The sequence below is a fragment of the Mustela erminea genome, chromosome 7, assembly GCF_009829155.1.
Source record: "Mustela erminea isolate mMusErm1 chromosome 7, mMusErm1.Pri, whole genome shotgun sequence".
Taxonomy (NCBI): Eukaryota; Metazoa; Chordata; class Mammalia; order Carnivora; family Mustelidae; genus Mustela; species Mustela erminea.
In genome coordinates, this window is record NC_045620.1 from 74,446,920 (window position 1) to 74,512,686 (window position 65,767).

Consider the following 65,767-nt stretch of genomic DNA (forward strand, 5'->3'; position numbering starts at 1 on the left):
AGGGATTGGCACTAAGGTCACATGTGATCACAGAATTTTCTTAACACTGAGCTCTAGGTTATTATTATGAATTGATTCAAGTTGACACTTGAAATGTACTTGTCATTCCTAGATTTGGAATTTAACGATATTTTCCTGGTTTGGGCTTCAACCAAGAAGCATGAAAAATGTGCCTTATTATCAGACACCTCATTGCCCTCTCACTTCTAGTTCACTGAGGAATAACTTCTAATACCTGTTTTACCACTCTACCTGTGACTTCAGTGATGAGCATTTTGGTCCAATATAACTGCTAATATATGATGGCCACCATTATGTCCTGTGGCCCATTGAATTTCTGTATTTGCCAGAACCTCTTTATTTTCCAGTCACTTGTTTCTATATCTCAAATATCCTCAGCGACCAGGCAGGTGATCCAAGAAAGACAGTGGTATAAACAATGGGCAGTTCTAATTTCTGGCACATCAGAGAAAACCCTTATAAAAACCCACTCCTCCTTAAAAGACCTGAGAACACTGACAAATATTGTCAAAAGCAACTATTTCAAAATTCTGAAAATTAACCAAAGGCTTACAACAATAGGAAGAACATTTTTTCAGTAAAAATGACTGAGTCTGTATAAGAACAGTAAACTCTGTGTTGTTTTAACTTGCCCTGTTCCCATCCCACTCTCAAAAAGGATAAAATAATTAGGAATAAGTATAGCAAAAAAAAAAAAAAAAAAAAAAAGTGTAAGACTATTGCACTGAAAACCACAAAGTGTTGTTGAAAGATATTAAAGGAGCTCTAAATAAATAAAAAAGTACATGTTCATGGATTGGAACAAATAATTTTAAACTGGCAACAGTCCCTAAACTGGTTGACAGAGTCAACACAAAATCTTTCAAATCCCAGGTCCTTTTTTGCAGAAATTGGAGCTGATCCTAAAATTTATATGGAGGGGCGCCTGGGTGGCTCAGTGGGTTAAGCCTCTGCCTTTGGCTTGGGTCATGATCTCAGGGTCCTGGAATCAAGTCCCACATCAGGCGCTCTGCTCAATGGGGAGCCTGCCTCCCCCCCATCCCCGCCTCTCTGTCTGCCTCTCTGCCTACTTGTGATCTCTCTCTCTCTCTGTCAAATAAATAAATAATCTTTAAAATTCATATGGAAATGCCAGGGGCCCAGAACTGCCAAATAAGTTTGAAAAAGAACAAAGTGGTGAACTCAAACTTCCTGGTTTCAAAATCTACTACAAGACTACCATGAATCAAGATAGGGTAGTACTGGCATAAAAAGAGACATAAAGAGGGGCATCTGGGTGGCTTTGTCAGTTGAGTGTCTGCCTTTGGCTCAGGTCATGATCCCAGGGTCCGGAATTGAGTCTCATGTCAGGCTCCCTGTTTGGCAGGAAGTCTGCTTCTCCCTCTCCTCTCCACTCATGCTCTCCCTCATTATCTCTATTGCTATCTCTGTCTCTCTCTCTCGAATAAGGAAATAAAATCTCTTTAAAAATAGACATAAAGATCCATGAAGATTGGACAGTTCAGAAATAAATTCATACACCTATGTTCAATTGATTTTCAACAAGGGTGCCAAAACCATTCAATGGGGGAAAGAACAGTCTTTTCAACAAACAGCTCTAGACAACTAGATAACCACATGCAGAATGATAAAGTTGGACCCCTTCTCTACATTTAACAAAAATTAACTCAAAATGGATCAGCAACCCAAATGTAAGAGTGAGAACCAAAAAACTCTTACAAATAAAACATAGGTGTAAATCTTTATCACCTTGGATTAGGCAATGATTTGTATGATGCCAAAACCACAAGAAACGTAAGAAAACATAGGTAAGTTGGACTTTAAAATCTGTGCTCCAGAGAGCACCGTCAAAAAAAAAAGTCAACCCACTGGGGAAAATATTTGCAAATCATTTAAGAGATGTGTATCCAAAACATATAAACCATTCAGAAATGCAACAATTAAAATAATACCAGTTATAGATGGGAAAGGATTTGAATAAACTTTTCTCTATGGAAGCCATACAAATGGCCAATAAACACATGAAAAGATTCCCAACATCAAGGGACATTACAGAAATGCAAATGGAAACCACGATCAACAACTACTTCATAACCCCTTAGGATAGCAAAACCAAAAAGACGACAAGTGTCTTCCAGGATATGGAGCAATTGGAACCCTGATTCATTGCTGGTAGGGTTATAAAATGCTGCAGCCACTGTAAAAATAGTCTGGTAGTTCTTCAAAAAGTTAAACATACAACCCAGGAGTCCAACTTGTAGGAAAATACCCAAGAAAATGTAAAACATATATCCACACAAAAACTTACACACCAATGCTCGTATCAGCATTATTCACAATAGGTAGAAAGCAGAAACAAGCCAAATGTACACCACTTTATAGACGAATTCATGAAACGCAGTATACCCATACAATGGAAGATTATATGGCAGTGAGAGCAAACACTGAAATACATTAAGTCAAGTGAAAGAAACCAGACACAAAAGGCTCCAGGCTGTAGGATTCCATGTATAGAAGATGTCCAAAGTAGGCCAATCCATAGAAACCAAAGATCAGTGGTTGCCAGGGGCTGGGTGTGGCAGAAGGGGAACGGGAGTGACTGCTAATGGATACAGGGTTTCTTTCTGAGGTGATGAAAATGTTGTGCGATCAGACGGGTGATCAGTGCACAACCTCATAATAAAAACCATTGAGGGGCGCCTGGGTGGCTCAGTGGGTTAAAGCCTCTGCCTTCGGCTCAGGTCATGATCCCAGGGTCCTGGGATCGAGCCCCGCATCGGGCTCTCTGCTCAGCAGGGAGCCTGCTTCCTCCTCTCTCTCTGCTTGCCTCTCTGCCTACCTGTGATCTCTGTCTGTCAAATAAATAAATAAAATCTTTAAAAAAAAAAAAAAAAAAAAAAAAAAAAACCATTGAATTCTACACTTCAAAACAGCACACTTTATTGCATGTCAATTATAGTTGCCCTTTGAACAACGCGAGGGAACAGGGTGCCCAACCCCCTATGCAGTCTAAAATCCACGTATAGCTTTTGATGCCCCCAAAATCTTAACCAATAGCTTACTGTTGATGGCAGGCTTACTACTAACAAATAGATTAACACATGTTTTGCATATTATATGTATTATATATTGTATTCTTACAATACAGTAAGCTGGAGAAAAGAAAATGTTAAGAAAATCATAAGAAAAAGAATTTCCATAGTGTACTATAATTATCCACAAAATCTGCATAAAGGTGGAGCCATGTTGTTCAAGGGTCAACAGCATATCTCAATGAATTTATTAAAAATGAGACAATGGGCAGTGCTTGAACCTACAGTAAACTATGGAGTCCAGACCCCTTCTCAGGACATCATAATTCAGAAACATTTTAAATACACAGCTGATCAAATAAATACCAATATTGCTGCCGGACCCAGACCTTAGGCCCCAAGTATGCATCCTCTTTTGAAGCTCTTCATCTCCTCACACCAGCCCTCTTGGAGACATTGTGCTATAGACCGGGAAGGGGACCAGGCTCAGGGGGTTTCCCTCTGAAATGGGTCATCAGGTTTTGGCTATCACGTTCTTTGTCTTCCACATGTAAGACCTGGTCAGCAGAGCACCAAGATCCAGCCCGGGTGCTCCCTTAGCCATGGGGCACCTTTCCCTGGTGCACCCTTCCTCACCTGGGAATCTGGCTGAAACTCTACCCCAGTAGGGCATTTCTGTCATGTCCAGCCCAACTGTCCTTCCAATCTTTTTGGAAATCTTGAATCCTCTCAGAACCAAATTGCAGCTTCCCCAGGAGCTATATACTCCCTCTAAGGGCCCTAGCTCACTTGTGGTGCTCTGCAGCTTATGCAGAGGACACACAGCTGGCCATGAGAGTCTTGAACCATCAACCGGGTCACAGCACAATATTCCTCTCAGAAGAAGAACTTAAATCCTCAGTTTGCTGAAAAATAAAATGAAACTGACATAGACAAAATTAATGCAGGTGTGTGTCCATATGACTATCTGAAGTGAAATGATCCTAGATTTACAGATATTTGGACTCATATCACCTAACAGTAATCCCTTCTCAGGAGGTTAAAAAAAATCCTGGAAATCTCTAAGGAGGCACCTGGCACCAAACCTGAGCCAAATGCTGAAAAATCTGGTTTCTAACCCCAAGGCAGGTCTTAGAACAGGCCATCTCATGTACATAAATATCAGTTTTGTGATCCAAGAACAGTTACATTCAATCTGCCTAAGTCCCAGGTGACCTGAACGATCAAATTGGAAACACAAATGTATTTGGAAGTGCTTTAAAATGTATAAAACAACAGACAGATGAGCAGTTTCTTTATCTTTGAATTCCTGATCCTGTGAAAATTTTAATAGACAACCAAAAATGGTTGTTTAAATAACTAGGAAAATTCCTTGGTTACAGTGAAGCACTGTTCTTGAAGGGAGAAAAAAGAACACTACTGTGTACATTTATTTTCATATGTCTCTATATATACAATATATATTACAGGTGACTGGCTGGCTCATCCAACACTTGATTTTGGCTCAGGTCTTGATCTCAGAGCCATGGATGGGTTCAAGCCCCTCCTTGGGCTCCAGGAGCCTACTTAAAAAAAAAAAAAAAAAAGTTTTGTTTTTAGGCCACAGAGTAGTTTGTAAATTGAGGTGACACTGACATTTTTCATCACCTGCTAAAAAGAAAATCACAGGCCCAAAACAGAGTCACTTCAGGTTAAGGTCCATGTCAGCAAATAAAGATTCAATACCTAACCTAACTGCACTTTTAACCCCCTTGAGAATGTGACCTTTAACAGACCAACCTGGAGTTTCCTGGTCAGCACAAGGAGGTAACCCCTAAGAGACCCTCTGTGTTCCCCTTAGCAGGGTGACCTTGCCTGAACCAATGCATTCTTTGCTGATAACATCCTTTTTCCTGTTGCCTCTCTGTCCTTAAAAACCTTCTCTGCAGCTCAAAAGAGCTCCTGGGTGGGATGATGCTCAATTCATGAATTATTGAATAAAGCCAATTTGATCTTTAAATTTATGTGGATGAATTTTGTTTTTTAACAACACCAGAGTTGTTAAAGGAACCCACTGCAGGGCGATCTTGTGGGACGTTCCCTTCATCTTGTTTCTAACATTATTGTCCATACATTCACATAGCACAAAACACTGAGTCATTCCATCCTACTTTAGCCCTATATTATATTTCAGTGCTGCCAGCCATCAAAAAGAAAAAAAAAAAAAAGAGTGAAAGTTACATTTTCAGAGAAAGAAGAGGGAAAGGAAATAAAATTCCCTATCACTCCTGTAAGATTGTAATGGAAATCATGAGATGTCAGTTATAAAAAGTACTTTACATATTCCTTTAACAGTGCATTACAAATATTAGCTGTTACTTTGGTGCTTAAAAAAAAAAAAACAAAAACCTATAAACAAGAGTAGCAAGTTTATTAACTCAGACTTGTTGCCGCCTAGCTGAGGTGATGTTTTGGGTTTGCCATCCAGGATTCCAGCCCTAGCATCTGATTTGGGCAGGAACCCAGACAACCTGTGGGACGCACTCAAATCTGTGGGTAGTTCCATCTGGTGGCTCTTCCGACGCTGACCTGGTCAGTTTGAGCTGTGGGAAAAGGTGAAGGAGCCTCGCTAGTCTTCAGAGGAAGAAAGTTCTGTGAAGGAGGCGCCTTGTCTTGTGACTCTGGTGGAGAGGAAGCCTGGGTGGGGGTGGGCTGGGACCCACCAAGGCCAGACAGGGTTCCTGACATTCTTGCGAACTTCCTGGAAGCCTTGAGAGGTGAGCCACAGCCCATGGAGGGACTGGCTGCCAGTCGGCTTTGGCCATCTCCGGGCTGCCTGCCCAGTGAACGGCTTTTATTGTTACCAAATGTCACTCCACCCAAGACAGGATTTTCAAAGATTCCTTAGATGAATGGGAACTTCTGGTTGCTTCTTGTTTTCTGGAGTGTGTTATGACAGGCATTTGATCTGTTTCTCCTTTGTAATTCAGGAAAAATTCCTCGGGGCCTGGAGGGTGCCCTTTAACAGCAGCGGACATTGGTGTGCCTTCCCAGCTAGTTTCAGGGTCTCTGATGAGTGGGTAGATTCATTTTCTTGCAGATGTGCCAATGTGCTAAGTTGCTCAAGGATGAGGAGGAAGCCTGCCACTATGCTGAATGTTGTCTTGTTTGACTCTGAGCACCCCGCATAGGAAGACAGGTCAGGTCAAGATGTGGAAAGTATTGAGCTAGGCCAGAGCACCCCGGGACTGAAAGGCACCCACCAGCCTGCAGGCACGGCCCCTGGGGGCTGACAGTCTTCCCCAGGATGCTGGCTGTCCTTGGATTTTTAGGGAGAAAGCCAGCCTGTCCTTACTCAACACTCCTCCCACAGCTGTCTGGGCCTCTCCGTCTGGCTAGGAAAGGGGACAAGAACATCTGGGCCCCGCATCCGTTCTGGAGCTCTGTCCCCAAGGAGCAAAGGGAACACTAATGTGTCCCATCCTGGTTCCCACTGGCTTTGAGGAAGGGGCTACACCCCTACCCCACCCCAGCCCACACCCATCCCAGAGCAAATGCAACATACAACAGTCTGCAGATTTCAAGCAGGGAGGCGGGTGCCTGAGGGAGTCCCACCTGCCATCACAGTTGTAGGAGTCTCCCTCCTAGTAAATTTCAGACATGCCAATAGTGGGCGAGGGCCGAGGCCACCGCAGAGTCAGCTCCCAGGGGGACGGCATCAGCACCAGAAACGCAGCAACTTGCCAGGAAGCTCATCCCACAGTGTGGGTGAGTACAGGAGGGGCCTGGACATGCTTCTGGCTCTCCCTGGGGAGCTGCAGGGCTGCCATGGGAGGAACTGAGGCTGAGGAAGTAACAAGGCAGGTTTCCCATCCCTGCCACTTCCCAGCTGTGTGACTGTGAGAATGTTACCTAACCTCTCTGGATCACCTAATCTCTCCTTCTTCTGTGACACGAAGAGACTGCAAACACTGCCATCACAGCATCGGTGGGGAGTCCATGAGATCTTGCAGGTGGAATGTTTGGCAAACATTAGTGCTATGAGTATGAGCTGAGCAGACCGTGCGCCCAGTACTGTGACATGAACTAAATGTTTCTTAACTAGCATCCTCATCGACACCTTCAAGGAGATGACTGTGACTGCAGTCATTAAATGGGTTAACAGGTAAAGCAAAAGGGGAAGAGATGTTAACTAACTTACCTATGGCCAAACGGTTAAGAGATATTAAAACCCACAGAGTCAGACTCAGAGGCTTTTCTCTGATCCTAACAGTTACATTACAAGGAGGGAAACTTCCCCCTGTATGTTCATCCTTGAGGCTTCCTTCCCCCGACATAATATTGAATTAGCTACTAAGATCCGAATCATCTATTTGCATCTTGTATTTGTCTTCTTGTTTTTATTCTAACTCATCTTGGTGGTTTTCAAACATGACCTCAAACTTTTTCTCCCACTGAGAGGGGTCTGTGTCCCGTCCCCTTGAATCTGGATGGCCTCCTGAATGTTAGGACTGATAGACCAAGGCAGAAGCGATGACATCAGGCTTCCGAGGCTAAAAGCCGTGGTTCATTGGTACCCTAAGCCAGCATGGAAGAGGTAAGACTTCCCAGAAGCTACCACACAGGGAAGGCCAGGCATAGACTTTTCAATCAGCGGTCCTGGCTGAGTCTAGCCCACAAATTTTTTTCCCACGGAGAAACTAGAAACAGGAGTGAAAAAGTCAGCATGTAAGCAGCTCCTGCCAGTCTCATTTCTTTCCAGCAGAGGCTCCAGACTGCAGAGGAGAGGTGAGCCGTGCCCACTGCATCATACAATGGTTATTATCACTGGCCACTAAGTTTGGGGTTTGTTTATTGTCTTGTAGTAGATAACTGGAACACTCAGTGTGTCCCAAATAAGACGCCGATGTATCTATGTCCCCCCTTGCAAATTTCTGCCTGTAAGTTAATGGCATCTTAGGTCAACTGCTGGGTCAGAAACTGTCATGTTCCATCTCCCATCAGTCACCAAATTCTAGTTCTTCCATCTGTCTCCTGTTTCCTAGTTCCACTGCCTCTGCCTTCCTCAGTTCACCACCACAGCACTCCACTATCTCCAGGCAATGGTCTCCTAACTGGCCTGTCAGCCTCAGTTTCTCATACCCTGTTCGTTCACTGGTCTCTGCAGGTTCCCCTCAGTCTCATCAGTCTTAGCCTGGTGGAAAACTCTCTAAAGGCTCCTCCTTGCCATCAGAAAGACTTCCAAGGCCTCCTTGGTATGGCAGCCTCCCTCCAGCCAGCCACACCTCCAACCTGATGCCCTGTGCTCACACATGGAGCTACTCACTCTTTCCAGAACATTCCAGACACATTCATGCTTCTGTGCCTTTATCCATGCTGTTCCCTCTGTCTGGACTGCCTACCTTCTTTCGTCTCCCATTTCACACTCTCTGAAGCTTCACCTCCACGAACCCTCAGAAAGAAAAACTGTTCCCAGTAGAATAATCCCATTGTTCCCTGGATGCATGTCACTTCTGTAGCACTAACTTGTCTGTCTCTATTCTCTGCGTCTCCAGTGTCTACTGTGTTGCCTTCCTGGCATACAAGCTGTACTCTATCAATGCTTCTGGGATTTCCACTGCTGCTACCCTAATTCAGAGAATAATCTTCACCTAATATAATTTGTCTTCTTAAAGTACAGCTGCCCACCGGTCATCTCCCGCCCCTGTCAAAAATGTAGGTGTCCCCCTCCCACTGAATGAAGACATCATGTGGTACGGCATCTGTGATCCATGCCTTTGGACTGAAGGAGTCCTGGGGTCAGGCCAACCCGTTGAAGTCACCCAGGAAGTTGGACAGATTAGCATATTGCCCACCTCTGTGCTGCTTCTGACCCAGTCTTCCTCTGTACCCAGATGCTCGCCAGCATGGCATGGTCTTCAGTTTTTGGATTTCGACTCATATATTTATCTTCATAACAGTCTCTTTCCCTTGGACAAACTTTATTCTTTGATTTTGCCTTTGAATCTCCACCTTAGGGCTGAGGAATGACCAGGAGGCAGGAGGTTATCTTCATTTCTGGGTGTTCAAAAGCAAGTGCGCTTTCTTTCTTGCCCATCACCAAAGCAACGGAAAGTAGACACAGAAGATCAGGGACACAGCGTCCCGCCCCCTTTCCAGTCACTGTCCACTGCGTTTTGCTGTGCGACATCCTCCTGCCATAGTGCTTTCTCTCTTCTACTCCGTGCCCTCCAGAGTGACTGCTGTTGCCGTTCTAGTGGAGTGCCCTTTGCTCTGCAGTTACTTTTCATTTATAAATATTTTATTAAATTCAAGATAATCTATGTCTTGTGGTTCCGATGCATATATTGTAGAGATGCGAATACAAAGGTGGGATGCAAGGAGCAGCGTGATTCGAAAGTGACCCAGATGCTCTTTCTGAGCAGCATGGACAATCAGGGGGTCTCTGTCTTCTACCGGCGGGAGGACTGAGCCTACACTCAGCTCCCTGCAGGGCTAGGAGCTTCCTTCTTTCTGAGAGCAGAGCCTGTAGCTTTCCATAGTTCCTGAGGTGTCCAAGTTCTAGAGTTGCCATTCCCAAACAAGTCCTGAAAACAGCTGAAATCCCTAATCCAGACTACATCGTACAGGCATCACACCCTCATGCTGTCATGCTTCACCCATAAAACAGAGACCCACAGTTGGGGAGGGATCTCTCTGCTGGAGCGCCAAATGTGAATCTAGCAGTGACCACACCTCAGCAGACTGGGAGGATCAGGGGGACTGGTACCTTTTTTTTTTTTTTTTTTAAAGTAAAATCCACAGAACATAAAATTTGTTTTGACTGTCTAAAAATGTACAATTCCCTGGGTTTCAGTACATTCACAATGCTGTGTGGTCATCACCACTATGGTAAGAACACTAAAATGGTCTAATTCTAGAACAATTTCATCACACACACACACACACACCCCCCGCAAAAACACCCTATACCCATTAACCTCTACAGTTGTTCTTACAGATGGAATCCTAAAATGCTGCAAATGGAAGTCTTTCCTTTTCTCTGGTTCTATTATGAGATATTTCAAGCAATTACATACCCATGCACTGGAAGTCCTATTTAAAACGAGCTGTTCTGAGCAATGAAATTAGAGTTATCTGGTTAAAGAATGACATTTCATAATTATTTAGATATTCATAGTTCTTTGGTTATTGATGGCATTTAAAGAAAAACTATCTAGGGCAAAAGGAGCATAAAGATTTTGATATTTTAAATAAAGTTAAAATAATGCTTACAGAACCAGGAAACATACCCCAAGTTTCTTAGGGAATAATTAATTCCTTCCAAAATTACAGCATAATTGGTCTCTACATTTAAAGAACTTAAACATCAGATTTCTAATCCTTTCCTGTTTACTTATAAAATACAAACAGAATGAGCAAGTGTTAAATTTCAGCTCCAGAGCAAATGATGAAATGTACATGTCAAGACACCTTTCCTGCTTCCTGTAGGGCTCCGTTATTTCACTACTGTGCATGTCTGCATAGAACTCTCAGTGTTGTTTTCTACCCTTCACTGGCCTTAGTGGTCTATGAAAAGCATTTATTAAACTTATTGGAAATATATTTTCTTTGTTTTGCTTTTGTACATAATATCTAGTAAAGTATTTTTTTTTTTAATGTTGGCTGTCTTTCTAGGACACTTGTCAAACTTTGAAGGTTTCTTTTTTTCAAGTCTTTCTAATTACCTTGTCAGCATCTCAGAATATCTATACCACCCTATGACCAGAGGCTACAGAACTAAGGAACAGATCAGATTTATCTACAAGAGAATGCAAAATGAAAATACGGCCCCAAATAGAACTTTAATAAGGTTTGAAAAAAATAAATGGAAAAGCGAGAAAATATTTGTGTCACTATAAATATTAATATCCCTAATATGTGAGGTTATCAAATGTTCTATATAAAGAGCTCATATAAGTCCGATTAAGTCAATAAAAATTAGTAAGAAAGTGGACAAAGGGCATGAACAGGCAATTCAAAGAAAAAAACAGTGTGAACCTCATGCAAAAGTGTCACAGTTTTGTGAATGGCCAAGTGTTCTTTTGATGTAAGGAGTCTATACTACTCCCCTTACTAATAATACTCCAGCAGACTTTCTGTTGATCTCCAGCCTCCTGGCCCAGTCTCTAGTGGAAAGATTGCACATTGGCTTACTGAAGGTATTCTTTAGTCTTTGTGGACTATTTATTTCTTACAGAGGGAATTCATGACACCTGCGTGGATAGTGCCCAGTGGTGCGTTGGTAAATGTTTAACAATGAGCTCTCCTGGAGAAACTACCCCCTGGCTTGTCTTATGTATCAATTTCCTTAATGTCCTTGCAACTTCTAACACTGAGTTCAAGTTACCAGCAAAAGGACACTGAATATTGGGAAAACATGCACACACACAATAACATACCATCGTATACTATTTCTACCTCAAGAGAAGAGGTAATGGTGAAGTGTAGTAAAATCATTAGGAAATGAGCTGTACTTGTGACATCTGTTTTTTTTTTAAATATTTTATTTATTTATTTGACACAGAGAGAGAGAGATCACAAGTAGGCGGAGAGGCGGGCAGAGAGAGAGGGAGAAGCAGGCTCCCCGCTGAGCAGAGAGCCCCATGCGGGGCTCAATCCCAGGACCCTGAGATCATGACCTGAGCCGAAGGTAGAGGCTTAACCCACTGAGCCACCCAGGCGCCCTGACATTTGTTTTTAATAGATTATTTAACCATAGATGTCTATAGCTGAGCATCTAATAATGGCCGAGTTCAGGAGCGTCCTCACAAAATTCCTGAAAATTTAACAGCTGGCTCTTGCAAGCCAGTACAAACTGCATGCCCCAAGACTCCCACAGTGCAGGATGTTAGATATTCTTTCGCCTAGAAAAAAATCACAGTCTTTTATTTCCTTAATGGATATCTAGATCTCCCTATGTTTTGGACAACCCATGTGTCTATATGTTGACAAGTCAGTGTCTATGCTGATGCATGTGTATTCACAGCTCCCTGGGCTTGGGACTAGAGTTGACCGCCCAGTAAATAAGGAAAGGCACAGACCCTGGAGTCAAATAAACCAGTACTGTTCTGCACAAATGTACCATTTGATTAATCATTAGCTCTTAATTTAATGATTTAATATTACCTATGTAATCAAAAGGAGAGATACAGCGGGTAGAGAACATTGTTAAACCTAAAGCAGTTGGGAGGTTTAAGGGCTGCTGTCTGTGCAACACTGGGCATCTAACAGGAGCTTTATCCTCCTTAGCACCCTTTCTCTTCTGCCAGCATCTCCACAGATCCCAGGTAAAGCACTGGGGCTATTTAGAGAGACCTGCAGAGCCAGGCAGCGTCAGGACACGGCAGGCTGATCCGGACCCCTTTTCATTTTACCTGATTTGGAAATCAGGTTGGGAGAAACATTGACTTTATCATTCTGGTGCCTGGCAACGGTTGGCTGCTTCATCTCCAAGGCGAGCTGCCGTTGTGGGGCAGACTCTACAGATAGAGCCGACCTAGGTTTGTGGGAGTAATAGTTCTCTGGGTCACCTAGAATGACCAGTGCTCCTCGTTCTTGGGAGTAATCCAGCCTCATAGATCTTTGCAGCCAGAAGAGCTAAACTAGGGTGTTAGGCCTGCTTCTCAGTGAGCCTGAACAGTTTATACAAAGTATTTCAACAGAAAAACTGTGTATCACAGCAATTTGAATTCTTCCCTAACTGAAAAAATCACATGCTTTGTATGCGTAAATGGACTTTTTTTTTTTTTTAGAACGTCAGACATTCATTCTAAAATGTGTTTCAGAAAATACGGAGATGAATTTATTTTTTAAAAATTGTCTAGAATAGAAGAATACAAGAGTTCTCAGTTTCCCCAGGAAACAGTATAACCAACAATGAAGGGCAGAGGTGCTGATTTGAACAATGATGACAAAACTTAGTAACACATCAAAAAACAGGATGTGTGGTAGGATATGTAAGGGATACGTAAGGATTCACCAAATAATAAATAAAAAGGAAGTACTTGATGCAGGGGAAAGGCTGGAATGCCTTCTACTCACTCTAGCTGTCCAAATCAAATGCTGTTTTAAATCCCAGCCTGGGTTGCAAAGCCTCCAGTAACTGGCTCTTGGACGCCCAGCCCCTGGACTCCCACAGCTCCAGAAAGTTTATCTCTCCTGCTCACTTTCTTCCTTTGTCACATTCTGTACTGCCATCTTTGCAGATGGTTAGACTGTCCTGTTTTAACATCTTCTGGCTTGGAGGGCAGAGAGCGGGTACTTTCATTAAGCTTCTTATAATAGGCAGTGAACAGGCACTACAGATTTGGGCAAACTCAGCTTCTGTGGGGCCCACTGTCTCTCCCTGGCCTTACCCAAGGGGCTCACAGTGATTCCACTTACAAATGAAGCTTTTGCTATAAATGTGGCTGACGGGCCTGGGGTCAGTGTGATAGGCATCTCTGAAAAGTGATGAGACTATCCCCCAATAACCCCTCCTCATTCCCTGCATAATAAAAAATGCCAGAAAGCAACCCTTGGTGTTGACTTGAGACCTTATCCTTTGATGTCTAGGTTTCTCTAGTTCCTATCTCCTCCAGGAGAGTGTTTTCAGATGTAGGGTTATTGGATTGCCTCTTCAGATCTCCTGTGGTCCTGGGGAAATATGCAGATTCCCGGACCCACACACAGAAGGCTGTTGGACCAGATTCTTAGGTGGGAGGCAAGGCCTGCCTCTCCCATGTGACTCCTATGTACTCTCAAGTTTAAGGATCTCTTACAGAGAAGAGGAGGGAGAGAGGAGAGAAAAGCATGTTCAGTGGCTCCCATAGCACACACACCCCCCACCCCGGATTCTCACACCACTAAAGGTCAATTTTGTCACTCTCTTTCAGAAAGGAGTCTCAGACACTGATGTGTGTGGATAAGACAAATGGCCAAAGGCCCCCCAGTGAGTTAGTGCTCAGACTGGATCCAGACTGGATGCAGATCTAGCTGGCCCCATGTCTTCATTTCTTTCCATGACGTTCCACTGCTCTCCCTACTGCTACCCAGGGCACCTCTCTATTCGCAGGCATCTGAGATCCTGGGTTCCTGTTGATACTTTTATGTTGACCAAGAGGACTTCTGAGATGCTACTCCTACGCCACGGGTCATTTTCCTGAAGAGTGCAAAGCTCAAAAAGCTCCTGGAAATTTCTCATCTACCTATAAGCTCTCCGCCAACTACAATATGACATGGGTTGGGTATGAATCCCCCACACCTGCCCTACACACGCACGCACGCACACACGCACGCACGCACTCTACCTCTCTCTCTCTCTTTCCTGAGCTTTATGGGACAGACAGTCCATACAGACGCATGCTACCATGGGAACGTGGGTACAGAATATGTAGCTGGTTTTCCTCTTTCTTGTACAGATATTTTCAAAACAGTGTTTCTGTGGTGATATCTTTTTTAGTCTCCTTGTTTCCTTGACTACATGATGAAAGCCTCTAAATGCTTTTTAGTAGATCTTTCTCTACTGAGCTTGGTGACTGAAGGAGCATTCCTAGCCTCGATTCAAAGTCTATTGTATTAATTATATCATTCATCTATTTGCAACTGAATCTCAGGATATGCTTGCATAAAACAACTTCCTGCCCAAGAACTTATGAGCACATTCTTCCCTCTACTCCAGCAGCTCGAGTACTTCTCCTGCTGGTGTTGCCCTGTCCCTCTCTGTTCAAATCTTTCTCTGCCATCTCTTTCAGACCCAGGTGTGATTTTGGATCTCTGTACCTATGTTCGTACTGGTTCTAATGTGAGGTTCTACTCCAATTTCTAATTGAGCCCTCTCTGATTTTGAGCAAGTTGCTAAAACTCTCTAAGACTATTTCTTTATTCACCATAAAGAGGTCTGTTGATCACTGGAGCTACCATTTGCTGCCCTAAGTATTTTATACATGTTTTCTCATATCTTCCTAACACCCGTTAAAAGGGATACCATTGTTCCCACTGTACAGATGAAGAAACTGAGACTGATAGAGACTGAAGTGCCCGGAGGGACACAGTTAATGATGATCCAAGAAGGAATTAGAACCTGTGAAAGGAAAAGTCCTTTCCTTTTTTTGGTGAAGTTTTCCACCACTGTTGTACTTAATTCTGTGACCAGTTTCCCCACACCAACCAGTTCTCCAAAACCAGCGGGGCATTCTGTCCAACCTGCTTCTGACACAATCCACCTGGAGTTAGCATTCAGCTCCCACAAGGGCCCCAATCCACAAGACTCTCACACCATCCAGATGCCAATGGCATATCCCACATTATCACCTACATCTCTAATCATCTCCTCGGGGTTGGTAATTTGTAAGAGTGGCTCACACAACTCAGGGAAACACATTTACCAGTTTATTATAAAAGCTCTAGTGAAGGATGTAGACTAACAACCAGAAGAAGAGATACACAGGGCAAGGTCCGGAAGGGTCCTTAGCACAAGAACTTCTCTTTCCCGTGGAGCTGGGGTGCACCACATGCTAGCATGTGGTTGTGTTCCCCAGCCAGGAAGCGCTATGAATTGATACTTTGGGGATTCTTATGGAACTCAATCTTTAGCCCTTCACTAAAAGTTGTAAGGAGTGGGCTGAAAATGCCAACCCTCTAATCACATGGCTGGTTCTCCTCACCCTTGGGTCTTTCCAAAATTCACTTCATTAAATAAAATTAACTGAAGTGTGGTTGAAAGGAGCTTCTTCTAAATAATCAGACACTCCTTTCACCTTTATCTCATTGTATCACTTAAGAAATTCCCAGGGCTTCAGGAGCTCTGTGCCCAATATATATTTGGTCCACAAATTCTGTGATACCCCTCCTTTCAAGAACTACAGCTGAATTCCACTTCTCTTGATGTGGGTTGAACTTAGTGACCCTCTTCTAATGGCAGCATGTGGGTTCTGAGACTAGATCATAAAAGGCATTAGAGTTTCCTCCTTGCTCTCCCTCTCAGATCACTGGCTCTGGGGGAAGCCAGCTACCATGTTGTAGTAACACTCAAACAGCCCAGTGGAGAGGTCCACATGGCAAGAAACCGAGGCCTCCTGCCAACAGCCAGCAAAGAACTGAGACGGTCTGCCAACAGCCGTGTGAATGAGCCCTCTTGGAAGAGGGATCCTCCTATCTCATTCAAGCCTTCAGATGACTGCAGTCCAGCCAAATCAGAATTCCAGCCTCAGGAGAGACCCAAAGCTAGAGCCACCTGGCTAAGCCTCCGTAGAATTTCTGACCCGCAGAAACTGAGAGTGGTTTTAAGCAGGTACATTTGAGGACCTTTGTGTTACAATGATAGCTAATGGAAAGACAGGGCTCGGTACAAGATGTCCCAAGCACTAGTAAACTTATACTCTTTTTTTCCCTACTTAGGTACCTTGAAGTCAAGGATTCTGAAGCTCTAGAAGGCTATACATGGAAGGAGGTAGGATCCTGGGTCACTGGAAGCAGAGGTAGTCTAGGAAGCCATCCCTTCTGTGTTCAACCACAGGCACAGGACTTGTTAGAGAAGCTAGTGCTTCTCACTCTGCAAATATGTCCTCCTTCTGACTCCTCCTAGCATTTACTGTTCTTGCCCACAATGCTTATAATTATTCGCCATTTTTCCATGAACATCAAACTAGTGGTTAGAAGATCCTAGGCAGTATGTGCTTCGCTAGCATGTGTCCATTAACCCTCCTCATTTCTCAGATGTGGAATCTGAGACAGAATGGGGAAGGGACTTGCTCCAAGATCACATGGCCCTGAAGAGGCAAAGCTGTTAAGTGCTCTGAGTCAAACTCAGAGCTTTCGGCCTCTCTGACCTGTCCCCTCCCGGGGATCCCTGTATCCTACACAGGGCCGGACAGTCTCTTGCATTCAGTTGTTTAATCCATGTCTGTGACTGCATGAAAATGTGAACGAACAAATGGTAATATATTAAGAAGGGAAAGGTCATGGAAGTTCACCCATCGTCCAAAAATTCTGTTGTCCTGAATCTTGCTTTCCTCCTACAAATGCCCCCTTTTACTTGTATGCATCTGAACTTTAGGGAGTTAGCAGCTAGAACACATAAAGAGATTCATTCACTGGAGGAAAATCAGGCTTCGAGAATACTAGGAGATTCTTTGTAAAGTCTACAGCTTTAGATCAAGAGCCCAAAGTGCTTCAGGACATCAAACAAATTCGGGACTTTCTGAAGAGCCGACTCATTAAGGCGAGTCACTGTAATCCACAGGCACCTTTAAGGAGAGGACAGGAACTACTGTACTGGGGGGGGGGGTGCCCAGTTCTCTAGAAACCTGTGTCCATTCACAGGTCCTGGCGGGGGGAACCTTGGCATGACGACAAAGGCCGAATTGTTCTCTTCAGAACAACACTCTAATGCAGTGAAAGAGTGGGTGCCCTGTGTACCAAGGAAGAAAGGCCGTAAATGAGTCCCTGGCACCGACACAGCAGGTCAGCCTTAACAAAGATGGGGACGGCACTCCCTGCCAGGACCAGTCTCTGCAAGCCTGCTCTAGAGTGAAACCCTATCAGATTTAAACTACAGCAGCTCCATTTCTCAAGTACACAGCCAGGGCAGCCTGGGAAAAAGAAGACGATCCCTTCCTAGGGAGGGGAGATAAGTAATGAATAGTCTCAAAGTCCTGCTCTTTGTGATTTATTCGGAATTGGCATTAGCGTGGAGTCACTGCCCTGTTTCCAAGTTCACACCTGTATCTGTTCCAATCCCCTCAAGGAGACCTTAAACCTTCCTGGTTGTAAACCTTCTTTTTCCTGAAATAAAAAATGTTTAAAGTGGTTAGGTCTGGGGAGAGTTAGGGGGATCAGGGAGGGGAGAGACACGGGTTTTCCATTTTTACCTTCTTGAATTCGCATTTTATTGCTTGTACTTACTCATTTTACTTCTGTAAATGTTAGAGTCCACCTTGGTGAGGATTTTACTATCTGGGTCTTCATTTTCCCATTATTCTGTTTCAGAGAATTAATATTGTATTTTTCTCAGCTTTTTAACTACCAATCTCTGACCTAAAACAACATTTCCTGTTCCCATAAACAAAAACCTTGCTTCCCAGAGAAGAGTCTGTTCACTGTGTGTTCCTCAGAGCAGAATATTACAAAACACATTCACTGAACAACAAGAAAAATGGGTTATGGGTTTTTCTGTAATTTTAGTACTGTTTAAGATGGTGTGACCACATACTACTCTTTTACAGAGAGCCATGGTTTCTAACTCATAGTGATTTTTCCCCTCAAAGGGCATTTGGCAATCCCTAAACATTTTTGGTTGTCTAAGTAGGGGGATGTGTCCTACCAGCCCCCAGACAGGCTGCTAAATGCCCCCCTGTGCAGGGAAGTCCCTGAAACAAAGAATTATCGAGCCCAAAATGCCAATAGTATCCACGTTGAAAAAACCTCATTTGTTGACTCCATTGTGTAATATGTAGAAATCAAACTTAAACTTGTGTTCAAGGAACAAGCGATTCAAAGGGAGGGGAACCCTCTCCTAATTATTTGGATATCACGGCAAGTGTGAGGTTGAGATTGGCCAGGTTTGGGAGCAGAAGTTTGTGTCCATTCTTCCCAGATATACTAGGTACTTGATAAATGCTTTGAAATGGAATTGAAACTCTCCTTTAGTCTTTATTCATTTATGAAGTAGTTGTTGAATCTCTGTTACGTTATCAGGTAGACACAGATAGTAAAATTCTGTCCAGCTATAAGTACATCAATTCTTAATAAAAACAGAAGTGCCCAGCTCATTTCTAAATATCACAATCAACATTTTGGCCAGGATAGGTCTTGGGAGTACTAAGATGAAATGAGAATGACCATGAACCGTTCAGCAATTTTATATATTAAAAGTGCATAGGATTAATTTCTACTATGGCTGATTTCATCATAGAGTAATTATAAATAAACTCTTATCCTTTGGGGAGAATCTTGTTATCAACGGGCACCAATTCAGGGGGCTAAATGAATCAAATAAGAATTTAGGCCCAGAACACATACAGAGAGAACTTCTGGTACTTTCGCTTTGTATTCCTGACCAGTCCCCACCCTAACCCGTTGTCTCAGGACAGGAGGTACTCCTGGACTTCCCTCCACAGCTAGAATAGCCGGAAGGATGTGAGTGTGTGGTCCCAGGGGCTGGACTTGGCTCCTCACTCAGAATGGGGTCATTAGGAAAGTTCCCAAAGTCTCCCTCCCTAACCAATCATGAATCCACAATTGAATTCTCCCCCCATCAAAGTAAGCCTCCTAAAAATATTTTCCCTTAAAGAAACCCCATTAGGATGGATTCTCTCAGAAGTTTAAATAGTTGTAGCGTTATTGATTCATCAACAATTCCTTGAATTAGGGCCTAAGAACACAAAGAAGCCCCTGTACTTTTTCACAAATCCCTGTGGAATGTTCTATGCCAATGAAAACAAGTTATACTTTAAAAAGAAATTTACCAAGAGCATCATTTCCAACCACCAATGTAACCACTTAATAGAGTTTTTTGTTTGTTTAGGATTGGAACTTTTTTTTTTTTAAAGATTTTATTTATTTATTGGACAGAGAGAGAGATAGACAACAAGCAGGGGGACCAGCATGGGTGTGTGTGGCGGGGGGATGGGTATGGGAGACACTCCCCGCTGAGCAGGGAGCCAGCTTCAGGGCTCTATCCCAGGACCCTGGGATCATGATCTGAGCCCAAGGCAGACGCTTAACCGACTGAGTCTCCCAGGCATCCCTAGGATTCAGACATTTTTTTCCCTCTAACAACAACAACAAAAGAAATGCAGCTACAAAGTATGATGATCAAAAAGATGTATTTGCAAAAAATATATTGCAAGGTAATTCTTTCCTGTTTTTGGTTATTTCCAAGGAAAATATTAAATTGAAAGAGCAGCATTGATACCAACTCAACTGGGCCAAAACCAAAGCTGACCCAGGGTCGGCTGAACCCATGTTGCTGAGGTCAGAACAGGTTCTGTCTGATCCCCACGCTGGGCAGGAGTCTGACAAGGATTCTGTCTGTCTCAGGCCATCCGGGCTATGAATGCTCCCACTCGACCTTGCCTCCTGCTGCCAGTGGAACTTAGCTTAGAGCCCAACCTTAGCTTTGTGGATGACCCAAGTCCGAGTCAGTCCCCAGAGCCTGCTGTCAGTCTCAAGGTCCGGGTGCCCTGGTCTGGCATGCAAAGACCCTTGACTCCTTGGGGTCCTATCAGCGGATGTTGGGTCCAGGACCAGCCAACAATCCCCGGGTCAATCCCACAGCTACTCAAATCCAAAAGCGTTAACTGGAGCCAGAAAAAAATTATGGGAATGCAGCAAACCATCTGCCTGGAGGCATTCAGCCCTAGGTCAGTCACAATGGGTGTTCAGAACCCCAAGTCCTATGTCATCAATCAAAGACAGACAACTTCCACTAAGAACTGAAAACCTGCACAGGCTGTCTGGCTTTAAATCATGCCTCGTGTCACTTTGCAACTATGGAAGGAGTTAAAGCTCAGCATGTTCCTTGACTTTAACTCATTCCAGTTTCTCAGATGAGAACAAAGAAAACAGCAGTTGCCCATCAACAGCACACTCCACACTGGGCCCAGCGCTGTATTTTCATATTTAACTCAGAATTTCCTCTCACCTACAGTTTCCACACAAATCCTTTGTTTTGCAAAATGATGGCACATCTGTTTGTTTTTGTTCATTTACTATGTGCTGGACAGTGTCCATGTACGTATGTAGAATGCATAAATTTATCACAAAATGTACATGGTACGGGGTTGCATACATTCCAACAAAGGGTGCACTTCTTTTGGTTTTGTGACTAAATGTACTTCTTGAGATTTTTCACTGAAGTCACACTGCCTATTTTAAGAAAGTAAAGAAACTTTTATAAAGAAAAAGCGAATGACCTTGTTGTTTGTTCCCTTCCCAATCCATCCTCCTGAGGTAACCGAAAGTTCAAGAGCAGGCTAAACCTTCTGACGGGCGGGGTAAAAAAAAAAAAAAAAAAGCTTTAGAAGCAACCCAAACCTCAAAGCAAACAATTAGTATGAGAAAAACTTAACATTCTTTCAAGAACAAATTAAGAGATGTGGAAAACAAGATAAAGGAAAAGACCCACAGCCTGGGCCAGGAAAGAGGCTAAAAAACACAGCTATCACTGAATGTGGAGGGTAGAGTGACAAAGAATGAGCCAGAAGTCAGTGTCAACCTGGGGGAGTGGGAAGAGGGGAATGACTTGAAGTTTTGGGCCTTCCGTCATTCATCAGTGAGTTTCTAATTGCTTGAGCAAAGGGGCATTTAGTAGTTCCTCTCAGCAGACATTTCAAGTTGAGACACGTGCCCTTTTGAAAAGAGCCCTGGTACCTTCTGCTCCTATACCCTGGAACTGCATCTAAGCCGTCTGCCAATGCCAAGAGGAAATTTTGCCCTTTCTTCCCTGGAGAGACGAATAGGGCAGCTTCAAAGGGAAATCTGGAAACGTTTGTCAACAGAGACCCAGCATCTTCCAAGAACCTCTGTTCTTCCCTGTGGTGTGTGCTGGAGACTTTTGGCTCTACCTCCAAGAAGGCTTCGGAGCTGAGGGAAGCTCCCAGATGCCCTGGAGAATAGGATCTAGGGTGGTCAGTGCCAAACGGGTCCTTTGTGGAACCAAAACGCATCACAACATAGCAGAGAAGATTACTAATACAAGGGTCAGCTGGGAAGTAGAGAAGGGAGTCATCAGGACAGAAAAATACTATAAATCTTGCTGGGTCACCCTCACAACCCTCAGCATAAAATGAAGACTTCAGGCTCCAGGGACCACAGTTCCAGCTGCAAAAATGTTATAGACTGAGCATCTTTGTCTTCCAAGGAGACCAAAACAAAGATCAAATAATGGAGGGGGTAGGAAAAGGGAATACAGAACTCCCTAGCTTGCTGACCTCAACACAGCCTGTGATTTAGAAACCTTGTTGTATCACATAGTCATCAGTCTCTTGGCCTTTTAAAAACACATGTGTTCAGAGTTATTTCATATCTGCACAGAGAACACTTAACCTCTCCCCAGAGCTAATTAATAATTCTTAACGAGGGCAGGTGTCTTGACTTAAACTTCAAAACATGGAAAGTAACAATGCGCTGTGCTTAAGGGGTATTTGTTGAAGTCAGTGGTTCAGCATCCTGGCTGCACATTAGAATCCCCTGGAAAGTTTTTAAATGTTGATGCCTGGAATCCATCCTCAGAAAGTCTGATTTTAATTGTTTTGGGGGTAAAGCCAGGTTATCCATACTGTTTTTGCAAGTTCCCCAGGAGATTTGAATGTGCAGGTAGCCATGAAAAATGTGGGGCTGGGATCACTGGGATCCTAAGCCCTTCCTTACCAGCCCTCCATTCCTATGAGGCCCACAGGGAAGAAAACAAAACAAGTAATCGTTTCTGAGGAGCTTTAGCCCCAAGTCTCACTGCAGTATCGTAGAGAGAGCTAGGCTGGACCTAATGAATACTTTTGGCTGCACCCCAGTAGTCAAAACCATAGCTAAATGAAAAACTAACTCTTCTTCTCCATCCCCAAGTCCAAAGCCAAGTGTCAGTTGTTACCACTCTCACAAGGTCAACAGCCACATCCACCAGCAGAAAGCAGAACGAGACAGATTTTGCCACTCCCATTTTCAACCAAGAAAGGATTAGTATCTTAAAACAGAAATACAAACCCATAAGAAAAAGGCAACAACCCAATGGAAAAATTAGCAAAGAACAGAAACAGTTAATAAAAGAGAAGCCTCTGGAGTCCAACACACATGAAACAAATCTCCATCTCTCATCCTCAGGGAAATGCCATTTATAATCACAAGAGAGTTAGATACCATTTTGCACTTAACAGAATAACTAAAATTCAGGTTTGGTAATGATCAGTGTTCACAAGGATGTTGAGCTTAAGAACTGACCTATTACTAATGGGGTGTCGATGTGCACAGCCACTTAGAAGAGCAATTCTGCAGTCTCTGCAAGTGTAGACGATGTTTGCACCCCTCGAAGAATCCATTTTCCCTTCAGTATTTGCCACTTGGATAGGTGCAGGCAAAGACAGACAGGCAGGCAATGGTGTCCCCTGCAGCAGCACTGTTTGTCATGTGACTCAATTAGAAGGCTTAATATCCTCCAGTAGTGGGACAGATCATTGTGGTTTCAACATCGTACAAGGAAATAGCATACTTGGCTAAAATGATTCAACATCTATATATTTCACAGATTAATCTAAAACGTCAAAAGTGCAAGTTACGGGGCGCCTGGGTGGCTCAGTGGGTTAAAGCCACTGCCTTCGGCTCAGGTCATGGTCTCCGGGTCCTGGGATCGAGTCCCACGTCGGGCTCTCTGCTCAGCAGGGAGCCTGCTTCCCACCTCCCCCACCCCCGCCTGCCTCTCCATCTACTTGTGGTCTCTCTCTGTCAAATAAATAAATAAAATCTTTAAAAAAAAAAAAAAGAAAAGAAAAGAAAAAAAGTGCAAGTTACGAAATGTCATTTTCAGTATGATACCCTTTATGTAAAATATTAAAACATATATACTCATGAACAAATCTGTAGAAAAAGTATAAAAACATGAGCAGGAAAAAGGTCACATGAATAAGAAAGTTATTACCTTTGGGGAGAGACAATATTTCCTCAGTTGAGATTGGGGAGGCATTTTGAGTCCCGCTGAAATGTTTTCCTTCCATCCTTCCTTGTGGTTTTTTAATCTAAGCCCATGTGGCCAAATGTTAATGATTTTAAAATCTGGGTAAGGTAAACGTGTACTGTTATACTTTATCTGTATCTTACTGTGCATTTAACACATTTATAACTTTTTAAAAACGTTTTCAGAGGAATAAAAAAGAGAAGCCAGGAGTAGCTCCTTCCGTAGGAGCTCTGGGATTTTTCGTCTCTTCTTTTCTACGGAGATGGCCAAACAGCTGCGCTGGGGGAGCCCGAAGCCGGCACTCGCCGATGGGGGCGGAGACTTCGGGGTCCCAGGTGAACCATCTCACAGCCACCACATCAGGCTCATCAGGCTCGTGCTACACCACCAACGTCCACTTAATAACTCCACTTCGGAACGTAGGTGAGATCTCTTCTGATTTCCAGAGCAACGCACAAACCTGGGAGTGAAGCAATCTTTGTACTACTCTAATTGATGTTTTCTGTGGATTAACTGTTAGAATTGTATTTTACCTATTTTTGATGTGTTTCAAATGCTCTGGCCCCTATAAAAGGTCAGGTTATGAGTCATTCACGAGCACATAGAGGGGAAATTGGAAGCAGCTGGGGAGCCAGTGCTGCTGGGCATCTGAGAGATGAGAAAACAGCCTGGGGAGGCAGTGGGGCTTGTCAGAGCCTGTGGCCTTGCGGTTGCTGGACCCAGGGCTCTGGTCTATTGACTCCCTGCCCAATTCTCAGACCCCAGGCTGCCATGGGGCTCCTTTTCAGGGACAGGTGAAATACCCTTAGGGGAGAGACAGCTAGAAAAATCTGAAGATTTTCGCCCATTCCTTTTTTCTCCGGGGTGTTGCTTTAGCTCTAAAAATTTACTGGAACTAAATTATTACACATTTTAGGTAACCTATTTATTTGAGGGGCCTCAACTTGAAGAAGGGAATGGCTTTATATATATATTTTTAAAGATTTTATGTATTTATTTGAGAGAGAGTGTGTGAGAGAGCACAAGCAGGGGTGGGTGTTGGGGAGGGTTGGAGGGAGAAGCAGACTCTCCGCTGAGCATGGAGCCTGACCAGGGCCTGGATCCCAGGACCCTGAGATCATGACCCCAGCCGAAGGCAGAAGCTTGACCGACTGAGCCACCCAGGCACCCTAGCTTTATATATTGTTAATTATGGCTTTCAACCATTATGGCTTTCAAATGCATCCTTTCATATCATCCAGTTCATTCCCTAGTGTTATTTTAGACAGATCTGACATCTCTCAGGTCACTTTCAGTTACTAAAGGTTGTCCAAACTAACCTCATAAGCGACTCAAAGCTCCACTCCCCTTCTCCAGAGTAGGCTTGTAATGGGTATGTGTATTTGGTGTGGGGGGTGAGACCTACTGTAACACCACCAGCCCCTTGCTCCTCAGGGGCTAGTCCTGTCTTTATGCGGGGTGGAGCACTAGTTATCTTACTGGGGGCTTTTCGATGGAGAGATTTAAGAAATCTGCTTCTGGGGGCGCGTGGGTGGCACAGTTGTTGGGTGTCCGCCTTCAGCTCGGGTCATGATCCCGGGGTCCTGGGATCGAGCCCCACATCAGGCTTCCTACTCGGTGGGAAGCTTGCTTCTCCCTCTCCCACTCCCCCTGCTTGTGTTCCCAATCTCTCTCTCTGTCAAATAAATAAATAAATAAATAAATAAATAAATAAATGAAAGAAATCTGCGTCTGTGACCAGAGGCTCTCCATTGGGGATGGGGAGGTCAGGGGTGTCACACTGGTTTGTAGTGGTTTTCTCGGGAACTGGAGGCCTCTGTTAACCAAGAGCCTGTTACGGTGCCAGGGCCAATTAGAAACCGGTGCCCCCATGGAAACTACTGGGTGCTGCACATGATTTCTACCTTGCCCTACTCTCCCCTAAGGCATCCACAGGAATAGCATGGGCTCATCAGTCAAGCCTCTCAAAGCCGAGGGTACTGCAGAGAGCATGCCTTTGGAGAACACGCATGACACACATGAGGTTCTCCAGGCTCTGATGTTCTCCCAGCAAACAGAGGCACCAGTAAGCCTTCCCCGATCCAGTGTAGCGGCCAGAAAGAGGTTGACTCCCTCACAGACGTGGCTAAGGCCTTGCTTTTACCCTGAGAGAAATCTGTTTTACTCTATTAAACTAAGGACTGGTCCTTGAGTTCCACTGAATAATTTATCAGTAACTGCATCCATGTTCTCTCAGAGCTGAGCTGGGGAAGGAAGAAGAAAAACACAATAGGCCTCACCCATCCAGGTGGTCATGTCAAAGGTGATAGGGGAAGCATTCAAAGCATTCATTCAAATGGCCATTTTGTCCTGTTTGGTTGTGGGGAGGAAGGAAGAGCGTGGAGGGAAAGGAAGACATGCCTATTCTAATGAACCTAGTCTTTTTTTTTTTTTTTTAGGAAGGTCACGCAATTACTTCTGGAGAAAAGGTGGTCCCCTCATCTGACCACATCCCTTGCCCACAGCCATTAGCTATTCTGCTTTACTCTTAGGAAGGCTCTGGGGAGTGATTCTGTCTGAGGCCGACCTGGGTCTGCCGCTCCTCCATACCAAAAGAGCTGGGAACAATCTACTGCTGAAGGAAGCTGTCTGCAAAGACAGCATCATTCATACTAAATGGCCGGTCCGTTTGGCTCTTTGGAGCTTGCCAGGGCCCCTCCATTTTGGATGGAACTTGGACATATCTTAGTTCTTGTCAGTTAAGAGCTTTAGGCAGCCAAGGTTTCATTCCTTATGGGCTCTTATTTAAAATTCTGTCTTTAGTGGTAAAACTTTCAAAACTTTGAAGGTAGATCTCTGGATAGAAATTGATTTGAACTATATAGATCTTGAAATAATCCCTGGAATACTTTGGGTAAGTATGAGAAATCATGTATTAATGTTATTTCAGTATTTTTTTATGTTGCTGAGATGTTCAATTGTTGTTACGTGTTCTGTGCTCTGGAGATGTTTCCGGTTCCGGTCAGAAGTCAAAGAACTGAAATAGTCGATATGAATTACACTCACATTGTCAGTGCAGAGGCCCGGTTTCTGTCAAACATCAGACACAACACTCTGAGGTTAATATGGGATGTCTAGGGAGAGATTTTGCTTCTTTAGAGAGTCAACAAAATGCCTATCTTTTTACCAGTTAAATAATGTATTTATTTTATTTTCCTCCTCTCTTAGTTTAAATTTGCATGGCATAATTTCCCTTTCAAATATACAGTTGGGGTGCCTGAGTGGCCCAGTCAGTTAAGTGACTGACTCTTGGTTTTGGCTCAGGTCATGATTTCAGGGTTGTGAGATCCAGCGCTGTGCGGGGCTCCATGCTCAGCGTGCTGTCTGCTGGAGATTCTCTCTCCCTCTGCCCCTCCCCTTGCGTGCATGCCTGTGCCCTCTCTGTCCCTCTCTCTCAAATAAATAAATAAATAAAGTCTTCAAATATATAGCCATGAGGCTTCTGACTGGCTCAGTTGGTGGGGCATGCAACTCTTGATCTTGGGATCATGAGTTCAAGCCCCATTTTGGGTGTAGAGATCGCTTAAAAATAAAATCTTAAAATATATATAGTCATGATTTACATTTTATGTCATGCATGTTAATTAAAATTTCTTCTCCTTTTAAAATATTGTCATAAATATCAAGATATAACGAGTCCTGCCTTTTTATTCCAGTTGTAAAGAGCAACCTGGTCTGTAGCCCAGAAAGGAAAGGATGAATCCCAGTCATCTTTTCAGACTAGAAGCGTGTAGCTCTAAAATATTTATAATGTGGGCAGGTCAAGGATAAGTGCACTTGAGGGTAATTGTATGTTTGCAATTAGCAGCAGCAAAGTTTAATGATATATAGAAAAAGTGGCAGGTCCAACTAACGGAAGCCTCTCTAGCTAAAGCACATCTTCTAAATGTCTCTGAAACACTTCAGAATGTCTGTCATTAGCAGTTATCACAGTGAAGGTTTTATTTTTATTTTTTTTTAAAGGTTTTATTTATTTATTTATTTGACAGAGAGAAATCACAAGTAGATGGAGAGGCAGGCAGAGAGAGAGGGAAGCAGGCTCCCCGCTGAGCAGAGAGCCCGATGTGGGACTCAATCCCAGGACCCCGGGATCATGACCTGCGCCGAAGGCAGCGGCTTAACCCACTGAGCCACCCAGGCGGCCCACAGTGTAGGTTTTAAAGGCTGCCATGTCCCTTTGCAGAAGTAAGTGCTGGTTCTTTCTACCCATCTGGTTACAACTCAAGGCTCTAGTTTCCCATCAGAGAAAATTATGGGGGTTGAAAAATGTGAAAGGAGAGAGTATGAGTGTGTGAGCACGGTGTGTGAGCACGTGTGTGTTAAGAATTCCAGGAACCCAGTTAGAAATCCACCTTTGGGACCCCCAGATTACTAAGGATGTGACAATACGGGCAGGCCATGGATTATGGTATGTTACCTCACTTTGTCCTCTGGATCATTTAGCAGAGATGCTGAGAATTGACAGGGAGAGCTGGATCTCTTTCCTTCATAAGGATTTTTATGAGCCCAGAAATCCCCTGATTTACTCTCTAGCGCATTCCTGCTTGTTCACAGGGATGCTGGTGAAGACCTAAATGTCCCCCCCCAACCCCCCTTACTGCTGTTACTACTAGAGAGAGCCCTTTCAGGGAATCTTCTTTCCCTAAGGCAGTTTGTATGCCTTTAACACTTTGATTCTATTCAAGGTGTCTATTCATTTTCTCTGTATCTTTTGATATTTTGAATAATTTATGCTGGGCTTTTAGCTTGTCTATGCTCCATCTCAGATTCCTTTTGTCATGTAAAGTGAAAATGTCCCGTTTTCCTGCCCTCAGTTGACCTGGCTACTTGATTGTAAAGCACATTCCGTTTTCCATCCAGAAACATAATCGAGATTCTGATATTTTTACAGTCGACCGAGCTTCCTCCTTCCTCTCTGGGGTGGATGTGGGATGTGGATTCTGTCAATTTAGCTAAGCTGGGACTCGGTTTCCCAGAGTCCTCCTCCTTGCACAGTTGGCTCGGGTCTGAAGAGAAATTTTGTTTGAGATTCAGAAGGCAGAAATGAAGTAGCCATTTTCTTTTTGTGCTCAGAAGGTTGGTGCTGACTCGGGGCACTGGTGTCCCTCACACCTGTCCTTAGAGATTCAGAGGCTCCACCAGACGGCACCGGGGCAGCAGCGGCTGGACCACAATGCTCCCAGCTCCCTCCGGTTCCCAGGCCAGCAGCACTTTCCCCCAGGGCAGAGGGGCTGTAGCTTCTTCCTCAGGTCACCTGAGCTATAGACTTGGTGCCTGGAAGGTAGCTAAGAGTGCCATTGGAGGTCCAGCTCCTTGCAGATTCTGCCTCCTCCTCACACGGTCCACATTTTCTGTGCTTCACCTACTTTCCGCCCATCTTTTCTCCCTAGCTGCCTGCTTGCTAACTTTGAGTTCCAGTACCAGCGGCAGAAGCAAACTTCACAGAGACTGTTCAACTAACTCCCACACTGCATACGGTGAAATTCCTAAAATCAATCCCTTGTTATTATATCACCCCTAGTGATGGTGCTTCTCTGATAAAACCTTTGTGGAAGCACTCATTTTACTTGATGGGGTGCATTTTGGCGAATAAACGTAAAAAGGATTTGGGATACAACTGATAAGATCGAGGTTACCTGTCCATTAGCCTCACCTGGTGGGAAATCGGCAATTACATTTAAACGTTTCTATTTGGGTCAAACCTCTGGAATTCAAACCAATAACGTTCCATGCAATCAGCTTCCATCCCATGCTAAGAGTAGTTTGGGGGTTTTTCAGCAGTTTTTCTGTAGGTTCTCTTATGGGAAGGACACGATGGGTTAAGGGAGCACTGAGCAGCCAGAGTGCAAACTGCACTTTAGGGACTGCCCTGCTGCCAGTCTTCCAGCAGAACTGGGTGGTTTGAGGGGTGCCTGGGTGGCTCAGTTGTTAGGCATCTGCCTTCAGCTTAGGTCAGGATCCCAGGGTCCTGGGATCGAGCCGGGCGTCGGGCTCCCTGCTCAGAGGGGAGCCTGATTCTCCCTCTCCCCCTGCTTGTGTTCCCTCTCTCACTGTCTCTCTCTCTATGTGTCAAATAAATAAATAAAATCTTAAAAAAAAAAAAAAAAGAAAGAAAGAAAGAACGAACTAGGCGGTTTGGGGCACACTGCCACCCCTCAATCTGGCCACTCAGACTCCCTACCATGTTACAGGACTCACACATCCTGTATAAAGGTCTTTTCAGGGAAAATCATAATCCTGTTGGGCAGCCAAGCAGTGAGAATTTATTTAACTCTTCTACATGGGTGGGTCTGTTGATTTTTAAGGATATGATTTAAATTATGAGAGTTGCCCAGAAGCCACAAAACTACATTTTGGTTACATGCATATTTATGCACAGAGCTGGTGGGATCTGGAAAACACTTTAGGAAATTCTCAGTATTGTTCTCATAGCTGAACTTTCCTGAATATAGTGCCTTTTTTTTTTTTTTTTAACATGAGAGTTTCTTTTGGATCAGACTTAGGTATACGGGTCATGACTTGTACAGGATCTTAAGTAACCCCAAACCTAGATGAATAAGAACAGTTTCCAAACAGAGCTGCTCAACAATGTAGAACTGCCAATGTTCTTTTTATGAGGGGAAGAAAAGGATATTTTCAGAAATCTGTTTTCTTTCCTCTGGAGTTTGTTTTTCACTCAATCTAAGAATGGAGACTTATTTTGTGTCAACAAAATATCCATCCTTGAAGTAATTTCAGGGGTGGTCTTACTGCCTTCATCGATGGTCTTTAAACCTCAGCTAACTTATGTTGGATTCACTTTGTATAAGTTCAAGCAAACAGACTAATATCAGTCCGGCTGAACTTAAAAGCATTCAACTACGTGATCCTGGCAAGAAAAAAGACTGTAAAAATGGAAGCCAAACATTACTCACATAAAGGAGACTACATCTTTTGATAACATCTTCATATTCAGATTTATCAGTGTGGCTCATTAGAGCTTTGAGTGTCCCGGGGCCATACTAGTCCGAGGACACACAGAGGTTCATGCACGGAGAGGGAAAAGGGTGCACATGCATATGACCTCTCTCTCACCCATCTGAATTCAATAATAATTATGAGGTAGACACAGGTGTCAGATAAGTGAAAATGAAAATTATCGGCATTCTTACTGAGAAATGCTAAATTAGAGGACTTAGCTGGTTGTGCAACAATAGGCCTCGTCCACATTGCCCCGGGTCACAGGCACAGCTGGACAATCTCAATCCTCACCCATAGGGTCAAGGACTGTCCAGTAAGCTTCCTGCATGATCAGGAACAGATGAGTCAGGAAATCCCAAAGGAGAGGAGTGAAGAAAGGAATGATCAGAGTGTGCCCAGTTCCTTCCTCTAAAATCCCCCCATCAGAGAAGTCATTATTCCTTTCATGGGGAGAAGAGAGTAAAGCATGAGGAGAGAGGCCAGATTATTGTTCTGGGGGTGTCCCTCCCCATGAACACTGCTGCACTTCCTGGGCTCTATTGCTGTCTCCCACCAGGCTCCACCATGGCTTCAGGAGCCCTTGAAGAACTCAAAATGGACTAATGATCTTCAGCAGATCAGAAGAGAATGTTTCTATTCTTTCTGTATTTTGATGGCAGCATCTCACTAACAGAATCCCAACTTTGCTCAGGCAGGCAATTGGATAAGCTATTTTGTTTACCTCAGCTCCCTTGCATCAAGGGATGGCCATGTGGTCCAATCTGGACCCTTGACACAGAAACAAAAGTCTCCTGAATTTTTCTGTGAAACATTTTGCTTTCCAGATCTTATACATATATATGTATGATATTTATATAAATATATATAAGTATAATTATATAAATATATTTCTCCTGAATTTTTCTGTGAAATATTTTGCTTTCCAAATTTTTAATATGTATATTATATGCTTATATAATATATTATATATATATATATATGCTGTCCAATATATATACATATATATGGCTAGTAATATCCTCCTGTCCCATTCCCTTCTTTCTGCCTTGAATTCAAATGATAGAGTACAGCCATCTTGCCATCATCAGGAGTCAATGAGGAAGGTGAAGACCAGCATGTTAAGGACGCTACAGCTGATAGACAGAAAGAGACTAAGTGTTGGGGCGCCTGGGTGGCTCAGTGGGTTGAAGCCTCTGCCTTCAGCTCAGGTCGTGATCCCAGGGTCCTGGGATCGAGTCCCGCGTCAGCCTCTCTGCTCAGCGGGGAGCCTGCTTCCTCCTCTCTCTCTGCCTACTTGTGATCTCTGTCAAATAAATAAATAAAATCTTGAAAAAAAAAAAAAAGAAAGAAAGAATAGGTGCCTCGTGGTACTGTTGATCAATTGAGTTAAATGAGCATCAGCCTACTTCTGGGTTTCTTGTTATGGGGAAAACAAAAAGAAAACAGACATCTGTATAAGACACTTAAAGATGGGTTTTCTGTTACTTGCAGATAACTTTCATCCGACCATCATGATGAAGTAAAGGATGAAGGAGGCACATTTCCTCTCTCCTGCCACTACTTGCAGCCAGCCAGAGCCTCCAAACCAACACCAATGACCACAGACATAAAACATGTTATGGTCACTTCACCTCCACCCCATCATCATTTAAGAGCTTTTGGGGGGGGCACCTGGGTGGCTCAGTGGGTTAAAGCCTCTGCCTTCAGCTCAGGTCATGGTCCCAGGACCCTGGGATCGAGCCCCGCTTCAGGCTCTCTGCTCATCAGGGAGCCTGCTTCCTCTCCTTCTGCCTGCCTCTCTGCTTACTTGCGATCTGTGTGTCAAATAAATAAATAAAATCTTAAAAAAAAAAAAAAAAAGAGCACTGGAGGGCAGAGCCAGTGTCTTTCATCACTTAGGTGCTATTTAAATTCCACTCTCACAGTCTATACCAAGCCAAGGATTCACCACCTCACTGACAATAATCAGAGTCCATTCTCCTGGCTTTTTGTTTCACCTAAGGGTCATCTACCATTTAGGAAAAATAGGATACATTAGAATTCTATTTCTAAATTCTATTTATAAAAAGCTGTTTGTCACCAACTTCTCCAGCTTTAGGGAATCAATTTCCTTTTCAGCAAACTCAATTACTCGTTATCATCTTCAAAAACAGATTTGTACTGAGTAGACACAGCCTGAATTGAAGAGACTCCCAATACTGGATCAATAAAGAAATCATATTCTTCCCCCACCTCCACCAGGAAGTACATCCTCAAATCCCAGGGAGCTCCATCTTACATAATTTAGTAGTATTCTATAATAATAAAAGAGGTCAGAGGATATAGGGAGGGAGAAAAAAACACCACCATATCACTCCCTAAAAGGCTGCCTTCTGAGATATACATACTTGGAAAAGATTACAAGCCAAAAAAGGTATCTGGATGCTCATTTTATATTAATCAGAAATATAAAGTGATTTTTTTTCTACCAAGAAACATGAACAGATCCAGGGAACCTAGCAGCACATAAGTACGCATTGGATTATCAGTTTTTTTCTCTTCCTTCTGTAAGAGCATAACATACTTTTAATCTGTGTGTTTATTGTGATGTTTCCTGTCACTGTGTGGTTTCCATATATTTAGATAGCTCTATATGCCAGTGAGTCTTATTTTTGTCTGGCTATATTGGTTAGAATGCATTGAGCTTCAAGTAGTAGAAAACCTAATAGTGGTTCAAACCACAGGGACGTTTATTGTTTAGTTATCAAAAAGTCTTGAAGCAATCTTTCTTTGAGTTTTTTCAGTAACTCGGTGGTATTGTCTCATACTAAGGGTCTTTCTGTCATTCTACCCCACCCTCAGTGAAGAGCTGGTGATGTTTCAAGATGGCTGCCACAGCCTCCAGAATCAGTCTTCATAAGCTAAAAGGCAGAGCAAAAAGACAAAGGCAAAAAGGGTCCTCTAAATGGGCCTGACTTCGTTAGGGATAAAACTTTTTTTGCAGCTGTAGTCCAATTGGCTTCCCTTTGGATTTCATTAGCGAGGAGTGGGTCATGACAAGCACTGGCTGTGAAGGGGGCTGGGAAGTCCAATATAGTATTTTCAACCTCTTACATAGGAGATGGGCAAAGAGGAATAGGGCTCGGAACCACTGCTGAGGAGGTCACAAACATCTGACACAGAGTATAAACTCTTAGAGATCAACAATTGCGTATTGTTGCAAATAAAACAAAACAAAAAAAGTAATAAAATAAAATAAAAGTAATAGCAGTAAATATATTAAAATAGTACTTTGAAATAATGAAGTTTTTTCTTTAAGATATATCACAACAACCATTTCCTTATTATTGAACTTAGATGATTTTCCAAGATTACACTACTGTATTTTGGCTAAAATAGATACACTAATAACATCATCCTGTATAAGTTTTTCTGCTATTAGATTATTTTAAGTATAAAATAACTCCCAAAGTCATAGGGATGTAATGTACAAAATAGTGATTTAGTCACTAATACTGCACATTTGAAAATTGCTAAGAGATTAAAACTTGAAAGTTCTCATCACAAGAAAAAAAATGTTTAAACTATGTATGGTGACAGATGTTAACTATTCTTCTGCGGTGGTCATTTTATAATATATACAAATATCAAATCATTATTCTGTATACCTGAAATGAATATAGTATGTTAAATATAACTTTAAAAAAAGCTATGATTATTTTCTATAACTTAAAAGATATTGTCAGTCTTTCATATAGTCACAATAACTGTTGCAATTAAAAATTCTTGAAATTAGGAGCACCTGGGTGGCTCAGTTATTAAGTGTCTGCCTTCAGCCTAGGTCATGATCCCGAAGTCCTGGGATCAAGCCCCACATCAGGCCTCCTGCTCAGCTCCCTGCCCACTCCCCCTTCTTGTGTTCCCTCTCTTGCTGTCTCTCTCTGTCAAATAAATAAAATCTTTTTTTTTAATTCTTGAAATTATTTATATGAAATTATGTACAATATGTACATGTACATGTTACATATAAATATTACAAATTTGTAAATTTAACGACATCACCAGAATGGTGATAAATACCATTATTTAGATGTGTTTTTTGTTTTGTTGGGTTTTTTGCTGATTCCCAATGAATACAATGCTACATTGTATTTCATTTCTATTCTTTTCCTTTTTTCTGTCAAGGAGACCAGAGGACTAAACCAGCCAGGGAGGATCTAGATATATGACCACAGTTGGGGCAAGGTAGCTTCTTACTCAGAGTTAAGTTAAACCAAAATGTTAGTAGTCTTTTGAAGGGTATCTCTGAAGAGTAAGTGCAAGAGTTCTGGTTAATTTATTTTCTACCTTTTTTTTTTTCTAATTATAAATTGAATATGTATTACTTTGATAATGACTATAAAACAATGACAATATATTATTTTACTAATTAGTTGGGCTTTGATAGTGCTGGCATAAATGTGAAAGTCAAGAAAAGGGTCCACACAGGTGATCAGAACATGGAAAACCTAAAACGGGGAGACGGAGGTGGAGAGATAAATACACGGCCAAGGTCTGGGGAGCCCACTGCATTCCAGGGCAGCAGACAGGAAGTTAAAAACAAGGACCTCTCCTTGTGGGACCTCTCCTGAGCAACTGAAGCCGGGCAAGAGAAAGTCTAGACCTTTCAAAAGTCACATCAACAGACTTGATGGCTGCCAAGGTGTTTTCTTACTGTTACGGTTTCTCCTTCATGGAATTATCTATTCATGTCATAAAACTTGATTTTGTAATTATAATGTCTGTCTATGTATTCATTCATTCCACAAACACCTATTGAGCACCTGCTATGTACTGAACACTGTTGTAACCACGGGGATGGAGCATTAAACACAACAGACAAAGCCCTAGCCAGAGAAGAATGTGAATAGTTAACAAGAAAGAAAAGGAGGGGAAGGGCATAGAACACATCTAGGAGAAGCGGACACCTCTTTCTCAAAGAGCAGGTCAGAGGAGACTTCTCTGATAAGGTGCCATTGACCGGGACCTGGATGAAGTTAGAACCTGAAACAAACAAATGTCTGGATGAGAGCTTTGTCTGACTGAGAGAAGAGAAAGTAAAGAGGTCCCAGGACCTGAGACTACCGGATGTGTTGACAGAAAAGAACAAGCCCAGGGTAGCCGGAGTGGGTAAGTGAGATGTGGATGCAGAGAGACCTGGAAAGGGGGATCCCACAGGCTCTCACAGATCAAGCTATGAAGTTGGGACTGTGCTGCCAATATAAGGGAGGCCCCTGAGTTTGCAATGACAGGCATTTTAGAGGAATCACAAGTTGCTGTTTGGAGAATGGATCGGAGGCCAGAGTGAAAACTAAGAGACCCATCAGAGGTTATTGCACTAGTCTTGGGCAAAGGTGTTAGACATGTGGACCGAGGGGGAGATGAAGGATCCTGTGAACAGCCTTCTGAGTCTGGAAAACTTTCCAGGCTTGAGCTGACAGGATTTGCCAATGGGTTAAAGGTGCCACATGAGAGAAAAGGAGGAATCCAGGATGACTCCTAGTTTCTCACTAGGGCCATCCTAAGGCCTTTGACTGCATTTTGGAACATGGTGGGAGGGGCAGGTTTGGAGGAGAAAAATCAAAAGTTCTGGTCTCTTCTGTTTGACATCAGGTATCCAAGTGAAACTGTTGAGCTGGCGGTTGAATATATTTGTTTGGAGTTCAGAGCAGAGCTCCGGATGGAAGTTTAATTTTAGTATCATCAGCGTATAGGTCCTATTTAAAGCCACAAGCCCAGATGAGATCACCAGAGAGTGAGTGCGGGTGGAGAAAAGAAAAGGCCCTTCAACAAGTGGAAAGTGGGGAGATGAGCCAGCAAAGGTCACCAAGAAAGAGTGGCCGGAGTGGTGCCAAGAGACCTAGGCAGGTTCAAGGTCATCAAGAGGCGCATGAGGCAATTGTCTTAAGAATTGACTCAATCAACTATGCCAAATGCTACCAAAATGTCTTGGAAGACAAAAAATTGATCTGCTCCGGGCTTGGTGAACACCTAAGCAAATGCCAATAGTGGGTAAAAACCATGTAAAGCAAACATCTCTCCCTGCACTGTTCTAAGGCGGCATCCACAGGCTTTAGATCTGCCTTTACATAGGTGAAAAGACCAGTGGGTTGGTAACAGAAGTTCTGCAAGTTGTTAAATCCTGAGGAGGTTGTTCTGAGGATTAAATGGATGGTAAACTAGAAGTCTGAGGGGCGGGGTCTGGTTTAATGGGATCACCCGATAATGGCAGCATTAGCTATTACAGTGACCCTGGTGATTTCCATTTAATTTTAAGCTTTCATTTCAGGCTGTTGCTTAACACTGTTCCGAAGACAAGCACTAAGTTTTCTGGAAATGATTGAAAGTAATCACAACATCATAGAGCTGAAAGGGCTGTAGAGATTATTTACTCCAATCTCCTCTCTTGACAGGTAGGAAAACAGATGGAGTGAGATTAGGTGACTTTCTCCAGATCACCCACACCCACCAAATCAGGAGTGGAACACAGGTCTCCCCATGGATTAGTGACAAAAAAGCTCACAGGGAGAGACAGAACGTTCCATGTCAAGGGATCTATTTCAGGTAACTGAAGCTTGTTCCTTTCAACCACCAAAACTTAATAGCAATCATTATGACCATCATTATCGCTCTCGATTGAAATTGTCTACTGCTTTGATGAAAACACTTTTCCTAAACAATGGAGTTGTTTTAGTCTAAAAAATTTGAAATTCTTGAAGTCAGCTTTTCTTGTTATATTTTTTCTTTGCCAGCTGCTTTAGGCTTTGAGAAGTCCTTTTGACTTGTAAAGCAAGTGATAACTTCATATGATAGTGTTTATACAATATTGTCAAAGTGATCACTTGATACCTTCTAGAAAGACAGAAATCTACAGAGTTAAGAACAGCAACAGGCACATAATTCTGTATCTAAGAGCATCCACAACTATAAGAATACATTTATTTATATTTTATATACATGCAGAATTGAAGATATTATTCAGGAGATTTAAGTACACAATACCGATCTGAAACTCACAGAGAAATTAATCTTAAGTGAGTCTGTACTATCTCTCCTTCAACACTTCAGAGTTTATATGGAGTTCATATATATTTAGTGATTGAAATGATTTGTATCTCTGTAGCATTTTTCCATAGAGAAACCCCAAACATCATTTTATTAAACGCCTAAACACTCCCATGAGAGACAAGAATCAGATCTTACTATTCCTATTCTAGAAATGAGAAAACTCACATCCCAAAATGCTAATATGTCCAGAGGACTTACATGAACAATAAAAAAAAGTTCCTTTCTTTCTCCTTGCCAGCCAATCTTTGAATATCATCTAGAAATCTGAATTTAGCCCTCAGCATTTTCAATGTTCCAGGAATGGATCTTGTGAGAAAATAAAGCTCACTGATTCCTGATACTCAGAAATCCATTCTCAGACATTTCCTATTACTAGTGACCACAAGCTCAGCCTCTACCTGCCTCTAAGGTCATGTGGTCTTTGTTACTACAACCACCATGAATCTATTGCATTTCACTATTAAAAGTAAATTGTCAGTCACTTACATTCTATCCAATCTTGTTATAGTAACTAAGCTGTGCATCTCTAGAAAGTGAAGTAGCAAATAACAGATCAGCAAAGCATTCCTTCTTTCCCTATCTAGATTTTAGTGCCTGTGAGTGACTAGAGGTATTGTTGGATGCTGGGCATGTGGAATATCCTGGAAGAATAGGGTGGTTCGGAGGATTAAAATTAAAGTAATACACATGAGGTGCTTTTTTGCTCAAAGAATATGTTTAATAAATGTTAGTGTTTGTTACTATTAGTATTTGCAGCTTAGCTTGTAGAAATTGGGAACAGCCAATAATTAGTTCTGGTTACCATTTATTAAATTAGATACAAATTTCATGATAAGATTACATAGGAGATTATCGTATTCCCCATTCCACAGCTAAAAAAGTGGCAGACTTGGGATTTGACCAATGTTTCTCTGATTTTACCAAGCTTGTTTGTTTGTTCATTTGTTCATTCATTCATTCACAAATACTTACTAAGCTCCTATGTACTAGGTACTGAACTAGGCAAAGAGGTTAGCAAGACAGACCTGGACTCTGCCCTCACAGAATTTGGAGTCTAGGGAGGAGTACAGACAAGTGAAACCCAATGTCCTGATGTTGCAAGGCTCCCTCCCATTCTTGCCCTACCATTTTGAATGCAAACCCCCTGCCCTTCTCTTCATGCTCCTAAAATAAATTCACTATTATGCACAGATGAAGGATGTTTCACTGAGGAATGCATAGAAGTAGTGTACACTTCACAAGGCTCAGAGTTTCTCTCTGAAAGTCCCCATAAACATCTTTGTCTTCATTCTACATCAATCTTTAACCTCCTCATCCAACCACCCTATTCCACCCCCAGTCTCCCAGTCTAGGGACAGGACCCTGGCCCTGGGTCTGCCCTGAAAGCTCACTTATGGATCTCTTTTTCTTATGAAGGCTACTTAAGTCTTACATCTTAAGTGTCCAGTGAAGTTCTCCCATGAGGAGGATAGATCTTCCTTATAAGGTGGCCAGAGGATTCTAAGTACATTATTATTTTTCTGGTCCCATAAGTCAGCTGGGAGGTCTATTAAGATATGATCCCCTGTGTTAAAAGAGCACATAAGAGAGACCTGGAACTTGGACTTAGGGCAGCAAAGGAGGTGTCCTGGAAAAAGTGGCATCTGAAGTGTGATGGATATTATGGTTGCCCTAGATGTCCATTGTTCAACTCTTGGTAACCACCCTAATGTGTGGTAGTGATTAGAGTTGGTTGAGAGGGGTGATAGTCAGAGCTTCTCTATGAACCCCACACGCTTTGGGGGAACAGTTTCACCACTCTCAACTCAAGTCTAAAAGCCTAAATTCATCCATCCCTTTAGCCAGTTATTGGCCCCGGTGTAAGCAAGGCATAAGCTACAGTATGACTGAAAAAGATGTGGGAAAGAGGGGAGTTTGGTTGAGGAGAAGGTCTGGAAAAGAAATACTATCTTTTCTTTAACGGACATGAATAAGGAAGTGCACAAAAATTTTTTAAAGATTTTATTTTTAAGTAATTTCTGAACTTTGGACCCAAGTTCAAGAGTCACATGCTCTGCCGACTGAGCCAGCCAGGCACCCTAGGAAGTACACACACTTAGTCATTAGTGTTGGCTATCTGATCACCACGAGGACCAGCAGCCTCAGCAGGAAGGTTATGTTGCCCAGCAGAGTGAAGAGCTGTGCAGAAATTCAACCTTTCATTACCTGGTAGAGCTGCTGAACTGACCTCAGTGATGTGAGCCTCCCATGTTTAGGAAAGTTTGGCTTAAGTTTTCTGTTCCTTACAATCAGTCCCAAACTAAATAATACAGAAGGTGAGAGTTGACCAACAAGTAGGCAAGTCCCTTATCTATAACTTACAAGTTCATTTAAACGCAGTTTGATTTTCAGGGAAAACACAAAATACAAGAAAACTCCTACATACACTTAATTAGCCTGATAAAGAAATTAAAAAAAAAAAGATCACATTAAAACACACACACACACATCACACATACAACTTTCTGAACTTAAAATGAATAGGAACTACTTCATGTGACATTTAAAAAGAAAACTTCAAACCTTTGTTAGAACATTTAAAAGATGACAGTTCAAATAAGAAATAGAGACAATTCCAAGGTAAAAAGACAATAATATTAAAATATCTGAACCAACCAACAGAATTATATTCGAGTTTAATTAAATTTATAAATTTAACACTATTCTGATTGAAAGCCCAATAATTATGTTCAATCCACAAAATCATTTGAGAATGTATGCATAAAAATAATAATTCCATCAACAGGGAATATAGAAAAGAAAGGCAGTGAGGTTCCTGCCAATATCAGCCATTAAAAACTTCTATATAATAGAATAAGGATTAAAGAAATGTGTTAGATAGATCACAGATTAATTGAGCCAAATAAAGAGACTTAAATGGCCCAATAATTTATAGAAGCATTTGTGTAGAATAAATGGAAATAAAACTATATACATGAATATATATACATACACACGCATATACTTTTAAAGTATTTTAATGTGTCACAAAATAGTATTTTTATAATATAAGGAGAGAAGGAAGGTGTGTGGCAGACACTCTTAGTTGACTAATTCAATGGTCTTTCTCAACCTTCTTCTCTTTTTGTTGTCTTCTACTATTAAAGCAAGAAGAATTAAATTTAGCTAGATGTGACCATATGATGTAGTTCTGACTAATGGGACATATGTGAAAGTTTGCTGGTAGGTTTCTGAGAAAATTTTTGTTTTCCTGATAAAAGAAACTGATGTGGTTCCCATTGCCCTTCCTTCCTGCTGCTTTGAATGCAACATTCTTCCTGCTTTAAATATAGATAAGATAGCTTGAGTTTCAGCAGCCATCTTGGAACCCTGAGGTGGTAAGCATAAGGGAAAGGCAAGGAGAATTTTAGAGTCGCCAGCCCCAAATCACTGAGACACTGAAATGATGCCAAAAGCTACTATATCAGTCATGGTTTGTTTCATTTTGTTTTTGAACTTTTTTTGTATCTGATGATGTCTTGACAGCTTGAAAATCTTACTGGCCAGGGAGAATGGCCCTTCCAGGGCTAGCTAATATCTCAAGACAGTAAAAAGCTTACTTGTACTTCTCCTGTACTCACCTACCACCCCTTTTATTTAACTCTTACACACCAACCTAATATTTCTCCAGTCCAAAAGCACCTCAGGGCCAGGTACCAGGCAACTAGAGAGACCACCCTAGTAGCCCAAAACCCACCAGAATTATTCAAACTAGTCATTCGTAACCTGTTTACTCTGACCTGCCTTGTCTTGCCTACGGAAACCCCAGTAAAGGCTCCAGCCTAGGCCTTCTCTAGTGACTGCTTCTGACCAAAATCTCAAGCTTCTCCTGCGGTCCTGTGTGGTATGGCATGCCCTCTTCAAGCAGGAAATATAAGTAGTAAATTCTTTTTTCCAATGGCACAGATCTCTCTGTGCCATTACTCAGTCACTGCTGTGAACTAAAATCCCACAGGCACATTTCAGGAAAGCTACCAACCTCTGGACTTCCTATAGAGTGAGAAAACTAGACCCCTATTTGTTTAAACCACTGTTATTTGGATTTATGTTACTTGCAGTCACATAATCATAACTGGCCCAAGAAATATTTGATAAGAGGTATAGAAATTAGTGATAACAGTTTTAAAAATAGCTAAGACTTGACATAATTAGCTAGATAAACGAATTAATTTTTTTATTATGAGAAAAGAACAGAACATTGACTAAAAGACTTAGCGGATCTGTGGAAAAGAACATTTTCCCGCCTGAAACTTCGTAAAGAGTTATAAGGAAAGTAAGTGATGCATGGGGAGGCTTGGCTGGCTCAGTCGGTTGAGCGTCTGCCTTCAGCTCAGGTTGTGATGCTCACATGGGGCTTCTTGCACAGCAGGGAGACTGCTTCTCCCTCTGCCTGCTCTGTCTGCAGCTCTCCCTATTCGTGCTGTTACTCTGATAGAGAAATAACAAATAAATAAATAAGCTCAAATCTTAAAAAAGAAAGTGACATATATAAATTTTAAACTTCTGTACAAGGAAAAACAGGAAAAATGTAAGAAAAGATATAGAATATGAAAAATATATATCATTCGTGATAGCATATAAGATCATATAAAATATAAAAGGATCCTATTCAAATTCATGATATTTCTTTACTCTGATACAGAAATGGATGAAGCATATGAACAAGCAATTCCCTCAAGGAGAAATAGAACCAGTAAAGAAAGGCCTGAGAAAATGTTCACCCTTGGTAGTCATCAAAGAAATGCAAATTAAAGCAACCTTGAAATGTTACTTGACACCTACTAAATTAGCATTTTTAAAAAATGGATGGGCTGGCAAGTTGCTAGTGATATGGGTGTTCCTTTCAGGTGGTGCTACAAATTGGTATCAGCTTTGAGAAAGCATCATGGCAAGTAAGGAGAGACACTCGTGCCTTTTAACCAGGTGATTCCAGTGTTTGCAGTTAGCCCTAAGGAGAATTACTGAACAGAAGCGGAGAGACACCCTCAGCACTGTTCTTCAGAATCAATTCAATTCAATTCAATTCACATCTATTTTATACATTCCACCTGCCAAGCAGAGGCAATAGGGAATTGGAAATTAATAAGACACTGTGTCTGACCTCAGGCGGCTCACAGTCTGGCAGAGCAGTCAGATAGGTAAACAAGTAACACGACAAAATTGTGCAAGGAGTCCAGCCAAAAAAAAAAAAAAGCAACACAGATGAAGTCAGAGGAGCTAGATTTTTATGACAGGCTTACCTAAGGGGACAAGGTGAAACTGTAGGCAAAAAGGGACAGAGAGTTAAAATAGGGACAATGAGTCATCCAGCACTATCAGAATAGAGATTCCAAGAGAAAGTTTGTGGAAAAACCAAGATTTGTGGCAGAGTGCAGAGAACTTTTTTGACCTTGTTTGACATCTGTAATAGTAAAATGTGGAACATTCTTAAATCATCAGCATTGGAAAGATCTCTTCATGAATTATGACACAAAACAGACCATCATCCCACCATAAGAATGAAAATTATGAATAAGTATATAAGACACTTAAAAACACTTACAATATGCAGGCAGGATACCTGCAGAGAGAGCAGCTGCTGGCCTTGACAACGCTGAGCATTGGGCCCAAACCCACCTTGGCCCTTTTTATCCCCCTCAAATTTAAAAAATCAAAATGTAATTCACATGCTGTGAAATTTACCCATTTGAATATACGATTCAATGCTTTAACATATTCACAAAGTTGTGCAACAATCACCACTATTTAGTTCCAGGACACTTTCATCACTTGAAAAAGAAACTCTGTATTCTTCCTGGTCTTGAGCAACCAAAAATCTACCTTCTGTGTCTGTAGATTTGCCTCTTCTCCACCTTGCCCTGAGAGAAGCCGCCCAAATTATTGCTGCCCGCCCCAAATCGGGGTAAAGAGGGGCAACAGCTGGTCAATATTCTGACCCCAGTGTGGATACTGGGCCCTCCCCCAAGTACAGCTGCCTCAAAGCCAGTAACCACCACCGATTAAAGGTTCAGACATAGCACAAGGGAATTAAATGTAGGCTCATGTAACTCTAGAGACTCCATAGCTAGGCCTTCCCTGAGGTGAGCACCCCCTCAGCTCCCTCTCTCAGTGTGTCTGGGGAGGAAGTATACCTTCTGGTGGAGCATTTTCATTTTTCCACTAAGACATTTGTAGGAGACATGGTGAGTGTGGTGGCTTGGTCTCTGGCTGCCCTCCCCGAATTCATTACCTCTCTTCCTCGCCAGCCTTCTTTTCTGCCAGACGCCATTTTGTTCCCTTCCCAGGGACACTGAGTGCAAAAACTGTGGCTCTCTGTGGAAATGATCACAGATGTGTTAGCTTGCAATTTGGGCTTGCTGCTTTCCTGACTGGTTAAGGAGGACACTGCACACATGATGGTGAAGCCGGACCTTCCCTGTTTTATGCACTATGACATACTCTCTTTGGTGGCCTCAGGGGTTAGAAGACCTTATCACACTCCTGACAAGCAAACTACAGCAATAATTCATCATCCCGTCTCTCCCCAACCCCCCAGTACAGCATGAGGCAACGATGGGGGTGAACCACGACACTGTTAAAAGCACAGACGCAGAGGTAGCTCAGCAATGTGTTAGAGGGAGCTCGGACAGGAGTCAGGATACGAGGGTTTGGGTTTATTCTCTCTGTTCTCAGTTCCTTCATCAATAAGGTGAGAGGGGGAATAGAATGAGGCTCCAGCAGTTCTGCTAGATTAAAATTCCTGAGTTTCTGTGAATTAGTAAGGTGACTAATTTAGGGACCCACCTGGTCTCAGGGACCTTGTAAGAGAGAAGAGAAGAGGAAAGAGGAGGGGAAACCCAGAAAGGAAGGAATTTAGGGAAAAGGAAGGGGAGGTTCAGGAGATAATGGGAAGGAAGAGGACCAAAGGAGATGGGAGAGACCGAGGGAAAGAAGGGGAGGGGAGAGGTGGGAACAAAAGGAGGGAAGGAAGGGAGCAGAGGGGACGAGAGGAGAAAGCAAAGGAGGGGGGCGACAGGAGATGAGGCAGTGGATGGACCAGAGGAGAGAGGACAGGAGTGAAAGAGCGGGAAGGCGCGGTGGACCGGGGGAGAGGAATGGCAAACTAACAGACTTCACTGGGAAGAAGACAGGAAGAAGGGAGCTAACATTTCCCATGTCCTACTAAATATCAGTTCTCCAAACCACCTTCATGGTCAGTACCAATACTGCTCTCTCACCAGTGAGGACCTGAAATTTCAGATTCTGCAGGCCTCTCTCCTGCATGCTGAGTGAGTGATACCCCTTTGCCCCGAGGGATTCTGGTGCCGTGAGACTTCACAACAAGCTGGATTAAGTACTGTGCCCCAAATCTTCACCGAATCAGTCTTGGTGCTGAAGTTCAGACTCGGGCCTATCCAGTTCTGAGACCTGTGTTCTTTCCAGTTTCGTAGGCTGAGAAAAGAAATGCAAAGAGACGTGAGGAAAGGTTTCAGAGTGGAACACCTTTCCATGCATGTAATAAAAAATGGGCTAGGAAATGGTCTCAGTGAAATCCATTCCAAAAAAAAAAAAGACAGAAGGAAAACGTAGGCTGTGTTAAGTAAAACCTATTCAATTCAAGGGAATAGATTTAAGATAAAGTCTCCGAGGCGTTCCCAGGGCAATAGACCTTTTCCATAATTAACCCACCTCCCTCTGGACTGGCAGCAGTAAGAATTGCTGGATTTAACAGTAACAGTTTTTATTCTCTAACATATTCACAAGCTTTAAAGCACCTTCACATTCATTATTCCTTTTGACCTTTCACATAATAATAACAAGAGTTCAAATAAAGATTTTGGAATAAGACTTCAGCTTGATTGCCACCCCGGCCTTATGAGCTGTATGACCTTGGGCTGATTAATTAACCACTCTGAGCCTCAACTGTCTCTCTCTCATAAGATGGGGATAATAAAAGTGCCTACCTCATAGGGTTGTGGTGAGGATTCAAATTGGTAATATACGTCAGTGTTGTCCAACATGTACTAAGCACTAAAGAAATGCTAATTAGCATCATATATATTTGTCTCCAAAATTATATGACATTTGAAAATAAGCAGAAAAGATTACTGGGCCTTCTGTCAGTGTAGTCTTGAGATTCATTTTCTATTGACTTTATAACTCTGAAGGTATAGGGGCTAATGAAAAATTTTTTCTCATGAAAATGCAAATAATTTTTGTCCAATAGAGTAGATAAGCATAAAGATCATAGTTTATTGTCCTATTGGACATTTATTAGTTTTGTATCTAAACTGACCATCTTTTACTTTTTGTATTAAATAGTGTATACACACATGTACACGCACATCTTCAATGCTCTTTTGACCAGTTTTAACATCTTAATGTCCCCCTCAATAAATAAAAGCTTTGCCATGTATTATTATATTTGCCTGAGAGATAGGATTTTATCCTTCTGAAAATTATGCTTTACCCTATGAGACAGCTCCTACAGGGAAGCCTGTCCCCCTTTCCTTGGGAGCCTCTGAAAATCAAAGTGATCTTTTACTTGCCTGGAGTTAGGAACAGAATTTGGTTTTCTCAAATTCCAGTCCCAGTACTTTTTGGCTCCATCATATGCCTTTGCCTAAATGATATACAAAAAGAGAATAATAACAATAAAGAATATAATACAAAAGAATCTGAGGCTTCAGCAGTTTCCGGGCTGTCTTCACAGACATCTCTCCATCAAAGAGGGATGTGAGAAGCCCCATGTGAAGCTGCTTTCTAAATGTTCTGCTTTTCTGCCTGTTTTTCGAACCCAAAGAGGAAAAAGGGACAGTCTTTAAAGACAGCAACGGCCTAAAAAAAGGAATGAGGTGGGGAATCTGATCATTCACTAACCTAGTTAAAGGGAAACTGAAACTATTCTATGCAAAATAAATTTAATCTATATTGATGAGGTACAGGGAGATGGGGGTTGAATCTATCTTGGAACTGGAGCCAACTTGGCATCTCAGAAGAATTTATATTCTCTTTTCTCAGCAGGAGAGGAACACAAGCCTTCAAATTTAGAAGGGCAATTAAGAATGAACCCTGTGTCAAGGCGCTGCACTCTCTCTCTGGGCTCTGGACGGAGAACATACCTCAGCCTAGCGTGTGGTTCTCAGCATCCAGGGGCCCCAGCTGTTCTGGAAGCAGAAGCAGCGAGCAGAGCTGAGCAGTGGGAAGGTGAAAGTGGAACCAGGGTTAATTTAAGACAAGTAGTGCCTGAATTAAGGGCAAGGAGCCCCTTTTACATGTATTAGAACTGCAGATATTTTAAAACACCAGAAATGAAAATTGCGTTTTGTATTTTTAAAAAATTCCACTGACTTTGTAGTTTGGCACAGTTGGCTCTCATTTGTGCAATACTTTCATCTCTACATTTCCCTAGATTTCCTCCGACCTCGCTAGCTGCTCCTTCTCACTTTCCTTTCCTGACTGCTCATCCTTGATTCCTCAATGTCATTTCACACAAGAGTCATTCCATTCATTCCTTGGCCCTATCTTTCTCCCCATTACCTGGCTAAATGTCAGCCATATGCTGATGTTTCCCAAATTTTATCTAGAGCCTCAACCTCTTGTCTGAACTTGGAACGAATATATCCAGCTGCATATGTAAAATCTTCACTTGGATGCCAATGATGCCAATGATCGACTTAAACTTCATATGTTTAGAACAGAGTTTTTTATTCTATTCCTTATACTCTACATGTTTTACACCCAAAGAACAAATTCTGGGTGAGGGCCTTTGTACATGCCGTTCCCTGGGTCTAGAACCCTCTTCTGCTAGTCATTTGCTGGAGAGCTTTTTGTTGTCACTCAGATCTCAACTAAAACATCACTTCTTTTGTGGAGCTGTCCCCACCTCTGCCCCTTGAAAGTAGCCCCCCTTTTGCCAGCACCACCAACAGTCTTTCTGGTGGTCGTGAAGATAACCAGCAATGGCCCCATAGCCTCACATTTCTTACTACATGGAATTCTGTTACTTAAGGGTTTGTTTGATTCTTCTTACTCCCACCCCCCTCCCAACCCAACAGCTCTGCCCCTGCCCCACCCCGACAGAAAATGAGCCTGGGGAGAGCTGGGACTCATCTGTCTTAGTCACTGCTGTTCCACTAACATCTAGGCCCTTAACAAATTGTTACTGAATGCATATATGCATGAACAAATGCCTCTCTGGGGATCTGTTTTCCCATAAAACCAGAGGGTAAGTATCACAGAAAGCCTGCATAATAACTGGGAAGGAGGAAGATACCAGTTCAGGCGTGACCTTGAATTTCTAAATTGATTCGAGGATAGTAAATGCCATGGGGACAGTAAGGCAGGCAGAAGATGTTGGGGGTATAGTAAGCAAATAGAAAAACATAAGGAATTAAATTTTCCTTAAATGTTCAGAAAACCTTTGAGAGACAAACATAATCATTTTATTTTTGTTTTCCTGAGTAAAGATATTAGGGAGAAAATTATCATCTATCGTATTATCGCCATCATGCCATAAAATAAAGTCCATTTAACTTCCAAAAAGGAGAAAAGACATAAATAACCTTCACTATTTTTTTTTAAAGATTTTATTTATTTGAGAAAGAGAGCATGGGGGCCAGAGGGAGAGGAAGAAGCAAACTCCCTGCTGAGAAGGGAGCTAGACAAAGACTCAAGACTCCATCCTAGGACTTTGTGATCAGGACCCAAGCTGGAGGCAGACGTTTTACTTACTGAGGCACCCAGGCGCCCCAACCTTCACGGCTTTTTAAATTGAATAAACTTATTTTTATGAAAACTACATATCGGCTTCATTTCCTCATTTGCCCCTTTTATTGACTTCATGTCTTTCACTGCACCGTCATCTTTCAGAAATGTCATCCCTGACACATGCGGGATCGTAGTTCAAGATCAACAAGCAATCATCGGCAAGTCTCCTAAATCTACTTCCTCCCATGTCATTGGCTGGTTGAAACTCTCTAATAAATGTTCTCTACTAGGGTATTGTAGTGTGTGTGCAACCTAAGAAACCTAACACTGAAATGTTAATTAGAAGTTTCCCCATACATTAACCAATAATGAGGCCAGACATACCAAAATGAAAAAACAAAAACCCACATAAGATATCTGAAGTAAAGAAACGAACCTGTATGTGTGTGTACACATGGGTACGTGTATGAGTGTGCATGTGTGTGTGTAATGCATTAAGAAGATAATGGTGGATTGACACAGCTTCCCTATGTAAGGAAAGTTAGTAGGAGCTTCTGAAACTAATTACCACAACATTCATGATCACAGTCATGTTACACAGAGCACAAAGGATAATTCCCTTTCATTTTACTGTAAATGCTTTTAAAGACGAATGTCTTTTTAAAGAATAAGATGAAAAGGCACCCATAATAGAGACAACTGGAAAAAAAAGTGTTTAGTCTACTGAGGAAACTAAGAAACAAAACCAAGTGAGGCAGATGATATCAAGCATTATTTACATTTGCTGCTGAACCCAACTATTTAGGAGTAACGCCTACGTGAGAAGGAGAATATATTTTGCAAATGGAAATGTGAATAATTACCTTAGATGACCTACTTCATTATGAAAAGAGGAAACTCTGCTTGCAGAAAACATGCAGAATACAAAGGACAGTGAGTGGAAATGTCGTAAAGGGAGAAGAAGAAAGATTGTGGGCTGAGGGGCATTAGCCAGCTGGAATCCGAAAGAAGTGGGGGCAGCTGGGACATGTGTCACTGTCCATTAGATGCCATTTTAAGAAATTAATTCGGGATTCAGGAGGAGCATCGGGTGACTGTAGTCCTACATAAGAAGCAAATAACAATAAGGACTAAGTGTTCTAAGCATTTCACTGACCCACGGGCTTCTGGAGGGTAATGAACAGGGACACTCTCTGGCTCACTAGATAAACAATAATAAGAGAATCATAATAGTTCCAATTTGGAACCCTCCCTCTGCAGGTGGCAGCTGCATGATCCACTCAAGTCAAAAAGTAAGAAAACTCAATTAGCAGCTCTCCGCCCTCCAGCCCCGCCCCCTCTGATGAGGGGAAGGAGTAGAATGTTCTCCCACACGCTCCCTAAGCTGGGGGCGGGGGGAGTGCGTTTTTTTGAGCTTCTGAACAGCAGTCAGGATACGAGGCTGTTCAGTAGACTGGCACTGCGAACCACAGTTCCCCTGAAGAGCTTTGGTGGAAAATGATACGAGTGGATAGATCTGAATTCCCAGTAAAACCAAAGCTACGCTCCCTATTACGTTCTAGTAGAAATTGTCATATTTTAAAGAAACACTATGTGTGATTTCAAATCAGATTCAAAATCTTACCTTTCGATTCAGCAAGCAGTCAGCAGGCCTTTTCCTGGTACTCAGGGCAAGCAAAGGTAGTGGGTACCAACTTTCCTGACCTGAGAACAGCTTCCCAGCACAGTCCTCCTGGAAACATCTTGAAAACAAAGTGGCTCCCAGACACTGTCCAATCACTCCCCCGCTGGGCTCTGGCAGTCAGAGCCCACTGTGGGCTTCACTCCTGCATACTCCTGGAAATGCATACACAAGCAGAGGAAAGTAGGTCCAGTGACCCTGGTTTACTTGAATTTTAGTTGAAAGTTTGCAAAGAGTGCGGACATTTTTGCTTCAACATTCGTCTCAACTGAATTTAGTTTAATCTTTCCCTCCTGGGGAAAGTCTTTGTGAACAGGTGGGTCCAGCAGGTGAGAGGAGTTGGCCGATGGGATCTAGGCTGTCTGTTCCAGCAGCCAGCTGTGTGTCTTTCTGACGTGCTGCATCACCCTTCTCTGAGTTGTCTTTTTCTTAGCCAGATGATCAGAGAGTATTAATGATTTTTAAGGTCTTTTTGAGTTCCAGAATAATATCGTTTGGTGTTTATAACTCTGTGCAATTGGACAGAAGTTTTGAAGAAGTTTGCCCAAGAATAAACTGGTAACCTCATTCCATTGTTGCAATGACCAAGATCACTGGATTTTATTTTTTTTATTTTATTTTTTTTTTTAAAGATTTTATTTGTTTATTTGACAGACAGAGATCACAAGTAGGCAGAGAGGCAGGCAGAGAGAGAGAGAGAGGGAAGCAGGCTTCCTGCTGAGCAGAGAGCCCGATGCGGGACTCGATCCCAGGACCCTGAGATCATGACCTGAGCCGAAGGCAGCGGCTTAACCCACTGAGCCACCCAGGCGCCCCGATAACTGGATTTTAAAAATTTCAGCAACTATAACCACTTACTGGCTTGATCATGCTTTGCGTAAAACTTACGACTGTGCTTTTGAAAGAGTTACAATAACTTTTTAGAAAATAAGAATAACCATGTTTGATCAGTTGGTCTCCACCACATCATCTGACCTTGGGTATGGACATGAGACACACAGCTCACAGCGTTGTTTTCTCTCCTCCCCTCATGTCAATAGCTCAACCTTCTGCTGCATCCTGGATGCTTCTCGCTGTATTTTACAACTCCCCTTTCTCTGTCCATTCCCTAAATGTTACTTCCTTAACACTCCTTCTCAGGACTTTTCCTCTCCCATTTTATTCGCTCTTTGGATGATCTCACCCTCCACCCACGACGGTGTGCAATAAACGTTCAGGTTTGTGCTGTTTGCTGATTTCTGCGGTGTAAATACTCTCATCACTGCTGATTTCAAGCTACCAGTCATTGTGGAGTTGGAAACTGATGCACAAAATTGGCCCTTCCAGCTGTGAGAGCCAGCCTCCAGCGCCTACCACCCCCATCACTTCCACTACCGCCCACATCTGAAATCTCCCTCTCTCTGTGTGTGTCTCTCCCACTTCTGAGTTTGTTTCACATTTCAAATCTCCTTGAATGTCACAACTTCTCAACATCATCAGGAGCAGAAGGGACAGGCAATCTTCCTAGAAACCTTTTCCTAGATTCCCAGTTTATCAAAAGAACCCTGGATAGGAGTGAATGACGCAGGCTAGGGAAAATATGCTAACCTTGAATTCTTGTGTGGTTGCAGCTTTAGAACAATGGAATAAAACCACACGCAGGTACGTGGGGAGAGCAGTTTTCCCAGCAGAGAATGGATGTTCTAGCTCAACCATCCTGTGAAGTAGTTTCTCTGGGGACAAGAAATAAAAGGCAGGGAATGCTTTGAACCAGAGTAGAGAAAGATCTTGTGCCTAAGACCAACTGAGTCTGGATCTGAGATACAGCGAAGCCTCGAGTTGTTCTATGAGAAGAGGAATTGCTGTTGTCACATGCAGGCGGTGAATGATGACACCACATTTCTGATCTAGCCACAGCGTGAAGGCTGACAAGGAGAGGCCCAAAGGGACCCAATTTCTGAAGATGCCAGACTGAGGCAGCCATTCTGGACCTGGTTAGTCTGGAGAGGGCACATCCCGTTTTCAAGGCTGGAATGGGGCCCGCAGGGAGCAGTCACATGGACGTCAGCTGGTCCCACAGAGCAGGGATCTCAGAAGGGCATGAACAGTAGCAGCAGTGGCAAAGCAGCAAGATTAGAAGGTTAGAGGGGAAGGACCCAAGGGACTTGTTCTGTAGCTCAACTGCGAGGCGCTCTGCGACGCTGAGAAATAACAGATAGGACACTGTGACGGGAGCTGGTTTCCAGCAAGCAGCTCTGGGCCAGGCTCTAGGCTGTAAGAATTTAGGCATATGAAGGAAGAATAAGTTTATGTCATTATCACAGGCTAACGGGGCCAGGGTATTCCCCCGGATGACATTTATTCCCATTGAATTAGACCAGTTACTTCAATGCCTAAGCCGGAAAATGAGGAGTCCTTTGGTATTATTCTCTGACCTACCCCACACATATTCAGTCACAAAGTTGGGTCATTTCTGTCGCCCCACATTGACTTGAATCCATCTTTGCTCTCCATGCTTGCAGTCCTTCCTTCAAGCCCAGGCCCTCCTCCTTTCTCACGTGGGCTTCTCTGACAGCCGCTCCAACTTGCCTCTCTAACGTCTGTCTTGCTCGCTTCCATCCATCCGCTCACCATGTTTTTGCAGAGTGATGTTCCAAAACAAAAAACAAAACAAAACAAAACCCCAACCATACAAAATATCTGTTCAAGTCACTCCTTTGCTAACAACTTTTGAGGATAAAATCCAGACCCCTTGGAACGGCGTATGAGCTCCCTCACGAGCTGTCAGGCTCACCCCTGCTTCCCTCGTACCACCAAGACAACAGCGTCATCTAGACGAGGTCGGGGGCTCTGGATCTTTTCCTTACCTTCCTGTAGTGATAACGTAGTTTTAAACTGTCATGCCTTTCTTCCATTTTGCCTCTCTTCTGGCTGTTCCTTCATACCACTTTCTTCCTTCCTTCATTCCTTAAATGTCGATTTCCCTGAGGTCCTTAGCCCAGCTCTCTTTTCTGTCTTCCTGGAAAATGTAACTCATTCCTGGAGTCTCTGACTCCCAGTCCTCTTACATTTCTGCTTCAGGTCAGACTGGACTTCTCAGCAGTCTATTTCTCAGAGTCTATTTCTCCGAAATAGAGCTCTCCCACCTTCAGATGGGTGTTGCCTCCTGTATTCTCCACCTTAGTTTATGTCTCTGTTTAGAACTTGTATCTGCTGTTTACAGCTGCCTAACAAATCACCTCCAAACACCGACTTAATACAACAGCCATTTAACAAGTCTGTGGATCACCTGGCATCTCTGCTGCCCTGACCCAGACTCCACTGATCCTGGCTGGGCTCTAGAACATGTCTGGAGCCTCAGCTGGGACAGCTGCACCAGTGGGCCCAGATGGTCTATATTCCAACAAGTTAGCTTAGGCTTATTCACATAGCAGAGCTACAGAGTTCCAAGACAGCAGAAACCATTTCAGGCGTCTGAAGGCCCAAGATGGGAACTAACACACTATCACTCCCACTGCATTCTATTGGCAAGAAGTCACAAAGCCAGCCCAGGGTCAGAGAATGGAGAAATGCACAATGCCTTCCAATGGAAAAAGCTGCAAAGTCAAACTGCAAGTGGTATGGATACCCAGAGTGGTGGAGGAGTGATACACGGGAGTAATCCTGGACACCCCCATAATGTGGTAGTGGGTGGTCATGAAGGGCGCTAGCTAACATTCACTGAGTGCCTAACACTGCTCTGAGAGCTATCTCAAGGAAAAGACAAATCTTGCAAGGTGTTTAAGGTTATTCATTAAAATCACCTTTTATTTTATTTACAGGGGAATTGCAACTTCATTATGAGATGATACAGAATATGTGTAAATTTTAACCTACATTTTATGGTATGGAAATACATAATCCCAATTTTTTGTTTGTTTGTTTAATACTAAAACAAACATGGTTACTTATCTAATGCTTTGCATTCTCAAAAGCACTTGGGTCAATAACTTCTCATTCATAAAACAACTAAATTGTGTCAAAATTCCTCATTCATTATTATATTCTTGTCCTAATAATAAGCAAACCACTTTGAGCAAGAATGATTTGAAAACACAGTTGCATCGTTTAAACAACTTATTCCACAAGGATTAAATCAAAACAAAATATTTTTCACTTAATGGAACCTTCAATTTATTAATCCCCTGCCTTAGACTGGACTAATTATGGCTTTCAGGACTTTCTGGATATTTTCTCCCCTACTTTCATCAGCTAAATATGGGCAAAGAAAACCCAGACTAGAAAAGGATACAAAATATACAAAATTTATATGTATCCCACAATTACAAGTATTCACAAAGAAAATAATAGAAAACTAGTGCTCATCAGACTTTAAAAGAATTTTCTCATTCTTCCAAGTTTAACAATAATAAAATAATAAAATTACTAATAATTTTAATAATAAGTAAACTGTAGCCTCTGGTGTTAACTTTATAAAATTATTAATTTTATAATTAATATTAAAACATATAATTTATATATTAATTTTAGTATGTATAATTAATATAGTGACATTAATAATAAATTTACAGTGAATTATATTGATTATATTCATCTATTAATATATTAATAGTATATTGATTATATTATATTAATTTTGTATTAAATGTATATAAATATATGCTAATTATATTCCATTAATACAATTATATTATATATTAGCTTTCTTCCCAATAGGTACTTTACGTTATTTCATTTAGTTTTCATAGTAACTCTAGAAAGAAGTTGTTATTTTAATTAATTGCTTAATTTACAGTTGAGGTCATGAAAGTTTGGTATGGTAAAATATACAGCTCGATGCCACACAGCTACTAAATGATAGGGCCAGGTCTTAAATATATATAGCTTGACTCCAAGGTCATTCTTGCACAAAATGCTAAATTGGCACTGCTCTCTCCTTTATTTTCCACATCTAAAAGATTCACCAATTCTACCTGTTTTCCATTTACTGACCTAGCTCCTTCTATCCAACACCACTGGCCCTGACTTTGCTCACAAGATCATAAATTCTTTTTTTTTTTAATATAAATTTTTAATTTTTAAATTAAACCTTTCTGTTTAAGGTTTTATTTATTTATTTATTCATTTATTTTAAAATTTATTTTCAGTGTAACAGTATTCATTGTTTTTGCACCACACCCAGTGCTCCATGCAATATGTGCCCTCTCCAATACCCACGACCTGGTTCCCCCAACCTCCCACGCCCCCCGCTTCAAAATCCTCAGATTGTTTTTCAGAGTCCATAGTCTCTCATGGTTTACCTCCCCTTCCAATTTATTCTTGCCTAGATTAACCCTTTAGCTTCCTGATTAGTCTTCTTATTTCTAGTCCTGCAGCTACAGCACAAAACCAGTAACTTTCCTCTGTTATTTAAAACACAGTGAGATTCCTCACTCCATTAGCTTGGACTGCCATAACCAGACACCACAGACGAGATGGCATAAACAGCAGATATTTATTTTCCCACAGTTCTGGAGTCTGGAAGTTCAAGATCACGGTGCGAGTGGGATTTATTTCTGATGAGGACTCTCTTCCTCGCTTGCAGATACCTGCCCTTCTGACAGTCTTCACATGGCCTTTCCTCCTTGTGTGCACAGAGAGAGAGAGAGAGCTCTCTGGTGTCTCTTCCCCTTTTTATATGGATACCAGTCCTATCAGATTAGGGTCCCCCTTTTATGACCTCATTAAACTTTAACTCCAAATATAGTCACATTGAAGATTAAGGCTTCAACACACGCTTTTGGAGGGATGGTGGGGGGGGGGGGGGGCGCACAGCTCAATCCATATCAACTATACACACACACCAGAAGAGCTAAAAGGAAAAGGATGAATAGTACTGGTTGTTGGAAGCTGGAACAACTGAAGTTCTCATATACTGCTAGGACTTTAAATTAGTTCAATCATTTGTAAGACTGGTAAAATCCAATAAAGCTGAATATATACTAAGCTTATGACACAGATATTCTGCTCCTAGGTATTTTATCCAGTGGAAATGCATACACATACTCATCAAAAGACATATGCAAGCATATGTCACAGCAGCATATTCCTTATAGTCTCACACTGGAAATAACTCAAATATTGATATGTAGTAGAAAGTTTAAATAAATGATGGCAAATGCATATAATGGAATATTACAACCCGTGATATTGCATGAACTGCATTCATACATTACGTTCAGAAACATAAGGCTGACTGACAGAAGAGCACACATTTTAAAATTCCACTTAAATAATATTCAAAAACAGGCAAGACAAATCTATTGTGTTAGAAGTTAAGCAGGCAGTCCCCCTTGGAGAGGGAAGTAGAACTGGAAGGGAGCAAGATGGGCCTTCAGGGGTTCTTTTTACATTATGATCAAGTTTCTGGTTACCCAGCTGTGTTCAGTTCATGAAAATTCATCAAGTTGAACATGTATCATATGTGCATGTTTCTGCATATATTTTACATTTCAATACCACTCTTTCTTCAAAAAGAAATATTTTGAAGATTCTGTATCACCCGAGAATAAAGTCCCAGTACTTCAGCCTGGCCTAATGCCCTTTGCGACCTGGTCCCGGGCCAACCTCTCCAGCTCTAGCTGTACTAATCCCGGCTTACACTCCAGCCAACAGAAGCCATCACCAGACACTACGGTGCATCATGCTCTCTCATGCTCACCTCCACCTGAATACCATTCCCATTTCATTTAGCTAATTAACTCCTTTTAAAACTTGGATCAGACTTCATTCTCCAGCAAGAAGTTTTTCCTCACCAACTCCCGCCCCCTAACCCAACCCAGACTGAGTTAGGAGTCACTGCTCTGTCCTCCTTTAAAATTCTATGAACTTGTTACCCTTGGTCCACCGCACTTCATTTCGGTTTCTAAATCTATCTGATGAATTGTGAGTGTGATGAGAGCAAGGACTGGGTCTTCACCTCTGCGGACACAGCATCTAGTGCAGGGACCAGTATGTAGCAAATGCCCAATGAACAATAAATGAATTAATGAAGAGATTAATGAAATTTAGCTAACTTCTTGCTTTTGGTGCAGAACATTTCTTCAGTTATTCCAGCAAGAAAAGTTGAAGAAGGAGGAGGAGAAAGAGGAGAAAGAGGAGGAGGAAAGGAGGAAGAAGAGGAAGAAAAAAAGAAAATAATCTGGCCGTACAGACAACATCATGCCCAAAATTTTGCAATGAGTTTTTACAATGAGTCCTTTATTCCCCATGAACATTAATATTGGGGAAACCAAATATATATTTCTTAAAACATATAATAGTCATATTGCCCATTCCCTAGAGACTGTCCAACTGTACAGAATGATTGCATTCTTCTGAAATATGGGTGAAGTGTTAATGTTCTTGGTTGGCTTGAAACTCAAGAAATTCCTCTTACATCTAGATTGGCCATGTTCCTTGGGTGGATCTGCCAAAAATTCCTCAGATATCCCAGTCTGGGATTTATGGACTGAGAGGTTTATGATATTTCAGAGTGTAGAATGGGCTATTGTTTTACATATTAGACAAGTCAAGTAACTGCAATGAAAGCAGTGATTGGGCTCCGGGCCTAAAAAGTGAATCAAATTGACAGCAGCCATTTTTCTCTGCAAGTTCCAAGCAGGCTTAAAACCAGGCAAAATGTTAAGCGGTGATCACACTGGGCTCTCAACAATGTTTTTCCTACTTCTGAATTTGGCCTTCAATCATGGCTCCACAACAGAAAGCGAGAAAAGGTACTACTGATGTGAGGTAGGATGATGAGGATATTGCTGTGATGACGATTCCTGGTAATGAAGCCTGCATGATGTGCAACAGAACACACATAAATGTGAAACATGACCTCAAGGAGCGTTAAGGGAAAGGTAAAGAAGTACTCATCTAACTAGCTTATGCATGTAGTGCACAATCTAGATAGAGAAGCAAGGCCTCCAGCGAGAGCATTTACCCACCCAAAACTTAACGACGACTTCTTACCCACTCCCATCACTAGGCCCAGGCCTGCAGTCCCATTTATACTGTTTCTGACCCCACCCACCCTCTTGAGCCACAGCTGATTGGGCCAGACATAGGCACCTGACTCAAGCAGGGCCAATCCAATGCTCTCGGTTTGGAATTGGGCAGTAGGTAAGCCTGTGCTCCCAAGGAGGGCCTGTGGGGCTGCCTACCCAGCGATTTGGGGTACAAAGGAGTGGGAAAGCAGAGAAGAGTGGGCGGTAGGGAGAGAGAAGAGATACAGTGGACTATCAAGGCAGGATGGGGCTTGGTAAGAAGAGATCAGTTCCTGACAGCTTTCAGGACCTGCTTTTCAAACCTCTGGAGAGACCTGGATATGTTCTCTGACCGAGTCTGGCCTGCTCTTCATCACGGAATACCGTGTTTTTGCTCATGCTGGTTTTGGGTGGGTTTCCGAGGTCGCAGGACTAGGATACTTGCGCTTTGGTTTTCCAGCATGAAGTCTGGCTCACTCCCCCAGTGCCTTTGGAAAAGGACAGAGAATGCAACTGAGGCCCGCTCGGGTGAGGGGGATTGTAGCTACAGCGGTCGGGGTCCCCGGCCCTTGCCCTTGCCCTTGCCCTTGCCCTTGCCCGCTGGAGTTTTAGCTCCGAATACAACCGGAGCTTGCAAGCTGTTGGTTAGTGGGGGTGTTCAAGTAGTTCTTTAAAACGGAAAGCATGACACCGCGAACGATGACATCCGAGCGTCAACAATACAAAATTAAGCCTGTGGAAAATTTCAATTATGATAGCTAACACAGGAAATTGCATTTATGTATGGAAACTAAATTTAGAAGCCTGGACAGATTGACAGGATCCTTCCTAAATCCATGTAAATAGCCCATGCCAGGTGCCAGGAAGTAACTGTGGGAGCGAGACCGCCTAGGTCAGGCCTACAGGCCCCTTGGCTATCCTCAAAAAACTGAAGGAAGAAAAAGGGCTTTTCTCTAAGGCTAGTTAATTTTTCGGAAGTCTCATCCTCCAGGTGAAGAGAGAATTAACAGTGTTGGAAAGAATCCTTTTCAAAGCTGTTGCTCTTCTCTCCCCGGCTTTGTGTCTGTAAACAAGGAAAGGGTGTGGTCAGGTCTTGGATTGGCTCTGGGCAGTGTTTTGGCAGCACTAGCTGACTGCCTGAGGCAGAACCCTGAAGAAAAGGGGAGTGTGAGTGTGGGGAAGCTCTCAGGCTCCTTCCCTTCACCCACTGCGTCCCCCACTCTTAGGGGTCCCTCCTTCCCACAGTGTTCTTCTACCACTTCAAATCCCGGTGACGTGGATACTGGAGTCAAAAGCAGGGGAATGACCTCCGTGGTGGTTCAGTAGGGTGAGGACGTTGGAGTCAGGCAGGCAGGCTTAAAGCTCTGATACAATCACCAGTGCTTCTCTCAGACCCGGATGGGAGGGGCATCTGCCCTGGGCTCTGAGGTCTAGAGAGCTTTACTATGACCCTTCTCATGGCACGTCTCACCCTGTGGAGCTAAGAGTCCACTAGGTCAAAGAAACTTGCCTAACAGACCCTGTATCACCCTCTCTAGACTGTGAGACCCCACCCTGTGCCAATGGCCCTGAGCCTATTTGCAGGACCTGTGCAGGCCTCTTCCCAGGCGTGTCCTCCCCAGGGTATATATCCCCTAGATACCAGCATGGCATAGGGGCAGCTGTTTGTAGAGAGTACGGACATGAGTTGGACAGTGTGTGCTGGACTGTCTGTTTAATAGAGTTTCAGGGGTGGGAAGAGAAGGGCACCAGGCCAAGGACTGGGGCATTAACTCATTGTGCACTGCCTCTTTTTGGCTCAGACTTTACAGAAGACTTTTCTGCTCAGCATTTTCAGAAGTCTAAAAATTCTAAATTTGAATCTGGCCTTCCAGGTTGTTATGAAGCGGAAGAGATTTTATTTAACTGTGAGCTTGATGTATAGTTTTTGCCATGGAATGTGGGTCTCAAGTTGTCCTCTTGCTGTAGGCCCCCTAAATGTTGGAAGTGGGCCACATTACCACTGCAACACTGTGTGACCTTAGGTAAGTTAGGTCAGGCTTCTGAGCCTTAGTTTTCTTATCTGCAAAATGAAGGCAATAACCCTAGCAGTTATTTTGAAAATTTAAAATGTAGTTAGCTTGGGTGCCTGGGTGGCTCACTTGGTTGAGCATCTGCCTTCAGCTCAGGTCATGATCCCAGGGTCCTGGGATCAAGTCCCGCATCAAGCCCCATATGGGGCTCCCTGTTCAGTGGGGAGACTGCTTCTCCCTCTCCTTTTGCCACTCCCCCTGCTTCTGCACTCTCTCTCTCAAGTAAATAAATAAAATATTTAAGATATATATATAGATAGATATAGATATAGATATAGATATAGATATAGATATAGATATAGTTCTATTACTGTTATGTGCCCTTTGGCGAGTTACTTAATCTCTGTGCCTCAGTTTTCTCATCTGTCAAATGGCAGGATGCTAATAGTACCTGTCTTCAGGGTTGTTATTAGTTGATGTATGTAGGGGTTTTAGAACAGCATCTGGCATGTCATAATGCTATGTAAGTGCTGGTTGTTGTCATCTACTGCCCATTATAACCACTACCGCTACTGGCCTATTGGATTAAAGGAAAGAGCATATGCAGTGTATAGGTCACAGTGAGGCACACCTCTGTCACATTTTTTAGTTACTTTGAGACTTGCGTCATACCAGACTCATCCCGTGCTTTCAAAATCCCCACCAGACTTCTTAGGAAGCCTGAAGCCGGTTCCTGCTTCCAACTGAGACTGTTGCTTTGGCCAAGTGTAATCTGATGAATACAAACTGAGAGTCCTGTCCTGGGATAACCCTCATTCTTGTCTGTCAAGGGTTTTGAGATCCACTCAGAAAGGTGCAAAACAAATCTTAAATCTCTGAGCAGAGAGACACAGTGGTGGCGGCAAGTGAGGAATGGGGGAGGGATGTTGGCTCTTCTCCTGAGAACCACCAGTTGCCATTTTTTTGTTTAATGGAAGCTTCTCCAGGCTTGAGTTTGGGAATTAACTTGAAATGTTAATTTTGTAAATGTCTAGAGAAGGCTGATCCTCCACTCCAGGGGACTTGCATAGAAAGAACCTGTAATCCACAGAGAGCTACCAAATGGTTTTCTAAGCACAAGCCCCGGGTTTTTTCTACTACACAACCCTGCCTCTGTGGATCAGCAGCTCTTTCTTCTGCTTGACACTCGGGCAGCCCACTCCCCATTTGCTCCAGCTTTCTAAGGGATCACTAACAGGCAGCTGAAACAGGACTGTTCTCCACTGAAATGAAACTTAAGAAGGAAACCAGCGAGACCATCACCAAAACGTCAAGCATCAAACCCCCAGCTCCTTGCCTTTGTAGCACCCTCTCCCCAAGAAGGTTCTTCCTCCCTCCCTGTGCTCCATAAGCACATTTTATCTTAGGAACATTCTATTCCTTCCTCCATTAAGGCATGAGTTACTAAGAACAGCTATTACACTTAGGTATTATAGTAAGAACAGTATTATACCTCTCTCTCAAATTATTTTCATCTAAAAAAGCCTTAGGAGAGCTCTAAATGAAAGAAAGAAGGACATTTCAGACAGCAGTAGGCAACTGCAGAGAGTTTTTGTCAGGGTGGGGGTCCTGGGGAGCAGCAGGCCTATTCCAAAGTGCTTCTCGTCTTAGAATCCATTTCTTCAGCCTACATGTGTTTCTCCTGTGCTTTCAGGTATGCTGTCAGGGACTGACTCCCCAAGTGTATTGGCATCACTGTGATGCCACAGGGGCTCGTTGCACAGCTCTCCCCCAGGGCCCATGAGCAGTGCTCCCTAAACCCCCATGGCCATGGTTTCCAATGAGGCCTTTGCGGTAGAATTCCCTTCTCCTTATGGTCAATAGCTTTGAGTCGTACAGACAGTTTGGGCCTGGTGCCCTGACCACCTTTTGTTTGTTTTGGTGGGTCTGACACGTACATATAGCATGGGAATGGAACCATTTTAATATACAGAAAAATGTTAGAGTGAGGGACGTAGCACGGTGGGGTTGCTAGTGAGGGACATGAGGGAGGGTCCCTGCTCTGATTGGCTTGAGTGGTGCCTTTGTTTCTAAGCTCATATTTGACACAGGATGTAAATATGTTAAGTTGGTTTGCATGCTATGCTGAACATGCCCAGTAATACATTGTAAACATCCTTGTGACATTTCTCAAAGGAAGTAGTTGCTATGTGTGACTAGTCACCGTTTTTTGCAAGAGTTAAACATCTGAGCTATTCAAATTCCTCTGCAAAGTATGAAACACAAATTAGGTAATCATGGCCCAATCACGCAAATCAAAAGAATGAGGAGGGCTGTAGTTGGTTGATTGGTTGGTTGGTTCTTCTTCTAATTGTTGGGATAGTAGGGGTCAAAATTTAGTCAGAATGTCCAGCCATTCAGAGTTTTTGGAGGTGAGTGGGATGCCTGGGTGGCTCAGTTGGTTAAGCATCTACCTTCAGTTGGTTAAGCCACTGCCTTCAGCTCAGGTCATGATCCCCGAGTCCCAGAATTGAGTCCCCCATCCGGCTCCCAGCTCCATGGGGAGTCTGCATCTCTCTCTGACCTTCTCCCCTTTCATGCTCTCTCCCTCTCTCTCAAATAAATAAATAAAATCTTCTTTTTTAAAAGATTTTATTTATTTATTTGACACAGAGAGAGAAAGAGATCACAAGTAGGCAAGAGGAAGGCAGAGGGAGAGTGAGAAGCAGGCTCCCTACCAAGCAGAGAATCTAAAGCGGGGCTCGATCCAGGACCCTGAGATCATGACCTGAGCCAAAGGCAGAGGCTTGCTTAACCCACTGAGTCACCCAGGTGCCCTTAAATGAATAAAATCTTTAAAAAAAAAAAAAAAAGTTTTTAGAGATAAGTGATATCCGTTACAGATGATTGACTAGGATGACTATCCTTCTGACACAATCAAATCAACATGAACTTGATTGCTGTTTTCTGTGTACCACAGGAGTGTGTAAGCCCAGGGTGTGGGGAGACCACTGTGTGAGCGTGTTATGGGCATGTCCGTGAAGCAACAGGAATATTTTTCTCAACGTTCCATTTATGAAGCCCCAGTTCGTTGCATAGTTGCTGAGGAGTGGAACCAAGGGATATGAGAGTCAATGTTTCATCCGTAAGACCTGGTTTTTAAATAAATTTATCAGTAGTGCAATAAACCATATTCCATGCGAGCTTTTCTCTAATCAAAAGAAGAGATATTGCTAGTTTATTCTTCTCGAAGAAAAGGTTTTGATTTCACCATAAACGTACCTTTGTTTATTTGTAGAGCTGTTCCCTGTTTTTCTTTATCAAAATATTTCTGTTGTAGCTTAACAAACCGAGTAGGTATAAGAGGGTCTGTCCCAACCAAGTCAGATGCATGTTTTTTTTTTTTTTTTTATCACAGTCCTGAAGCAGATCCACTATGTTAGCAATTACAGCACTTTAAAAAAAAATAAAGGGGAAGAGTATTTTTGTTCCCGTGAGTATCTCCTGTGGGAGAAAAAAGGCAGATGGGAAGACTAGCAATGATGAAACAAAACTAATATATCTATATTATATAACCACCAAAAACCTGCCATGCAACATTTGTATGTTTCCTTTTACAAGTAATGTGCATTTTTTTCTTTGAATGGGAGTTTATGCTTGAGTCAGTAACATTTTAGCCTTAAAGCCATAGGACAGATCATTGATTTCTGTCTCTTTAAGAAGATTTTGTGTATTTCTGGCCAGTGCAGTTATGTGGTGATTTCATAGTTTAGCAGTCAGAAAGTGTGTTTGTTTCCTTATTTCCTTTTTTTTTTGGCTGTATGTGTTTATTTCTCTATTTCCTATTTTTTGGCTATGTTGGGGGTTGGGGGTGGCTATCTAACTTTTGCCTTCATGGACTGCCTCCATGTATGAAATCAAATTCCTAGGAAATGTATTCTAACTCCCTCTAAGCAACATAAAAAAATTCTTTATTATTGGAGACTGAATGTATTCCAGTTCATTGACAAATCCAGTTCTGGAGTATCCAAAATTGGAGATTATTTTTTTCTCCTGTTTCTTTCTACGGAGGAATCAATAGTATTGAACAAGAAAAAAAAAATTGTGTTACTTTTAGGCCAAGGAGTGAATGTAGCACTTAGAAGAGCTGAGAGAGTTAATCATGTGTCCTCGATTGAGCTGGGGGCGATGTACCTAGTGCGTCCAGTTAACTAATCTTTAATTTTTGTACCAGGCACACAGCCAGCACGTCCACTTTCCCAGGATAGATGATTACGAAGAATGTTGTAAAAGAGCTGAACATAATTCACTATCACCAAATAGAGGAGGCGTCTCTGAAGCTGACAAATTTGCTCACACAGAATGCAATGACACAATCCAAATTGTGAGAAAAAGAATCCAACTTGGTTGGGATAGGTAAGGCAAAGGAAAACAAAAACAAAAACAAAAACAAGAACAACTTTGGAGCACAAGTCATTTCCGTTTGGAAATATTTCCAAAGACAGGATTTAGGCCAGCAGTGCACATCACATAACAGAACCATCTACACGCCGCGAAAGGGCAGCTGCGGTGCTGAACCCAGAAGCTCAAGGTGGGAGAAGATTCAGTGGACAGAGTCGAACTTCTGAAGATGCTGTCCTCAGAGCTTCCTGAGACCTTCCAAAGGGATGATTTCCAAACTGTGTTCAGCCAGAAGGAGAAAAAAAAGATTGTGCCAGCTGTAAACACTGGATTTGATTATTAGTCTATTTCCAGCTTCAGAACAATTTCTGCTTCGACCTGATAACCTACCACAGCCCCAGATTTTAAGAATTTTTATCTGAAAGTATCTCAACATAGTTTTATTTTAAAGAAAATTAGCACAGAGAAAATTTTTTTAAAAATCACTTTCCAATTACAAATACAGTGAGAAGAGTACATGTTATGAATATATAACTTATATTTTATTCACACATAGAGATGTGAATCAAGTAGGTGCCTTGCCCCTATTCCCTGTATGGAAAGTTCAAGGAGAATGATCTATGGCTTTTTTTTCTAGCTAGTATATTCTCTAGAACACGTTTCACAGGATGTTACTTAGATGCTTCAATTAACTGGAGAAAAGAATTATTATACCTACAGAAAACAAATGGCTATGGGGTGCTTGGATGGCTCAGTCTATTAAGTATCTGCCTTTGGCTCAGGTCAGGAGCTCAGGGTCCTGGGATCAAGCCTCACATTGGGCTTTCTGATCACTGGGGGGCCTGCTTCCCCCTCTTCCTCTGCTGCTCCCCTTGCTTGTGCCCATGCTCCTCTCCCTTTCTCTCCCAAATAAATAAAAAATCTTTTTAAAAATAAATAGAAAAAAAGAAAAGAAATGGTTAATTTATTTAACATAAAAATGAATGTTACAAACCAGTAAGAAAAAGATAAACAATCCCGTGGAAAATAGGCAAAGGATAGACACAGATAATTCAGGAAAAACAAACAAACAAAACCCAGGAAGTAGACATACAAAAATATACTTAACCTTGCTCGTGGTTTAAAAATTCCAGGGAGGGGGACGTCTGGGTGGCTCAGTCCATTAAGCATCTGCC

At 42.5% G+C, this 65,767-nt stretch overlaps 2 long non-coding RNA genes across 2 annotated transcripts; one reads left to right on the forward strand and one right to left on the reverse strand.

Annotated features, from left to right (window-relative positions):
* Positions 1-35,623: 35,623 nt before the first annotated feature.
* Positions 35,624-48,442, forward strand: LOC116595579. Its single transcript, XR_004287747.1, has 3 exons — positions 35,624-35,865; positions 37,149-37,299; positions 48,408-48,442. It is a non-coding gene; the product is annotated as an uncharacterized LOC116595579 (long non-coding RNA).
* LOC116595580 lies at positions 46,369-50,268 on the reverse strand. The gene is made up of 3 exons (XR_004287748.1): positions 50,156-50,268; positions 46,944-47,013; positions 46,369-46,444 (listed from the first exon to the last, which is right to left on the reverse strand). It is a non-coding gene; the product is annotated as an uncharacterized LOC116595580 (long non-coding RNA).
* Positions 50,269-65,767: the final 15,499 nt, after the last annotated feature.